The sequence below is a fragment of the Beta vulgaris genome, chromosome 7 (assembly GCF_026745355.1).
Source record: "Beta vulgaris subsp. vulgaris cultivar EL10 chromosome 7, EL10.2, whole genome shotgun sequence".
NCBI classification, from domain to species: Eukaryota; Viridiplantae; Streptophyta; class Magnoliopsida; order Caryophyllales; family Amaranthaceae; genus Beta; species Beta vulgaris.
In genome coordinates, this window is record NC_079208.1 from 48,822,022 (window position 1) to 48,889,144 (window position 67,123).

The window sequence follows — 67,123 nt, forward strand, 5'->3', positions numbered from 1 at the left end:
AATTTAGCCACTAATTATTATAATTTAAGAAAGTTTAAATTTTCGGGATATTACACACACACACACACACACACACACTGTAATAGCCTATATTTTAAGCAGGTTTAATAACAACTTTATAAATGAAATTTGATAAGTATAATAGCTGATATTTTCAGACACGTTTTAGTCAAAGTTAGCTATGTTCATATTAGTAAAGAAATTACCTTGAGAATTATTTTTTATTGTTTAAAGTAAGTTCCAAGCACAAATAAGTTAGTATGGATTTTATATAATAAAAATATTGAGTTAAGGATTTTAAGCTTTGAAATAAAGAGAAACCCATTTTTAATTACAATTTATTTCTCCTCACTCGTGTTATCTACTCAAGATGCTAGAGCATCACTCTCTCCTCTTCATAACTTCTCAATCAAGTGCCAAAGTATATTTTTCCCATAGATCAATTATTCTCTTCAAGATTTCAGTTTAATTATCCAAGTGGTTAAGGATTTGGAGAAACCTTAAAACCAAAATAAAACCCCAAACAATAATTTTCTCTCTCCTCTGATTTTATACCCCGTACTGTGCATGTTCAATTTCTGCATTTTGGAGTCGGAATTTGCCCAAACTTATTGAATCAAAGTTGTAGATATCGAAAAGTTATTGAACTTAGACCCAAAAATCACTTGATTTGGAGTTCGGAGCTATGAGTTATGGTCTTTGCAAGTTTGGTGTTGCTACCTTCATTTCTCTCTCCTTTGTTTTTATTCCGATAATCTGTTGCCCCAAATATCTACAACATGAAATCCAATTTTGCTCTTTGTTGTTGAATCAAAGTTGTAGATAACTTCGAGCTAATGAATTTTGGCACAAAAAATCACTTGATTTGGAGTTCGGAGCTATGAGTTATGGTCTCTGTAAGTTTGGTGTTGCTACCTTCATTTCTCTTTCCTTTGATTTTATTCCGACAATCTGTTGCCTCAATTATCTACAATATGCAATCCAATTTTGCTCTTTGTTTCTGAATCAAAGTTGTAGATCACTTCGAGCTAATGAATTTGGGCACAAAAATCGCTTAATTCGGAGTTCGGAGCTATGAGTTACGCCTTACACAAGTTCAACACTGCTGCTGTACTTTGTGTTGCGCTGCTGCCGTGGTTGGCTTGTTTGCCCATGTTGTCATTGCTAACTTGTTTGCCTTGTTGCTGCCATTGTTTGGTATTCCTTTCCATATGAAGGTATAAGCTAATTTTTCTTAATTCCTCATCTCCTTTGATTCCAATTCAAGTGTGGTGCAATTGGATTTTATATTCTGATTTTAGAAATAAACTTGGTTCTCAATTTTGTTATTGATTAGCAAATATAGTTACAATAAGAGTTGTTAAACTTAAAGATTGAATATTTTATCTTTCTTATTGGATTGAAGCTTCTAATATGAAGTAAGCCCATTAAGTAAGTTTATAAAAACTGATTTTTATAAACTATGTTGTTTGATAATACTCTCTGAAATCAGAATGATGTTAATTAGAGATAGAATTGATGTTGTGAGTTGGATTAGTAGAATGGGTCGTATATAATAAGGGTTGTGGTGGTTAGTTCATGGAAGAGCTTAGAAAGTATGAGTAATTCAATTTGTTTATCTAAATTGTTGTGAGGATGGTTAATGATTGTTGTTATTGTTTTGAGGTCGTTGTTGGAGTATGTATATGGAGATAAATTATGAAGTTCGAGCTATAGTGGTTATCCAGAATGTCGAATTATTTGGAATTGTTTCAAGGTACACACATGTCCTTCCACCTTTGAATCTATATTCGTGTTTTATGTGATTTCATGTGCTGAGCTTAATAAGCCTTTTATATAAATACAAAATTATTCAAAGTGTTATTCGTGTGTTTACAAGAGTTGTTAACTACATATTTGGTTTTAGGAGTGATATTTTTATGAAGAACTGATTGGAGGTAGTTGAATCCTTCAATAATATAGATGTGTGATATTATTAAACCTACTTGTTTCCACATCGAATTTATAATAAGTTTCTTATGCTTAGTAAGTTGATCTTTTATATGAAAGTGTAGCTATGAGAATTAAAGCAAGGATCTTTAGTATATCTAACTATATAAGTGGTTTTCAACAAGTACTCCGATTTACGAACTAAGCCGGGACGTCGACTCGATATCTTTATGAACTCGCTTTCGATTTAAACTGAGTTATATTGAAAGTTTCAGAGAAAAAGAAAGGAATTTTGATCAAGGATGTTGAGTTAAAATTTCAGGTTTAAGACAATTGTGAAAATATTTGTGATATAAGCTTTATATGGAATTCTGAAAGTATGAAAAACTCTTTATTATGGTTTGAGATTTTGATTATATATGATCATGAACTTTGAAAATTATGACTTGGAGTTATGAACAAATATGGACTCGTGAAATTATAAATCAGAATTTTCTAGTTCTATTAATGACGGGGAGATCTTTACTCCTACTTAAATTTTTATGAAGAAGTTCTCATAGGAAAAAGTCTCTCAAATTTGGGTCAATTTAATGAACATTATTTTCGGATTTAAGTTTGGAAACACGTAAGTCTAGTGAAACAAGTTAAATCTTTACAGAATATCATGGATGAATTATGTTATATGGAGTTTGGAATCTAAGTTAGAATGAGTTTGCTGTGAGATGGGTACTTGTGAAGTTCTGTTTAAGAAATACAATTGTCGCTTTGAGGTATTATTAGAAGTAGTCAAATATTCCAAGATTTACTTATGGCGTATAAACAAGGTTGAATGGTATCACTCGAAGATATCTCCGAAAAACATATGGAGCTTGGTTATATAAGAATGAAGATTTTGATGTCATAATTGAAGGATGAAGTAATTGTTGGGAGGTTCTAACTAAGAATGAAGATGTTATGTGGTGGACGTAGATTAGATAGTTAGGGAATAGTAAATTTGGATGTGAATTTCAAAGGTCAAATATTAATTTATGAGTTAATGGAGTTGTTACGAGAGGTTTGTGAGTTCAGAGGATGTGTAGGATTTGAGATATGAATGTCGTATCAGTGAAATAAAGGATCCAATCTTTGCGATGGTTTAGAGAAGTATCGATTAGAGAGATATAATTTACAATACTTATGTAATAAAAGATCATATCCGCAAAGGGGTCAAGTAAAAGAGTTTGGAGCATAATTTCGTCTATTGGATGAGTAAGATTATATAAATGGATGTTGGGAAAGAAAAATATAAATCTAGATAATAGAGAGCATGGTAATTAAAGTTATATAATGACAATACTAAGCGTATGGTGTTAAGACTAATATGAGCTTTCAGTACAAATACATGGGGACGTATGGTTGTGAATTATAAATTTAGAAGGATGAGGACAACGAGTTGAGTATTGGGAAATATGGAGTGAGATATTTTGACTTGCCATAGAATTGTAGGTGATTTATGATAATGTAATAAGGTTATATTCTGGCAATGAAAGTTCATGTATTGGGAATAAGAAAACCTTTAAGGGGAAAATTCATATCAGAGAATTTTGGAATGCTATAGTTTAGATGCTATAAGTTAAAGACGGAAGTCCAAGTACAAAGAGAAACTATTATGATGAAGGGAATTGCCAAAACATTTAGAGGATACCTTATAGTCTACAAGTAAAATATTACAGGTTAATCGCACGAGCTTGAATTGGTCTCGATAATAGTAATTATCTTATAAGTCTTTAGAAACATATTTTACATTTTGATTATGTTATGGGTTCGACTGCGGAGAGACATTTGATTTCGAATACGTTTTATGTATATTACTTCCTTTAAAAGAATATTTAGGAAGTGAGATTATTTGAGTTCGAGTTGTGTTATAATAGGATTATTGAGGTTCGGGTATTTTGAATATGTTAATTACATTTCAACTTTGTTTTGTTTTATATTAATTTACGGATGAAAGTTTAAGTCGTCGATACACTTTGGAATTGAGTATGCGATACGAATTAAGAACAAGAGTAAAAGTTTTGAAAGATATAAGTTTGTGTTATTGAGAAAATAAGCATTATGATTTAGTTATTGTTTTATGGGGAAAGTAAACAACATTTATGGAGCGAGATGTTCAATATGTGTTATGGAGTGGGTATTGTTCCTTTGAGGAGTCATGACCCAAAAGTTATTGACGTTAAGTTTTGGAAATTCCTAATTCGAAGTACCGAGCAGGAAGTTATGTTCATTTTAAGTTAGTTTTTTGCTGAATTATTTTGACAAAAGTTCACATGTTCAAGTTAACTCAACCTTTTTAATAAAGTTTAAATGAGCCCACTAAGTGCCTATACGACTTTTACAAGCAGTAAAGAATTGATTATTTCCTTATATCTTTACACGTAACTAATATGTAAAATTGTTGACGTAAAACAAAAGATTTCAAAAGAAGATTCAAGTCTTGCAATGATTAGAGACACTAAAGTAGTTGTGATTCTTTTTCCTCTCTATGGATAATATTGTTTCTTTGGAACACTGTGGTATTGATAAACTGGCATTTAAGCTATTTATGTAAATAAACTATGGATACAAGTGGGTAAAGGCCGATACCAAATAAGGTACGGTATGAACAACAACCCTTGGAGGATGGTGATCTCCTTCCGAACCCTCGCTGGGTGGGTGAAGTCCAGCAAATAATAAAAATGGGACATGTCCTGGTTAAGGCTTGCCAGCATAAATATTTAAACGGTGGTGTGACGACCTCCATTAGCTTAGAGACAGTCGGCTTCTTGTGTAAGGAGCCCCTCTCTATTCGTGTTCGCTTTACCCAAATAAGTTAAATGTTATAGACCCAAAGGGTAAGTGGTGATCTTCATGATAAAAATTCTTACTTTTTCGACGATTGTGCAAGGATAGTAATCCTGAAATATTTAAGCAAGCACCTTACTTGTGAAGCATACTGAATTCTAGCATGAATTGTACATGAATGGTCTTAAGCCACCAAAAATGAGGTTTGGGATGAGCTTATGTATTCAACGTTGTTGAAATTTGTCCTTATGAAGGAACTTATTATCTGTAGTATATGTATGAGTACTCTTTATCGGACTTTCTAGTTAAGCGGTTGCTGGTGCCGTAATAAAAAATTTCTAACTATTTGATTTTAAGTATTTTTGAAGTTTGGGATTGTTCCACTTGATGAGTAATGAACCGAACAACTATATATTTTAAGCCACTAAATGAATTTCTGGTTGGACAGTGTGTGTACTTCGTTTTTCTGATTTTGTTCTTGGAACCTGTCCTGGTGGGGGCAGGATTCATTGTTAGTTATTTTCAGGGTTAATGTCGAGGCTTGGAATACGATTATTGATCAAGAAGAAGATTTTTATGTTATGAAATGGTGGGCTGAGGTTAAAGTTATTAGATGCTTTGTTTGGAAGTATTCGTAATATGTTATTTGATTTACAAGTTGTTATGTTGTGGGCCCCTGACCCACAGATCAGGATCGTTTTTATAGGTTTTGTTTCCGCTGTGAATAAATGTAAATTCGAGGTTTGTTAAGTGTTGATTGTGTTTTGTGTATCTTAAGTGTGATTAGTTAGCAGCTCGGAAGTGCGGGCTGTTACAGATGTTAATAAATGTAAATTCGAAGTTTGTTAAGTGTTGATTGTGTTTTGTGTATCTTAAGTGTGATTAGTTAGCAGCTCGGAATTGCGGGCTGTTACACATAGACACACACAGACACAGACACACACACACACACACACACACACACACACACACACACACACACACACACACACACGCACACACACACACACACACACGCACACACACGCACGCACGCACACACACACACCGACACACACACACACACACACACACACACACACACACACACACACACACACACACACACACACACACACCACACACACACACACACACACACACACACACACTTCTAATATATTCATGTAAAGACCAACGAGGTCAAATAAATGCAGCTCAATAAAAATAAGGTTGGACACACTCACAAATTAAGGTATAATAAGTTCAGATAAGGAAGAATAAGATAAATAAGTTTATTTAAATTTAGATAAGTTCAGAATAACTCAGATAATTATAGATAAGTTGACCAAAAACAAGGCCAAATTTATACATACCATAAGGATTTAAACTCTAGAAAGGTTGTTCAGAAACAACTAACAATCAACATTGTTTGCTATTTTAGATAACACATATGATATTCAAGCATTGAAGTATACACCAACACAACAACTATTTAATACTATATCATGTCAGGCGGAAATGAGGTTGTAAGTCGAGTTATAAAATTAGAAAAATGGAGTATTTATGGTTAAAAAAGAGGAGAAAGTAAAGTGAGCATGTTATCAAAAATGCAAAATAGCAACAGTGTGCAGTTCCATAAAAAATAGGCTATAAGAAAAGTGTATAAATTAAATAGGAATGGATGTAGCATTATACTAAAAGGAATCTTAATACTTATTAGATTAGTATTACAGGATTCACTAATAGACTCAAAAACATTTTACCTTGATGACCCAAATTTTATATTATTGTTGTTAAAGTTGCAATTTAAAATTCTGATTTCATCAAGTACTTTTAGCCGGATTTTGAGCCTTATATAGATGGATGGCGTTATTTTTTATCCCCCTATCTTAGCTGAATTTTTTACCTTATATAATTGTATATAGTTTAAATTAATGTACTAATTAAAATTTTGATTATGTGAAATACTTTTGGCTTTATATAAATAGACAACATAATTAAAATGTGTGTTTTAGCATTATATACTAATCAATATGTATTTTCTATTTTTTCACCTAAAAAGGTTATCCATTATATTTCAAACTGATCATAAAGTTCAGAGGAACATTCTTTCTTCTTTACAGAAGTTTAACAATAGAAGTATAACAAATAAACTCAAATTAGTTTCAATATATACAATTTATTTTAAAAACTCAAAATTAAATAAGAATAACCAATTGTTTTTAAATGTATAAATAGTTGATTATTATTTTTAAAATATATATTCTATTTTATATAAATAACTACAAACCAAATACTACGAAAATTTCAAAAATAGAATTATAATTTATGGGAAGATAATTTTTTTTCAAAATATGACATTTATTAGAGCTTCAATATATACATCCTATAAATATATTTATGCTACCTTACCTTTTTCATATTTAATACAAATAAGCACTTTTAAATTAAAAAGGAAGTCCCAAGTCATATATATCTTCTTGGCATAATATAGAAGGGAGAAGTGAAAAAATAGAATTTTTGGGAAGTAGATTTTGTTTAATTTTCTTTGTGTGTAACTTTTAGTAGTATAATATGACTTTGCACAAGATATCATTATATACGAAAAATAATCATTCTGTACAACCGCTATATATAACAAACTGCGAGTAAAAGATTATGAAATATTGAAAAATAGAAGTATAATTTGATAAATGTTTTTATAATATGCGAATTGTAATTTAATTTAGACTATAAGGGAAGTAGTAGACAGAGCAAGGACTATTTCAATCAAATCTTTTTGAAAAAAAATGTGCGACACATGATCCGTTATGATATTAACTACATCAGCCACTGAACACACGGGTCAGAATTTAGTTTTAAAATATTATGAATACATGATTATAATATCTTAATCATCACCATGATTTTAGGAGATAAAGCTTCTTAAAATCTTACATTCATAACAAAAAACTTGCCACCCAGACCAAGGAAACAAAGAGAATTATCATCTTTGATTGCATCTAATTGGAGAAAATAAAGATAAAATTTGGGGGTGATCATGACAGAGGAGAGAATAATGGTTTTTTCAGAGTGTGAGATGGAGAGAGTGAGTGTGATTGTTGAACTTTATCTGCTAAATATTAATGTTAACACTAAGAATTAAATCAAATAATTGTACTCAAAACTATTGCTCAGACCTCAATGTTCAAATCGCAATTTACAAGCGTACAAATGAAAATTTCAAGTTTAGATATAGGAGTAATAAAATAATATGGGTAACGGGTAGTGATTGTACACTCAAATCTACTCCCTCCATTTCCTAAAGATCTTCCATCTTTCCGTTTAAGTGTATTTTCAAAAGATCTTTCTTCTTTTACATTATTTCTTATTTGGAATTTTTTATCCCCTTTTTACCCTCTCATGTCCCTATCATATGATCCACCATTATATTATTAATTCAATTTTACTCCCTTTCTTTCTCCTACTTTAACCCCTTTTTATTTGTTTATTTATCTTAACCCCTTTCTCTCTCTTACTTTACCCACCCCACACCCCATACCAATAGATCCTCCTTGGTATCTGTAGGAACAGTAACAAGGAAGATCTTTAGGAAACGGATGGAGTATTACTCTTATTATTATTTGGGTAATGGGAGTAACAAGTAATCTCAACCGTACTTAAATCGCAATTCACAAGTGTATAATAGGAGTAATTTGCAAGTATATCGTACTTAATTATATGTATACGTTTTTTTTATATATACAGAATGTACAAAGGGAGATGTTGTATATAAAATTACAAGTGATAGTACATAAAAATCCACCATCTTACATAACTAAGTAGCTTGCTTTTGGATTAATTTTGGTTTTTTAAAAAAGTAGTTTGCTTTTGGATCCGTGCAAAATGAACGGGAAAGTTTTATTTTATCAATATGAAGTAGTATGTGTTAAATTTCCAATTTATATGACGGTAAGTGCTAAGTATATGCCAATTATTATTACTAATATTATGTTGTGTGGGTTAAAAATACTAAATCCCTTATTTTAATATTTTTTAACAAAATATATTACGACTTAATATTTGACACCCACAACTTAACATGAGTAACATGTAATTTATGATATAACAATTTCATATAAATACTTTTCGATAAGTTTAAGATTTGAAAATATAAAAAATTACATATAAGTACTTTATGAGAAATTTCATATAAATTGAAGACTTTATAATATGTCCCTTGGAATATAAGTGCTTTTCGATATTCTAAATGTTTCGTATAATTATAGATATCGACAGATCTGTAGATAAAGTAGGATAGACATAATAGATCATTTGAGTAACATTATATGTATTATATATGAACTCATATTAATTATTTTAAATTCATGACAAAATAATGTATAAACAACTGAGTATATTTAAATCGATACATTCTATACGATATAGTGAGATATTTACCATATTTTCAGAAATAAATTGTAATAATATTTTAAAATTTAGGAGCAAAATTGACAATAAATTGGACTTAATCCATGTTAGGCATTAGGATAGAATATGATTTTCTACTTATATAATTATAAACTAAATCTAACAAAAAATAATAATCTTAATTATATTATTGTACAAGAAATCTTGCCTATAGTACTTGGGATTTTAAATTATCCCAAATTATGTTATAATTTATATGATGATTATGACGTAGCATATTAGTTAATAAAATATTCGAGAATCAAAATATACTACTTAATGGGAGGATTCAAGTCTGGAAGGATGTATATACATACAAGGCATTGCTAAAGGCATGTTGCAAATCTGGGAGGATGCAAAGTCATGTGGCGGCCACAAATCAAAAATTATTTCAGCATATTCTTAATAGTGTGTATTTCGGCATATTCTTAAAAGTGCGTGTCACATCTTAGCAGAAAAACTCTTACTTTGGGCTTTTTTAAAATGAGAATAGGGGAATTATCATTAATAAAACGTCATACTGCATCTACAAAAATACTAACCCTTACATTAAAAATAATCTAAAACATTAATGTGAATGTTTCCAGCCAAAGTACTATAGACGATGCTTCGCGAACGCTGTCGTCATATGGTAATATTACATATAGTTCTTTTTTGATAAGAGAAGGGGAACAGGGGAGGGAGTATGTGCGAACCAAGCAAATGGTGAGTCAAAACTGAGCATATGAGAAAGGAGATTCACGACAAAAAAGGATAAAATCATCTAAAAGAATGAATTAAGTGCCATATAGTTTTTTTTGACCCGTTAAGTAGGTTTCTTTAAGTCACTGGATCAATTTTTGAAGACATGTCCCAAAATTTGAAATATTTCTAAAATAATTTATAGTGAAAATTACTAAAAGTAGACGTTCACACTTTCGATTATTGTGGTCAATTTTCCAATAATATTTTATTTTTTTGATTGCCAAACCATAATAATTCGAATATAGTTGAAATTTAGAATCATACGGATGTTTTGTAATTGCTTCAGATTTTGTTTAATATGTCTTTATGTATTTTTTAAAAGTAAATATAGATTAATATGACATCATATTTTTAAATAATATTTTTAATTCATAATTACTATTAGCATTAAATATATTATAATCTGGAGTGCTTTTAAGGTAATTTTAAAATATATGTAAGTATTTTTTCCGTCTCTTTTTTTTCTTCCTATTTTGATTGTTCGTGTTTTCCACTACACTTTTTTGACCTTAAATATCTTTCATTGCCTATTAGTTTAAAAATATAACCATTGAATAGAGTAATCAAAGAGAATAATCAAATAAGATCCCACATAACCAATGTTATTAGGATCGGAGTCCTACTTTGGACCGTAGAATCATAAGATCCGAATCGGAATTTTAACAATGATGTAAATGAGAATATTTTTTTTTTTGAAAAAAAGTTTGATAGCATGTCCCACCATAATATCAATTTCATTAGTCACTAAACGCACTGGAGTGATTTTCAGCTTTTTGAGCATTTTAATACATGATGACTGTAAAAAAAAATTAAATCACGAGCTAATATTACACCATATTTTTAAGAGAAATATCTTAAAATCTAAAATTTATAAAACAAAAGTAATTGATGTGATCATGAATTATGGATTTAAAATTTACAAGTGCAGCTCACGGATTGTAAGCTACAAGTCACAAGTCATACTTATTCAACTCACGGGTTGTAAGTCAATTTCACCATATTTAACGGGTGATAAATAGTAATTATTATAAATAAGTCACAAGTCATAATTGTAACACTCACGGATCGTAAGCTAATTTCAAATTATTCTGAATTAATTTCATGATACTGTACGATAATTTAATTTTACATTTTTTTACTCTTTCAACTTTATATGCATGCATTCTAATAATAATGCATTTAATAGATTTGGAAAAAACCACTTAAAAATTAACAAATTTACGTGCATTATGCACCATAGACCCGTTTTCAACCGTGGTCAATTTTTGTTGCCTTTTCCAGAGTGGCGAGCAAAAATGGTATGAACTTTCTTCCGTTTGATAATGAACACGGTGTGCACACAAGTACAACAAATATAGTTTAAAAGGCAGTCTTTGAAAACGTATAAATTGATTTGAAAATTACATTTGTAATTATTGTTCTTCAATCAATCTTACTTTATGATTTTATAATTATGCATAATACAGAAAGTTAAGTGATTGTTATTGTGTAACTTCTAAAATATACTCCATAATAAGCCAAAAATATTCCAGTGCATTATGCACGGGTAATAAAGCTAGTAGTTACAAGAATAAACCAAAAAACATGTAGGTGTAACCTAGAGGTGATCATGGGCCAGGCCGCGGCCAAAAAAAATTTGCCCATTGGTCGGGCCGGGCCTAAATTCGGGCCGAATTTTTGTGTTCAAAGCCCGCTATTTCGAGCCTAAATTAGCGGGCTTTTGCGGGCCAAAAAATAGACTAAAAAGTCGTTTTTGGCTTGCCCAAAGCCAAAAAAATACGGACGGGCCGGGTCGGGCCCGGCCCTTGGGCCGAAAAATTCTGCCCAAAACCCGGTCCAAAAGCGGGCCGGGCCAAAATGATCACCTCTAGTGTAACCGTGTAATTATGGTCATAAACTCATAGTTAATCATGAAATACATTGTTTGATTTGCCTTCTAAATATAGTAGTGACAAAAAGAATACAAGTATATATAAATAATCCGTAGAAAACAACAAAGTCTAAATCTAAATATGTAATTTGTACCTAGATGGAGAGAAAACCACACATCACATTTGGTTTTGTTGAGCAAAGAAAGCCACATATTTGTTTTCTTAATTTATTTTCGCAAACCACATAAATTAAAGCTCTCTTTATTAATTTTTGTTTCTTGGAGGGAAAGAATCCAACTCTTTTGGTCTATCCAATATGGGTCAACATCACCCGAATCTCAAATGTGGATTCCCACACAAATATTGCTGAATATTTCTTCTTTATTTATCCCTTTTTCTCACCTTGAAATCCACAACAATGGCGCAACACGCTCATCTGGTTTGAATCTTGCCTACTATTCTTCGCAAATGTAACAAAATTTCTCTTCAATTTAGCAGAAGTTATCATAATTTGTTCTTACTCTACGAAACCATCGAAGTTATTCCTCTCTTTTCGTTGAATTGTGCTAAAGTACGAATAAATTAGGGTTTTCGGCGAAGAAAAAGCTATGAAAATGGCGGAATTGTTGATTTTACCATCATCAGAAGCTAAATTGTTATGGAAGGAAAACAAAGCAGGTGGTTGGGCTGCACTTGCTGCTATCTCTTTCATCTTTGTATGGCAACTCTTGAAGTTCATCTTACCTGCTCTTCGATTGATTGTTGTTCGATTTAGACGCACTTCTCCTCCTCCTCTTTCTCTCTCCTCCGATGCCATTTCTCCTTCCTCTCATCGGTAATATCTCCTTTCTAATCTCTACAGTTAATTTTAGTTGCTGAATGCTCTAGATTTTCGTGATGAAATTGCATCAATTTTTAATCTTAGTTTCAGTTTTGTTGAGAATAACGTAGTTATGCTAGTTGATAGATTATCGTAATTCATACATGATGTTATTTATTATGATAATAGAAGTGTATTATTAAGAGGTATGATTGAAGTTAAATAAATAGAAGTAGGAGATATAGTTTATCTATTGTACAACTAGACTTCTGTAATCATAGTATATCATATGATATTCTATCAACTAGATTTCCATGTGTGTGAAATTTTAATAAGGTGTTTATATTATTCATTTTGAAGTATTGTTTGTATGCCAGAACTTATTAGTTTGGTACTGATGAAATTCAATTACTATGGTATTGACATGAGATTTTTTTAACAAAATTTTATGTATAATTTTCTTACCTATGCAATTGTTTACAATTGGCTGTCAATTGCGTTATGAATGTTTTGGTTTTATGTTGAATGAAGTGGTAGATCTTAGAGTAGGAGTTCGTCTTTTGAGAATCTACTCCAAAAAATTTAGTTGCCGAGCTTAGCTTATACTCCCTTTGTTTCTATATATAGGGCATGCCCACTTCTTGAATATTTCTTTTGAGTTTTGACCACTGGGGATATCTTGTAATATGACAGATAAAATTTATAAATGAAACTGTTAATATTTAAAAATTACTTTCATAGATTATTATAATTTTCAGTATCTGAATAATGAGTAATAGTCAAAATTCAACATCGCATTTGTGCATGCCTTGTAAATGAAACAGACGTAAAATTGAAAGGGGATAATTTGTTATGCTCGACTAGTAGATACTCCTTTGTTTGGAAATAGTTGTCGTATTATATATTCTAATTTCACATCGTTAAGGATTTGACATGGTTAAAAGGCTCTTTTAGGTCATTAGCCAGCCTCATATTCTGTCCATCACTCATTTTAAATACGTATTAGGGAATTATGAACCATTTCTACTAAGCGTTGTGATATGGGTTCTATCTCAGAATCCTAAGTTTGATGGATCAAGTTGCAGCGGGGATTCTCTTACCCTTCTCCCCCTAACTATGAGGTGCCTAGCTTGCTATGCTGGCCGTATTGACACTTTCAAGGTCTGAATCTGAAGGGAACTTTTCCTTACCATATTAACAAAAAGTAAATAAATGATCTATTTATCTTTGAAGGAAATGTGTTCATCCTTTTTAGACATTTCAAAACGGTATATGCTATGATTATATTGCATGGACGACATAAAATATTGCCCACCACTAATTCATAAACATGTACCGTTGTGTTAGATCATTTGTTTGCTAAAATCCTTGTAAGTGTAGCTCATAGCTTCGTACACCATGTAATTGGAATGCCTCCTTTTATAGCAGAAATGACCTTTATTAGATTTGAAATTTTGATATAACTTCTTTATTAATATCTTTCGGAAACATTTTGCTTTTGCTGATAACAAAATTCCTTGGGTGTATGCTCATTGCTTAGGCATAAGGAGTTACAGCGTAGAACTTCCAGACTTCCTGTATATGTTGATTGAGGGTCGATCTATTGTACAAATTTCATTTTGAAGCAACAATGTCTCTTGACCTTCTTTTTTCTCCAATTACTTTCAAGTTTCAATTTGCTCAGTACCATTCAGCATTTAAAGCATATTCCTTTTACACTATATGACATGATTGTGTACTAATAATTCATATGTTCATTAGTAGATTTCAACTTCTCATGTCAATAGTTCTGCATTTTAACTGCAGAATATCCGACCTTATATCAGATGGTGACTTGAAAATTTTGATTGACAATTTGGATGAGAAAGCCAATGATCCTGAAAATGGAAAATGGGAAAATGTCACTGAGAAAAGCAAGACTTCTCTGTCCTACAAGGCAAAATGCTGTAAACCAAAGGTGATTAGTAACATTTAACTTGTTTGTTTACTTGAAAGTTGAAAGTGGTATATATTAGTAGGATCTTCAACACTTGGGCCGTGCCTCAAAGATATTTTAGTTTTTCATTTTTGGGGGCATAAGCATACAAATTTGACCAAGTGATACACTAACCTGTATACTTTAGGTTTTTATTTAAAATCAATTGGGGCTTTGAAGTTCTTTTCCAGCGATTCTATGGTTATGGACCCAAATCCATTAGTAAGGAACTTTTTGTGCTGCTGTTCTATGCTTGTTGACATAATTTTTTAGGACTGGTGCACTGACCAGCGATCATCCATGTTGAGTTATCTCATAGCGTATAAGTATATAGAGTGTAAGTATAAGGGTTGCTGCATCATTAGATCGCAATTTAGTGTATTCCATGTCAGCTGTCTTCCAAGGAAAGCGTACATTGTTTTCCAAACATATACTTCCGTTAGGACAATGATATACAACTTTAATTCCATTTCTGTGGGTGGTGAGAAATAAAGCACTTCTGTTTGGAGATGGAGCGCTTATGTGATAAATGTCAATGTTTTGCTGAATTATGACAATTGTTAGATGTCACATTGTTATTTTCTTTTGTTGCTTGCCTTTGACCAATTTTGGGATTGGTATGGATGATGAACTGGTGCTAGGAAAGCCCTTTTGTGTTTTCTACTCAATGTTTAGCCTTCTTACTCATCCCGAAGTGAAGCTTCTGTTATTCTGTTTTCTGGGTTTTAGGGGAGGGTTTGGTTGTCTTGGTAACCTGTGACAACGAGACTGATGTGTGGTTCTTTTTTATTCCATGTAGGAGGGTCCTCTCAAATACTGGAGTGTAACTGTGTTCGAGAATTGCTCCCCTGAAACCTTAAGGGACTTTTATATGGACTGCGATTTTAGGAAGCAATGGGACAAGACAGTGGTTGCTCATGAGCAATTGCAGATTGATGAAGGAAGTGGAACAGAGATCGGGAAGACCATAAAGAAATTTCCGCTTTTGACGCCTCGAGAATATGTTTTGGCATGGAAGATTTGGGAAGGCAGCAACAGAACATACTACTGCTTTACAAAGGTGAGCTCCAAACACTCTTCATAACCTGCTACTCCCTCTGTCTCTTTAATGTATGCTTTGTTCAATACGCATAAGTAAGCAATTGTTTTTTGTGAATTTTGCACTAGCAAAATTCTGAAAGTAGATTTTTTTTAAAAATTCACATTGAGCGAACCTAATGCAATCTCGTATGACTATATTTAATAATGTACTGGTGAGAATACGCGGTCATAGTTTTAATCTTTGACTCTCGAAAAATGCAATGGAGCAACATTTAGTGAAAGAGAGAGCAGATTACTAGAGCTTCTATACAAGTTTTTAGTGTTGGATGTGTGGACTTTGGAGGCTTATGTCATTTTTGGTACGCAAAATTGTTCTTCTTATCTTCCATTCTCGATGTTTTGTGTTCTATTTAGCTTCACATTCTCTCCTTTCCTTCATGATCTATAGGGAAAAGAGGACTTGAATGAGGCGCATATCACTGTAACCCTCTATCCAGAAATGTAACACATGTCCTGTTACACTTTATCCTCACTCATATGCGTCCAAGGAAATTTCTCGGATCACCTATTCCAAGATTACTCAAAGTTTAGTGTGACTAGGGTGTCACATCATATGAGTTCCCTATACATAGGTGGCGGTGCACTATTAGGCAGTATAACTATTACAGAAAAGGAAGATGCATTGCCTTTATATGTGGTCCAACAATAATGTTGGCAGATTTTAAAAAACCTTTAGGTTATAAGAGGGAGTGTCACCTATCTCAAGACTACTTTTAGTTAAAGCGTGACTAGAGTGTCACAACATATGAGCTCCCTATTAGACAGGTGCACTGTAGGAAGTATGATCAAGCTCTCCTACACGGTTCTGACTTTGCATTACAGAAGAGGAAGATGCGTTGCCTTTATATGATGTCCAATAATAGTGTTGGCAAATTTTAGAACTCCTTTAGGTTATGAGACACTGTTTTGTTTCCTTAACAAAAACGTAATTGATGTGGGCTTATAATTAAATCAACATCGTACAGGGATTGTTGGTTTCGCAAATTTGAAGATTAACTCAACTTATCTTCCTGGTAGAAAGTCCAAGTTGTCAAACTTTTTGAGACACAGAGTTATCTTTTCGAGGTATCATTATCTTTTTGATATGCTTGGATGAACTGTTGCACACCATAATAATTTATAATCATTTATCTTCTCCATGGAGGCCACTATGTGACAATAAACACCGTCAAAACCTGGACCTTTGATATTTTATATTTAACTCAAGTGATCTTGCTCATTAAGAACAATGTGCAATATGACATTAAGTGTGTCTTTGTTTCTTTAGAATATCATCTGTTTTGGAAGAAAAAAAACTCTTGCTCATTGTAGTCATTGATTTCCATGTAGGTGTTCAGTGTTTTCTACTCTCGTCCCCCAAATAATAAAACAAAGAAGTTCCTTATTACTATTTTGGAAGGTCCCAAAAAAGTACCTCTACTCTTTCAGTAAAAGACAATATTTAAACGACCAGTTTGATAGTTGGTTATAAATGGTAGTAATGGGAATGAATTTGTATGTAAATTTGTCAAGAAAATCATTATTCATTCGCATGGTAATGCTAATTCATTCTAAATTGTGTATTTTTCTTCTTAAATTTTCATTCCCATTCAATACCACCTTATAGGTGGTAATGAGTGGTAATGAAAATTGCTTCCCCTTGGAGAAAAAACACAAGCTTAGGGATGAGATTGCTTCTCCAAAAGGAAAAAAACACAAACTTGGAGGTTGTAATTGCCTCCCCATGAATATTTTAAGGGTCATTCCCTTGTAATATTGCACTTAAAAGTCATTCTCATTACCAACATTTATTACCGACTACCAAATGGGCCGAAAATGTTTTTGTTCCCTTTTATCTCTCTATCACATCAACCCTTCCCCCTATCATAAGACCCTCTTTTACTTTTTCCCCCTCGCTCTATCCATGACCAATTGTTCAATCTACACTTCCAGCTCTATCCAATGTCAACTTGAAACTTCGTTGGGGACAAGGGAGTATCACTGTAAGCCAGTTCCTATACCATTTGTTTGAGTACGACGTGCGGCCTGGCCACAATGTAACAAGTCACCGCTTAATTATGTAGCAAATTATTCTTTGACAATCTAACAAGTCAGCCCTCAATGCCTCAATAATACAACACCTTACCCCTCAATATATAAGTCACTCCTAAACAATATATATAAGGTCATCCTTCAATATATAACATATTAACATATATTAAGTTTTAGTGCAATATATTACTCATGAACAGTAAGACAAGTGACCCCTAAAGCCGTGAACAATATTCTTCTTAGTGTTAGCACCACTTGTTAGCCAAGCAACTTCCTGAACAATGTTATACAAAATCTTATACTTTAAAAATCTTGTTGAGGCTGCATTTTGGAGGCAAGCGGGTGTTAGGACGTAGAAGGGATTTTGAGATTATTACCCACACTAAAGACATGTGGTCCCTGTTTTTTTTAATAAAAATCTTTATGAAGAAGACTGCTATAAGATTAGGACTTCTTATTTTCATCTTAGAAGGAAGGAAAATGAATGCCGTATATGCAGGGAGATTGGGTGGCACATGTAGAGATTTTTGAGTAATATTGCAAAAAATTTCTCAATTGTTCCTTTCAGAGGTTCACATCACATGACCTTTGTCTATTTTTCCGATTAGTTTTTTCTTTTTCTTCAAGTCATATAATATTACATGTTGCATGCCTTATTACAAAGTCAATCACAAAGCTGTGTTGTCAATAATTGGTATATCTCACTGGCTCGAGTTTCTTGGATTTAATATTTGTACTTCTCTAACTGTCGTGCAATTGCTCTTTTATATGTTTTGGGCCTTTTGGCTAATGCTTTTGACCTTTATAGGAATGTGAACATCCTTTGGCACCCATACAGAGGAAGTATGTACGAGTTCCATTTTTCAGATCTGGATGGAGAATACGGCAAGGTAAATACCCAAGTATATACATCGTTTTTCTAGTGATTGAGTGCTTTCATTAACTAATTGTATGGAGTTTTTACCTTATTGTGATGGTATCAAGATTTTCTCATTATTACTAAGATGCCTTCTGGTTTAGACATTTATTTAGAAGACAAGAACCATTGGAGGTCTAGTGTTCTCTTGTTTACTAATTGACGATGCAGGGTGCATTCGCTTCACCTTATGTTTTCTGAACTTATATGACTGAGCTTGTATGAATTTATCTTAAATTATTTGAACTTATTGAAGCTTATTTTATAAGGTGTTAGAACTTATTGGAGCTATCTGGAGTTATTTCTAAGGCGAAGAGAATGCACCCGTAGTACTGCAATTATGATAAATTAACTAGGTATAGCTGCATATCACAAATTTAATGTGGAGTTTGTATTGCTTCAGTACCTGGAAAAAATGCCTCTGAAATCAGAATGGTGCACCAAGAAGATGCTGGTTTGAATGTGGAGTTTGCAAAGTTGGCATTTGCACGAGGGATATGGAGTTATGTATGTAAAATGGATGATGCTCTGCGCAAGTATTCTTCAATCCATCATCCACCCTCAAGTTCAACAACGACTGCTGTTTCTCTCATTCAAAAGGTTAGGTTCATTCTTCCACTGCTGTACATTGAAGTCACATATTACTGTGTCAGCAAGCATATATTTCCTTCCCTCCAGAACTAAGAGTCACATTACTATTTGGGGGATGCCTGGAAAAACTGTCATCTTTAATTAAGTTTTGGTTTTTTTGATTGGATTTAGCCCGATAAAATGAACTTAGAATGAGTGATGGGGAGTGTGGAAATGATGCAACTACTTTACCAGTGTCATATCCTTCTAACAGGGTGGGAAAATGGAGCAACTATTTCCTAACAGAGGGAGTAGTAGTTAATTTGTGGTGACTGTTATGCATGTGATTGTCTTATTCCCTCTATCCTATATTTAGCTTCGTGCTAGTAAGGTACGATGATTAAGAGAAAAAAATGAAAGAATTTAGATTTAATAGTGCATAGAGAAAATTTATTAGAGTATGTTTTGGAATGAAGAAATTATCAAGGTTTGATGTGGTGGAGAAAGTGACGAACTTGGAAAGAAAATGAATGTTCTGTTTAGGACATCATAGTAAGAAGAAGTGGGAAGTTAAATGTGGGATGAAGTGCCACTCTTTAAAAAAAGATGTATAAGTCTGTAAAGACACCTTTTATGTAACTTATCTTGGAACACGTAGTACTTCGTGTATGGTAGAAGTTCCACCATTTGACCTCCTACAACTCCTACCAACTGCAATTCTTAGGGGTGAGGATTCGCCTTTATCCTACCCCCTCCCCCCCCCCTCCTCCCCTTGCAAGAGCTTGGCTTGCAAACCTAATTGAATATGCCTGCCAGAGGTACGCTCCAGTAGGGTCCTTACCATATTAAAAAAGAAATTGTTGCTTACACCTTACTGTGGTCATGGGCAATTTTCTGCTGTCTTTGTGGCTGAATTATGTTAACTTAGCAATTTTGTTTCTGCATTCTGGAATGTTATGTGATACAAACAATTGAATAAGCTTAGAGCCATAATTTCACAAAGACATGAGATTAAGACATTGAAGGAATCTTTATTCCCTCCCATTCATTGCTTGCCAGCCCACATCATAGACCATGTATTGGTGTACGTGTGGACGCATGTTGATAGCTCACATGTGTCATATCATAGTTGTGCATCACCTTGTTGCTTGGTATGGCAGTCTATTTGTTTGAAATATTCTATTTTTTACTATTACATTAAGGTTTCAAGCCTCAGTGTTAAGATGAATGCCCATTGAACTAGATTCTGGATACATAATCATGGCCGTGTATCTTTAATGCAGGTCCCACATGACCTCGATGCCATAATTAGAGCATCATCGTCGGATCTAGCTTCTGGTTCTGGTTCTAGCCATGGCATCAATGGTCAGGAAAATGGAGCTAATTCACAAAAACTCAAGAGGATGCCCTCAAAGAAATTGATTGCTAATGGCTTGCTTCTTCTTGGCGGCTTAGTCTGTTTATCTCAAGGAAATTCAGGTCTAGGTGCCAAAGTTGCCATTGCATGTGTTCTGAAGAAGTTGAGTAAACGTGGCTCACTATGTGGTCAGAAACAGCAGAGGTAATGATCAAGTTTATTCATCATGCAATCTTCCGGGCTTCCAGATATTCACCCGTTGGTCTCCTGAATTGGTTCATATATATACTCATTGTTCCACAGAGAACTGAAAGAAAGCGGAGACCGTGTATGTTATCGTGTATGTTATATCCAAGCGTGTAATTGTATATAACCAACACAAGTTCAATCATATTTTTCTTCTATGTATATCATATCCAATGACTGAGCATTGCTTGGTCTAATATGCTTGTATCTCATATGTCAGAAATCTAATGAAAAACCCACCCGAATTGTCCGACATTGGCAAGGAAGAAAGAAGCAAACCCACTTGATAAGCTTGAGTTGCTTCTTCTAGCAAATTGATTTCAGGTGGAAACCTTTGGCCTATGTGATCAAAGTCTTCTTGACTGATAAGTGTGGCACGTAACGTTTAATGATTTCTTTGAAGAAAGGTTCCCAACTATTGCCAAACTTAACCTGTTACATCTATATGTATATTCAGACTAAGAATCTCTCTTTTAAAGATTTCTCATGAATAACTCATGAATAAAAAAACAGTCATAGTATTATAGGGGGTCGTATGGTATTTACTATGTTCATGAAGATGAAATACCCTTACATGTGAGTTCTGACCCTAATTAGGTATCTTCTTTTTACCTCCTATTATCTAGATGTACACGAAAAGACACCAGTATTTATAGACACAAAATGGATGGACATGATATAACTTATGGATGCATAAAATAACTTCTCGATGAGAATTTACTGATGTACTAATTATCTTTTAGATATTGAAAGATATCTTTCAGTAGCTTTTGGATTTAGAAGATAATATTTGGATGTACAATATAGCTTATGTATGTACATATTCAATGTACATAAAAAAAAATTATGCAAGTACAAGCATGAGCGAAAAATGTGAGCTATACTTTAGTCATGCTGGTTCCTATAGTAAGGGTTAAATTTGATAATAGACCTTCTTATACTTTAACCAACTAATCACTTTAAATTTGACCTTCAAAAAGCATATGACACTAAGCTGAGAGTTTCTAGAAGAAGTGATGGATGCTTTGAGATTTTCCAAAAGTTTTACCAAGTTGATTATGACATGTGTTAGGCCTTCCTTTTCCCTGATGTTGAATTGTGTTCTTACTGGTTAATTTCACTCAAAGAGAGGGTTTAGGCAGGAGGATCCCATGTCCCCTCTGCTCTTTGTCCTATACATGGAGTACCTTTTCAGGGTCATAGTATATATATTGGGAAACCAAATGAGTTTAAATATCATCCAAGATGCAAGTCAATGGGCATTAATCACCTTTGCTTTGTTGACGATCTTATTTTGTTCAGCAAACGTGACTATAAGTCTGTGAAAATGGTTTTACAAGGAGTGCAGTTATTTACAGCTACTACTGGCCTGAAGGCAAACAAAAATCAATCAGCTTTGTACAGTTGTGGTTTGGAGTAGAGGGGAAATTCAAAGATTGTGTGATAGCTCTGGGCTCATACATGGTAGCTTACCATTTATATATCTTGGGATTCCAATTTCTACAAAAAAAAAAAAACCATCTACTGCTGACTGTGAGAAGCTTGTAGAAAAAATGGTCAACATGATAAGGGTTTGGAGCACCAGAAACATATCATTTGCTGGCAGAAGACAATTGGTGAATTTAGTGTTGCTTAGCGTTAGTGTGTACTGGTCTCTGATATTTATCCTACCTAAATCTGTGTTTAAGCAAGTCAATGCTGTTTGTAGGGATTTCCTGTGGACTAGCACCTGCAACAATCCTAAACCAGGTTATGTGGGGTGGGAGGAAGTCTGTAAACAAAAGGATGGTGGTTTGGGCTTTAGGGATATAATGACATGGAATGTTGCTATGATTGGTAAGATAGCCTAGGACATCGCTTTGAAAGTTGACAATTTGTTGGTAAAATGGGTTCACACAATGTACATTAAGGAGCAAAACTGGAGCACGTTTGTGGCTCCTAAAAATGCTTGATGTGCTCTTAAATATATTTGCAAGGTTAGGCAGCAAATCACTAGCAATGTTGCATTGCAATGGCTGAATCATTCAACCAATAGCACTGCTTTGATGTATAAACAGACTATTGATCAATGAATCATCACAACACTCCTAAACACAACTTCATTAGCTGGCTGGCTATAGGAACAATACTACAGACTAGAGGGAGGCTATACAGTATTGGTGTTTGTCCTATTGATACTTGTTTGTTGTGTGACAAGAGCACATAAACTTATGAGCATTTGTTTTTTAATTGCACATTTAGTTAGCAATGCTTACAAAAGTTTAAAGAATGGTTTGGGTTGCGAGCTACTACATGCAACTATGACTACATTCTTAGATGGATAAGCAGAAGATCTGGAGGAAGCAAGTTTATAAAACAAGTGCTGGTAGCTGCAATTGTAAGCACAATCTATAAAATATGGTAGGAAATAAATAATGCACTCTAGAATATGCAGGTGCAATTTGTGAAGAGAAGTGTAGAAGAGATTTAGTATAATGTAAAGTGTAGAATTAACTCTAGGCTGCCAAAGAAAATGAAAGTTGTAGATAAGCAGTGGTTGGAGAAGTTGTAATTGTATAGTTGTTGTTTGGGATTGGTGATGCCAAAGCTCTAGGTTGTATCCATTGTGTGAGCTTAGTACATCTCTTACTTACTTACCAAAAAAAAATCTATTTTTTGGGACCAGGCATAACTAACATGTACTTGATTATAATTCCAAACTCTACACAAAATTATGTAATTTGATTGATACTTGGATTAAAAATTGGCCTAATTCGAGGTAAAAAAAAGCATGATAACAAATTAACAACGATTATCATTGAAAATGAGCATAATATGCAGTTGTTGTTGTGGGCCTGTTATTCTCTTATTATTCTTTTTTCTGTTGTGTCATAGGTTGGTAGTGGACTGTTGTCTTTTTGTCCAACTATGTGTTTTATCTGTTTGTATAATCTCTACTAGCCGTGTTCTCTTGATTCTAGAAGGATTAGAGGGCACAACTGTCTAGGTGAATGTAAGCACTCTTCTCCTGTATATGGAGTCATTTGTATGATGGAAGACACACAAAAAATGAATGAAAGCTCAGCTGAGTTAGCTGAAAATATCTCACCTTATTCACCTATAATTCTGCTCATAGAAGTTAACATGGTATCAGAGCCATAGGCTTTGATATCGCCTATAATTCTTTCTTTTCTTCTTTCAAAAGTTATTGCAGTATAAATTAAGAAGAATTCATCTTTGGATGAAATTATGACAACGATAGATGCCTTGAGTCCCTTACACTTACATCTAGTAAATGACCATAATTTCCAAACTATAGAGAAGCTCCAAGGATCTTCCAACTTCAGGTCATGGAAGAGATCTACGGAGATAGCTCTAGGGTCAAAGAGGAAGCTTGAGTTTGTGACTGGAAGTATAAAGAAAGATAGGTCTGATGCTGTCAAAGCATAATCATGGGAAACTTGCAATAACATGATTATATTATGGATCCTTGGGTCTGTGTCTGATTCAACAAGGAAATCAATCATTTATGTTGATACCGCTCAACAAATCTGGGTCCAACTTGAGAAACAATTCTCACTTATAAGTGGATCTAGAAAAGACAAGCTCAATAAGGAGTTGTATGAGACCAATCAACATAATAGGTCAATTAATGAGTATTACAGACAAATGAAGGCAATATGGGAAGAGTTAGTGTCTCTTAATACTCTATCTACAATATATGAAATCAATGCTGAAGTAAAAGCTTTCCTCAAAGCTTTGGAGAAACAGAAGGAAAAGCATAAACTTTTCCAGTTCTTGAATGGTCGTGAAGAAGGACATGGGGATCAGGGAAGCCATATTCTCATAATGAGAACCCTTCCCACTGTTGAAATAACATGCAACTTCTGAGAATAGGAAGAATCTCAGAGGATGATACTTGTCAGGTGGAAGATGATCAAGAAACTCTGGCTATGTTTAGCAGAGGAACTAAGGGAGCTTGTACAACTTGTGAAAAATCTGGTCACAAAAGTGAAAGATGCTGGATTGTTATAGGATACCCCGGTGGGCATCCAAAAGCAAATCAATAGCACCAGAAGAACAAAGGCATGAACTTTACTGGAGTGCAAAAATGGAACAAAAACAAGAATATGGGAGCGAAACTGCAACTAATGTGCAAAAGAGTGCATAGAGTGAAGCTGGATCAACAAATTATGCAAACGAGTTCACTATCCAACAAATTGGAGCTCTCTTCAAAATGTTACCTTCCTCTTCCAAACAGCCTACCACTAATACAGATGATGAGTTTGATACTAGCTATGCGAGTATGGTGTTATGTTACTTCGTCGATTCAGTAACAAATGGATGGATTATTGATTTAAGAGCCTTAAACCACATGGCAAGTTGTTCAAGTATGTTGGTTGGTGTTGTTGCTAGCAAAAATGAGCCAAGAATTAACTTACCCAGTGACAAACAACTAACATAACACATTTTGGCAGTGTAAAACTTGAAAATGATTTACTACTCAAAAATGTGTTGTTTGTTCCAAGTTTTAAACACAACTTGATTTCTGTTGACAGTTGTTGAATGATCTAAATTTGTAGCTGATGTTTTATCTTGAATATTGTGTTATTGAAGACAATAACACTTGTAATGTGAAGGCGATGAGAATTATGAAAAATGGGTTGTATTATCTCATGAATGATTCTATAGAGCTTGGATACTCTTCCAAGGTAGGTAGGGAAAGTGATGGAGAAACTCAAAATTCAAGTAGAAAACTGTAAAAAGAAACTGAAGTTTTCTATGAGTGCAAAGACATATAAAGAAGTTCCTAATATTGTAACAAATGTAAAAATGTTGAGTAGTAGAACCCTGTGGCATCAAAGGTTAGGCCATGCTCCCATGGCAAGAAGTGAAGAGATAGGAGGACCGAATGGGATGAAAACAAGAGCTATTGATGTGTGTTTAACATGTCCTTTAGCTAAGTTCACTAAATTACCATGTAATGTGAGTGATTTAAGGGCAAAAGAACCTTTTGAGCTCATCCACATTGATACGCGGGGCCAATCAGAGTTACTACTAAAGGAAGGTATATATATATATATTACTTTAACAACAGTGGATGACCACTCAAAGGATGATATGGGTGAATCTAATGGTTCAAAAATCTAATGCTTTCAAGGTGATTGAATCACTTGTGAACTTAGCAAAGGCTCACTTTGACATAAGGGTGAAAATAATTATATCTGCTAATGCTCCCGAGTTTGAAGATCATGATTCATACCCTTTTTTGACAATTTTTTTCATCAAACCTCATGTGTTGATACTCTGTAGAATGGAAGGGCTGAAGACACATGAACATCCTTGAGATTGGCAAGATCTTTGAGATTTCAAGCTGGTTAACCTTTGGAGTACTGGGGAGATTGTACTCATGTTGGTGTATATATTACAAACAGGCTACCAACATGTAATTCTTGGTGATAAGTCACCTTATGAGGTTCCATATAATGAAAGACCTAAGTATGAAATCATGAGAACATTTGAATGTCTTGTCATGGCTGCAAAACCAAACAATGAGGGAGATAAATTTCATGCAATTCTTGTGTTATCCTCAAATTCAAAAGGGGTATAAACTCATGAACTTGATGAGTGGAAGATGTTTGTTACTAGAGAAGCAAGATTCTATGAAAACATATATCCATACCATGCGTTTCATACTGCCTCTATATAACCAAGTGATCGAAGATCAAATAGACCAATACAACCTCACACAACCCTTGATAAATGATGAGTCCACTTCTATTCGTACTGCAGTTTTTGAGCCAAACACACAACCTACCCACATTAACCAAACTCCACAAGATTTTGAGCCTTTTCTTAGGTGTCCTAGACAACCTAAACCTCAAACTTCTCCAAGAAGGTCTACTAAAGAACATAGATCTCCTACTTGGCATCAAAACTATAAAGTTAACAACACCACTTGTAGTTATGATGAGGTTGTAAAAGATGTGACTAGCACCTTGGCATCACCATCATATTTCTGTAAGATTGCATCAACAGAAAGAGAACTTGATTCTGTACATTGCAAAGCTGCTATCAAATACTCTCACTAGCAAAAATTAATGAATGAAGAGCTCGAAGTTCTTGAAGGAAATAATACCTAGGAATTCACTGAATTACTTGCAGGAAAGCAATCTATTGGATGTAAACGGTTATGCACAACCAAGTATAATCCAAAAACAGAAAATATGGAGAGATACAAGTCAAAACTAGTTGTGTTGGTAACAAGCAAAAGTATGGAGTGGATGGATTTCAAGGAGACATTTGCTCCTGTTGCTAAAATTACCATTGTGAGGTATATTTTAGCTGTTGTTGCCCTTCAAAATTGGCATATACATCAAATGGATGTAAAAAATGCCTTCTTGTATGGAGAATTGTAAGAAACTGTGTTTATGAAACTTCCCCAGGGATATCGTGGGAAGGGGTTCAAATTTTGAAGGGTATTTGAAGGAGAGTATGTTGCTGAATGAAAATCCAAGCATGGTGTGTAAACTAAATAAGTCTTTACTTGGGTTACACAATCTTGGATGCACAACTCTTCTGTGTGATAATCAGGCTGCCTTAGTCATTGTTGCCAATCCAGTTCAACATGAAAGAACTAAACATGCTGAAATGGATTGCCACTTTATTCTAGACGAGGTTCAAGATGGATATATTCTTCCTACATATATATGTCAAGGTCACTTACCAAGTTGCTGACTTGTTTACTAAGGTTCTCTTAGTGGATCAACAACATAAGCTTCTGGTCAAGCTAAGAGTTCAGCCTTCTTCCTCCTAGCTTGAGGTAGAATATTGAAAATAGAGCATAATATATAGTGGTTGTTGTGTGTCTTTTCTTTTCTGATTATTCTTCTTGATGTGTCATAGGTTGGTAGTGTGGATTATTGTCTTTTTGTCCAACTATGTATTTTGTCTGTTTGTACAATCTCTACTAGTCGCTTTCTCTTGATTCTAGAAGGATTCTAGGGCACCATTGTCTAAGTAGATCTAAGCACTCTTCTCCTATATATATGTGGAGTCATTTGTGTGATGTAAGCCACAACAAAATGAATGAAAGTTTAACTATGTATCTTATTTATGTCTATTTCTACTCATAAAAATTAACAATTGGAGTATTTTATAAAAAAATACGACCCAACTTTTAAAAACCAAAATGAAATCGAAAGACTCATCACCCAAAATTGACTCGACCCCAATGATCGAGTGCCACCAGACTCTTCAAGTTTATCAGTGAAAATTTAACAAATGCTACTACTAGAAAAGAGGGCGGGAACACAAAACAATTGAAGATGTGCGCTCTCCAAGAGATGGGGCGAACATAACGGTCTATCTTTCAACGTTGCCAATTCCTTGTATTTCTCTCTAGTCTCTCCAACATTGGCCACCTGTAATTCAAACCTCGAAAACTTACCTTGGATAATCCTAAATTTGGCATCCATGAACTTTGCATCCAAGAGATACACATACAATAGACAAATGATGCCTCAGCTTTCTAAAAATAGAAACATAGATTTTCAGGGTAGTTCTGAGAAATTCACCATTTTCCCAATTCCTTTTTTGCTTCATCTATGGTGTTCCTGCTTTTCTCCGTCACTTCTAATTAACAATTCATCTTCAAATTCCCCTAATTTTCTTGTTGAATATGCATGTCTTCCTTTGATTCAATCATTGTTTTTTGGGGATTGGGTTTTCAGAAATGTCCCCCAATTTTTTAGGGTTAGGGTTCTTCTTTCTTGGGGTTCTAACCTTAGTGCACTGTAAAACTGATTCTAAAGATGGTAAATTTATATTGGGTTTTCTTGTGCCTTCCTTTTATGATCTGGGTTTTTGCTATTTTATAATAAAATTGATAATATGTTGATGGGTTCTTTTTCTTTGATACAGTCAGTGCCCTCAATGTAATGTTCACAAGCTTGAATTCTCCCAAAAAGTTAAAGTATTGGGAATCTAGTGGTGGTGATCCTTGTGGTGATGGATGGAAAGGCATTGAATGTTCTGGATCTTCTATAACTGAAATGTACTTATCAAAATCTCATATAAGACCGTCTTGTAATCCCTTTAATTTAAAAAGTAACTCTAACTTAAAAAAGGATTTTTTCGTGAAAAAAGTGAGGTGATCTTACAATAACTTTATTATAAGGTGGTTGAGGCTTACTCTTTGTTCTTCGTTTTCTTTGGTAGAAATTTGTCTGGGCTAGGACTGTCAGGATCATTGGGTTATCAGTTATCAAGCCTTTCATCAGTCACCTATTTGTGAGCTTAATTACTTGTATCTTACTTTGTTTTAGTTTATTTATCTTATTCTGTCTTTCTTAATATTGAGGGAACAGCTTGTTTAAGCTATACTGATGGTGTATTTGTTTGTCATGAGACAGTGATACCAGCGACAACAAACTTAGTGGCGACATACCTTATCAACTTCCTCCTAATGTAAAACACCTGTGAGTGTCAGCAATGTTTGAATCAGCTATATATAGTATGTGTGGCCTGAGCTGTTTATGGTTTTGTTCGTGGCTCGTAACTGCATCATGTGAATGGTACTACATATATTAGTATTATAGCGAGGCTATGAAAAATTATTAACATTGTCCCTATAGAAAATTTCTCTTTTGTTCAGACTGAAATTAATGCCAATTTTGCAGACATTTTACTTTGCTTTTCAGGGACTAACTTCATTGTTCAACATATAGACTTCTAAAATGTATAGTGAACAATTTGTCATCATGTTTATCCTGTATTTTGTCTTAACTTGTTGCTGTGTATCTTGCATCAGATTTAACAGTTCTGTAATCTAATTTATTGGTTGACTTACTTCATTATTCTGTTGTTATGAACAGAGATCTGTCCAACAACGGATTTTCCGGTACTGTTCCTTACTCTATTTCACAATTGAAAAGCCTGAAGGACCTGTAAGAGATGTTTTACTTATCTTTTTTGTGTTTTGGAATCATCTATGGTCCTTTTGCACTGATTCTTAATTCTGTCTTTTTGGTGGAGTGCAGTGATCTCAGTCACAATCAGCTGAATGGTCAGATAACTGATATGTTTAGTTCACTTTCAAATCTTGATTTCATGTAAGTGCTTTGTGTGGACATGTAAATTCTACAACATGAAATTCGGTTCATACCATTAATTGGTGCTTCCTATCCAACCAAAATTTGAAGTTTTCGAAATAGCTGAATGTAAATCCAAACTCATTATTGAAGCTCTGTATGGATTATGGTCTTAGTTATTTGAATGATGTACATCTTTAAGTTATAACCATTTTGGGTGCAGTTTTGTGTGATGAAGGATTGACAAACATGTATATATCTGTCTTAGGATAAATAGAGAATTGCTTATCGGATGGATACTGTCTGTTTTTTCCTTATTTTAGTCACTTTCTGAAGAAGTAAGTATGACTATTGTTCAAATCTCCGACTCTATGCAGGGATCTTTCATACAACAAACTATCTGGCAGTTTACCTCAGAGTTTTGGATCTCTTTCACGCCTTTCTACTCTGTAAGGCATAAATGCATTTACCTTTGTGTATTAAAAGTTCTTGTAGCTGATTGTGGTTCATATCACAGGTCTCTTCAGAACAATCAACTTAGTGGCCAGATAAATGTGCTTGCCAAATTAAAACTTGATGAGCTGTAAGTTGATAGCACATCTTATATCATATTGATTAACAAATATTCTCAGATGGAGTTTGTTTTGCATTTACCTTATTCAACTTTGCATCCTACACAACATGTCAGTAGTGCTGCTTCGTAGCTTGATACATGTGTAATGAATTCTGAAGGAATTTTGTGAATGTCTTTTTTTGCTAGCAAGCTCTGTATTATTTTGCCCAAATTAGTACCAAAGTTTTTTTTTTTTTGAATAGACCAAAGTTAATGTTACTTAGAGCAATCAATTTGTGTTAATATGGCATATGTCAGTAAATGTTTGTACTTTTTTACAGCCATTATTCCTTGCACATTAATGTGAGAGATATAGATACATATTTAAGTTCCAACTCAATATAGAAGCTCAAGTTTAAGATCTTATGTTGAAGGAGTTGTATTCTATGGATGCGTCTCCTTTTCATGTTCATTTAGTGGGTATAACTTTATAATAGAAATTATAGAAGCAGCGTTTAGTTTTTGGGTTGCCATATATTTTTGCGTAAAATAATTTCTATAAAGCTCTATGAAGGGATTGTATTTTCATAGATATAGTCTTTGACCGAGTACAATATAAAATCTTCGTTTTTTCTAAACCAGCTTATATTACTTGACATGAATATGTTGATGCAAAAGATTGACATGCAAACCTGTTATTCGGAGATATTTATTTGATAAAAAAGTTTGTCTTACTTGCAGAAATTTGGCAAACAACAAATTCAGTGGGTGGATCCCTAATGAGTTGACAAAAGTGAAAAAAATATAGTAAGTTTCCAAACGCATGTTGACTCGTGTCCTTATTTGTTCTTGCGTAAAATCATTGAACCGCTCTCGTCAGCTATCACCCTTATTCGCCCCCCAGGCAAGAGCTTCAATAGAGGCATGGGGATAATGTTGATGTTACCTTAAATCATTGGACAGTGGATGATCAATTTAATTTTTTTGCGCTAATCTTAGTAACATATAATAAATTTGTTTGAAGCATTGAAGGAAATTCTTGGTCTTCTGGGCCACCACCCCCTGGAATGACTTCAAGTAAAGATGTCAAGTCTACCCCTATGAGCAAAGCTGGATTTAGTGGAGCAATCGTAGCTGTGATTATCATGGGGATTTTGGTGGTAATTGCAATAGTGCTTGCGATTATTTCAAAAAAAAGGTCTTCCTTCTCCTCAAGCTTGCTTGAAGAACAAGATAATCAAGGTCATCGCAGATCATTTAATTACTTTGGGTCCAAGAGATACTCAACTGAACTGGGTATGGATAAGGACAAAGGCTTCAAAGGTAATGCCTCATTTAATCTTTGGCATCAGAACTTTTCATCATTAATATGGAATAGTTGTTGCTGGTCCCATCAAGTAACTACTCTAGTAAATATGATGTTTTTGCATGATGATTTTGGAACAGTTATATCTTGATATTTTCACGGAAGTTTCATTAAGGTGTTTAAATTTCCAATATCACATATGTGGGGAAACTTTTAGAAGGGTGTTGTGGGTGGATTTCTTTGTCCTGACTCCTGTATATACCTCAGCAACATGAAACAGTGTTGAATGAAACCCATAATTTGTAGAAACCTACATGTTCTTTTCCCCCTTAATAATGCTCATTGCTGATTTCTCATATTGCATAAAATCTCATGCTTTAAATGTTTTCAAGTACATCCTCTCTAAAGGGCGGTAGAGCCTCTTCTTTATTATTTTCGTTGGTCCTGTGTTGCAGTGATTGATTTTACTATATCTTCAACAAGGACTTCTTGACTTTCAATGTTATTTATTGTATCACCTTTTGCATGAATGTCAACACTAATATAAATTTGGAACTTATCATTTGCAAATAGTAACTTTGATCATGTCTTTAATGCAATCTCTTTGTGGCCCGTTTGTTAGATAGTGGTAATGGCGTAAGCTTACTATATCCATATGTAGTTTTGTACAGAAAGTATCATGTCCCCATAGTAATGCTTGTCCTCTGTCGAAGTTGTGATTTTCTTTATACAATATCATTACTATCCATACCACTTAAGCGGTGGTATTGAGTGGGAATGTAAATTGGAAGAATATCACATGTTTGAAGACGAGAAACCCTTATCATGGTAATGAGTAGGGGAGTTTTCTTGCAAATGACATATGCTTTGATTATTATTACTGCCAGTTTAGTACCCGTCTGTGAAATGGGCCATTAGTGCTTTACCGTTTACCAAACGGGCTGTTAGTGCTGTACCATTTTAAATTAAAACATACTGGCTCCTTTGTCTTCTCATATTTGTTCGGATCTTTTTGTGTGAATCATGGTAAGGACAATGTCTCAGATCTTTAGTGTATGTGCAAATGCAAATGTACATATAACTTTGCCTAAAGTATATGGTGCTCAATGCATACTCCCTCTCCTCTCCTCTCCTGTTCTGACTTCTCTTATTCTTTGCTTCATCCTTGGCAGATCGAAAGTCAGTTGATTCGACAAGAAGCTCAATTGACGTAATGGCTTTACAATCTTCTGGTCCAACTGGTCTTAAGCCTTCACTATCATCCCGCAATAAATCATTCAGAAATACTGATCCTGCAAATAATGCAGCTTCACAGAGGAAGGTGTCCTTTGAAATTACCCCTTATACATTGGCAGAATTGCAGAATGCTACTAGCAATTTTGCCACGAATCGATTACTTGGAGAAGGATCTATTGGTCGTGTTTATAAGGCCAAACGTCCAGATGGCAAGGTATTTCTAGCTCAATCACTTCTTTTTACTCAACATATATCTGTAAAATGTGTTATTGAATCGACTTGTATTTGAGGTTTTCAATATGATTGGCTGGAATCCTTCTAATCTTGTCAATTATATGTTAAGGATAAGATTTGTCATTGTTCCTATATTAGAAGTATTGGTCTGTGGTTGATGGTATGCAGATCATGTTAACTTGTTAAGTGATATTACTGTGTTGGCTTTGCTCAGTTTTTTTACCAGTACGTAGTATTTATTTGGGGGATAGCTTTTAGCTTTATATGATTATGACAAACTGCAATGTAGATGTAGTAAAGTATTGTTGAATTTTGCGAATTCTGGAGTGAATTTAAGTACTGTACTAGAACACTAAAGTCACTAACAGAGGCTGTGTTAACTTGTTTGCTAGGTAGTAGCTGTGAAAAAAATTAGTTCCTCATTCTTTCAAGATGGCCGAGGTGAAAAGCTTTCCGAGATTGTTGCATATATCTCCAAGATTTACCATCCAAATGTTGCAGAGCTTGCTGGATACTGCTCAGAGCAGGGGCATAACCTGCTGGTGTATGATTACTTTAGAAATGGTTCAATACATGAGTACCTTCACTTGTCTGATGAATTCAGCAAACCTCTAACTTGGAATACTAGGGTTAAGATTGCTCTAGGAATTGCGCGAGCTATTGAGTAAGTTACTTTCTCTACTTGCTGCTAATTCAAAATTTAGCAAAGAATGTTTTTCTTGTGACCATTGCATACATGCTTGGATTTGAATCAGGTTTTGCTGACGGAATCTCGAAACGTTTGAATGTCTTGTGTAACAGAGAATGTTAATTTATTCATGTTTACAATTTCTGGAGTTGCGTTTGCCTCTGCATGTACTTGGGATCCTTTCGAATGATTTGCATGTTTGCATGCACCTCATGTGATATGGTAGTTCCTAGGTTATCTCACACATTTTTGTTCATAGGTACCTGCATGAGACTTGCAATCAAGTTCACAGGAGTATCAAGTCTTCCAACATACTACTTGATATGGAGTTGAATCCTCGTTTAACAGAGTGTGGCTTGGAGACCTTTTATCAGGTTAGAAGCAGTTGATGGTTGACAGTTTCTGTTGACCCTGGCTACTCAAGCTGTTTATTAAAATGTTTATGTTCATACTATGTCAGTATGATTCTTCATTGTAACCTAAAAATATCAGTGCCGGGTACTCAACAGGCGGACATGGGAATGTCAATTAGACCCTTCAGTTGGACCAATCTTACATATATGTCATGAGATGGCAGTGTCTGACTTTTGGATACATACCCGTGCCTGACACTTGTAGCTGAGCCTGAGTAACACTGTTTATATCTTAGGTGGTTTGGTTACCTCACCATAGTTCACTTTGTTATTTGGCCAAAATTAGAGTCCATTTTGTATTCTCAGAGAGTCTCCTCTCTCCTGGTAAGAGAAATATCATGTTAGCATGCCCTTTTAAGAGATCCCAAGTTTCTTTTTAGGTATTGGATCTGTTGTTATCTGGAAACAGGAACCATTTACTTCTAACATGAGAACTTAGGTTATTTAAAATATCTTATAAAGTTAAATTTGAAGTATTGATCAGTCTGTTTTCTTGCATGCAGTTAGTTATCCATGTTTTTTTGTTGTTTCTTCTTTGCTTATATCCTGATTAGCATGCCTATCACTTTTCTCAATACTCTAGGAAGCAAGTGAAAACCTTGGAGGTGGGTGGTGTGCTCCTGAATGCACAAATGGGGCAGCTTATACATTCAAGAGCGATGTTTATAGCTTCGGAGTTGTGATGCTTGAGCTATTGACTGGTCGCATGCCTTTTGATAGGTTTGCTGTTTTTGTTTTTGTACACTGAAGTACTCCATATATGAACCATGCTGTTCTCAAGATCATAGGCTATATAATCTCTGCTCATGACCAATTACCTCCATTTTTTGTTCAGTACGAAGCCAAAAGCCGAGCAGTATCTTGTCCAATGGGCCACATCACAGCTCCATGATATTGATGCTATCGAAAGAATGGTTGATCCTTCACTACGGGGACTCTACCCTCCTAAGTCAATTTCTCAGTTTGCTGATATCGCTGCGCTTTGTGTTCAAGTGAGCATTAACTGACTTTTTTTGATGAAAATTTGTGATTGATATAATTGTGGGAGGCATGAATTCAAATAGATAATAAGATTACAACTCTAAATAGCTACAGGCAACGTCCGCTTCTATCTTTTATCTAACTATTAGCAGGCCTCACAATTATTCAACCCCATCATTTAGGAATGGTGAAAACAAAAGCAAAATGGATCTGGTATGAATCCAATACTTCCTACTATTTAGGGACTGGGAAGGTCCGAATATACCGAGTATCTGACCTATTTAAATTTGCAAGCAAGCATAAGCTGGTAGATAAATTTTTGAAAGACCCACTGGAAAAAAGTTGGAGCTGGGGATAGCAATTTAGCTAAAATCTTTCTTGCTTACTCCTTGACTATCACATAGAAGATACATGGTGCTCTAAAGTGCAGGATTTAGAGAAAAAAAATGTGCAAACGTTTGTTTGCAGAATGTACTAGTAATTTTCGTGTTCTGGAGGGAAATGATAGTCATACATTAACTGAACTCCTCTCCTTGTTGTGCAGATGGAGCCAGAATTCCGGCCACCTATATCGGAGGTGGTGCAATCACTACTCCGGTTAGTTCAACGCCCGAGCTTGAGCAAACGAGGGATGGATGATTATGATTACTAAATTGCTCCTCTAGGAGTAACATTTTATATGTAGAGTGTACAAATGTGCTTATCTTCCTAGTCTTTTTTGTGCCTACATGGCTACATATCTTTCAAGATGCTACAGATTGAAGTTTACAGCATTGGATGGTTCTGAATTTTCTTATCCTCTCTTATCTCTTAATTTCATTTTATCTCTGTAAATTAGGTTGAGGGCAAAATCTTAGTACATGTTTGAATTATAAAAATTGATTGATGGCTATTATTTTGGTATCAATTTTCAATACTCTATACATGTTTGCTTACACAATTTTATCACTTTCAATAATAATAGCCATTGACTCCTTCCATTCTATAGAGTTCTTCGCACTTGCCATTTATGGATGGTCTATAAATTTCTTCAAAATTATGCTTTATTTCATATTTAGTATTACTTAATATTTACATATGACTCACAAGTTATCCATAATATGATACTCTCTCTGCCAAGTTAATAATTTAATATTTACATATGATTCTCTCTCTTTCTCCTTCTAAAAACTAATCCTCAAGCCTCACTACAAATCCTTTATAATATTTATGGTTTTTGGAGAAACAGTAAATGGGAAAAACATTATGGAACGGATGGAGTTAAGAATTGTCCCTTACAAGTTGCAATTACCAGTATCAAACTTATCATTTTCAACACTAATTTTAAGTGGTACTTCCTCAGTTTTTTTAAGTGCGACATTTTGATTTTTGCATTATTCATACACACTTCAATTTGTCAATTTGACCGTCGTTTTTTTTTACTAATATATATATATATATATTGATTCGAATGTTTTCCTTGAATAATGCAAAAGTGGGCTCTAATTCCAGAAATATGCCAAAAAAAAAAAATTCCCTGCGTACCGTCCACGTAGGACGGCACGCGAGAAACTGTTTTTTGTTTTATTTTTGCCCACGTAAACCGCTACTCACATTAGTGGTTTATACACATAAACCGCTATCTCAAGTAGCGGTTTATATATATAAATCGCTACCCTGAGTAGCGGTTTACCTGGGCAAAATGTTGCAAACACATATCAAACTCTGGCATATGTAAACCGCTTTTACGAATAGCGGTTTATGTACAAAAAAACCCCGATCAGTAATGCTTCCCCATAACTGGCCAAAATGCCAGAAACATTGAAAACACAGCTCTCCAACCTGCAATTCCAACACCAAACATTAATGAACCGCTACTTGAAGTAGCGGTTTATATCACTCAGCGCCAAGCTATGGACTGTGGGGTTCAGGGACCAGTAGTTGTGACTTGAAGTCGTGGTCAATTAATATTAACCGCTACTTCAAATAGCGGTTTATTTTTACAATAACCGCTACTTTGAGTAGCGGCTTATAAGGGTAAACCGCTATTCGTAGTAGCGGTTTTACTTAAGTAGAAAAAAGATAATTCTCGCGTGCCGTCCTACGTGGACGGTACGCAGTGAATTTTTTTTGGACATATTTCTGGAATTAAAACCCACTTTCGCATTATTCAAGGAAAAAGTTCAAAATGATTATATAATTAGTATTAGGATTTGTTATAATGAATATTTTCATAAAAACAATTTTTTATAACTTTACAAATACATAATTAAAAACATTAATGATTCAGATTGTGCATTTCCAAATGTGAAAGTCAAATTGTTTCATTTATTTAGAAATGGAGGTTAGTATTAAAAAAGTGAAAGTATTGGGTCAGACCGTCTGACCAAATACTTACTGTCAGACGGGCTGACCCAAATGAAAAAAACGTGGCTTTGAGTGGGGGAAAACACCAACATCTTCATGCCTGCAGCTGCATTTTCGCCATCAATCTCTTCTCTTTCTCTCTCCCTCCTTCTCTTTTCTCTCTTTACAAACTCCGTGTTCTCAACCTTGCTTTTAATAACTTCTCTGGTATTCTCTCTCCTGATTTCCTTCTTCTTGACCGTCTTACTTCTTTAAACCTTCAGTTTAACAGCTTTCATGGCGGTATTTCTGAGAATCGCAAAATCCAGAAATACACCCACAAAACAGAGAAACAAAGAGACCAAATTTATATACTTACTTCTTCATATGAGAAAACACAGCAGACGAAAGATGAAGTAGTTTCAAGGAAGAAAGGAGCGAAAGGACGATTGGATAAGATCGTGATGTTGAAGTTGAAGCCCACTAATTTTCTTCATTCTTTTCCTATTTTCCATTTTCAGTTGGACTTTGTTTTCTTTTCAGTTGGAGTTTGTTTTCTTTTCAGTTGGACTTTGTTTTCTTTCAGTTGGACTTTGTTTTCTTTCAGTTGGACTTTATTTTTTTTTTTCAGTTGGACTTTGTTTCGTAATATGTATACCAACTGAAACAAATAATGGACCAACTGAAACAAAAAAAGGACCAACTGAAAGAAATAATGGACTAACTGAAAAAAAATGAAGACTACCTGAAAAAAATGAAGACTACCTGAAAAAAAATTAAGACTAACTGAAAAAAAATTGGAACCACCTGAAAGTCGTCCGACCAAAGATTATGGTCGGACTGGACGAGTCCGACACAATACGTTCTCATTAAAAAAACACTTATGAAACTCCAACATTTACACACGTGTCAAGATCCTTTTTATATTTACTAAAAAACAGAGTTCCTCTTTGTAAAGAAACAATTAATCTCGACGTACAATGATTGATGTAATGGCCGGGACCAGATATTGAAAATGAATTTGGTCGGAAGATATGGGCTCGAGGAGAACGAGGGTGATTCTCAAATGGGAATTCCACCATAAATGATTAGTGGCCGTGATTTCCCTAAATGAGAAAATTTTGACTCTCTCCATACACTTTCTTTTGTTTTTTTTAAAAAATTCAATGAGTTTTGAGAAAAAAAAAGTAGGATCGAATTTAAATTTTTATTATAGAAGGGAAGGAGAATGAGAATAACGTACGTTTCTAGAAATATTAAACTATCCTTAATGATCTTACAGCTCGTCTTGCAAGAGACCGCCTAATTATAACATTATAATTAGGCAGGCCCAAGTCCAAACAATATGAGTAATCAGGCCATATTGCAATTTTTTTTTTAAAAAAACAAAACAGCTTGCATTTCTCTTTCCTCTCTCTCCTCTATCTTCACTCTTCATTCTCTTCAATGGTGGAATCTTCCCGCCAAGGGAAATTCTCCATAGCAGCTCCATCATCACCTTCTCCGATTACGATTATCCGATTACAATGATGTCGAATTTCAACGAGAGAAGCTCCGAAATTTGACGACTGCACTGATTCGTCCACCATTGACGTTTCTCTACAACTTCAAAACCTTCCATTAGAAGATTCTCTCTCCAAGTTCTACTCCAATGTTCTACCTCACACAATTAACGCTTGTTATGGCGATTTTCCGATCACTTCCTGCCCTAGCCATGGCGAGTTTCAAATTTCAGAGGTTAATTTTGAATCTTGACTTTTTATTGCGTGAATTTTTGTGTGTTTACCTCTTTGATTCTATCATTAAATTTTAGATTTGCAGTGTTAATTTAGTGCGTGAATTATCTCTAATTGTTCTTGGAGTTAAGAACGGCGAACGATGTGAGATTGTATGTACGCATTGATTTTGGAGGCTATATTGATATTCTTGAAGGTCTAAGCTCTGTTTGAACGGCGAACGACGAATTATCTCTGTTTGAAGTTCTAAGCTCTATTTGAAATTGTTACAGGCATTTAGTACCCACTTTAACTCATTTAGTAACCAGTTTAGGTTTATTTGTGACCGACCACTTTAACTCAATTCTCCATCAGTTCAGTGAGAAGTTTCAAATTCAATTACTTACTGCTTTCCTAATTCTTCTATAAGGCTAAACAAGTTCTCATTGCAAGATATTGCTCTCCTATTTGAAAGATGCATAATTTTCCCTGTTATACAATGAAACCTACATTTTGCTAGCCTGTTATAAAAATAGAAGTGGCGTGTGCATTTGTTTTGCAGAATGCTTTGCTCGAATTCCATAGGGTTGTAAATATAAAAGAACGGGTAGTTTCTGGTACTATATACTATATTACTCTTGAGGCAACTGATGGTGAAAAGAAGAAGGTTTACGAAGCGAAAGTGTGGGTTAAGCCATGGATGAACTTCAAGGAAGTGCAGGATTTCAAGTATGTGGGGTGATGTCAACGCTCCGGCAGAGGGCTGCAACATCTAGCTAGGTATACACTTTCATGTTCCTCTAAAAATGAGACTGCCCCTTGACCTGATTCTTGGTCTGTTGTTTAGAATTTGTTCTGTTTGAAGTTCTAAGCTCTGTTTGAAACTGTTACAGGCATGAAGTATCCACTTTAACTCATTTAGTAACCAGTTTAGGTTTATTTGTGACCACACTAGCTCAATTCTCCATTCGTTTAGTGAGAAGTTTCAAATTCAATTATTACTTATTGATTTCCTAATTCGTCTATAAGGCTAAACAAGTTCCCATTAGAACATACTGCTCTCCTAATGAATTGTCATTTGGGTTCTTGTTATATGAAAGATGCTTAATTTTCTGGCAGTTTGTTTCATCAAGTAACTAGTTTACTTCCTTATGTGACCAGTTTAAGTTCTTTGGTAGCCAGTTTATTTTTTTGTAAGCATTTTAAATCATTTGGTTTTCACTGTAAATGAATTTGATGTATAATTTGATTCCACAGGCACAAAAACAACAATCTCAAATTCCCATCAAGTAAGCAGATGAAGCTAATCAAGCATTTTGCAAGAGATCGAAAAGACACCAAGGCGTACCCAACACAGCCACTGTAGTTCTGCAAAATCATCTCCCACGAAGCAAAACTCTCATGTGAAGGAATCCGAACCAACAACTAGATCCTCTCCAAGAAAGTAGTTTGAACAAAAACATTTTGGTTACTAACAATGATGATTAATTAGTTTTGAACAAAAGTAGAACTTTGTGTAATTAGTAAAAGTACAAACAAAACAATTACCAATTGTTATTTTGCAAAATTATGATAAGTGATACACAACTTTAGGTTCTAATCACAAGTTATGTTGATCAATAAGTTTTATGTTCTTAAGTGACTGTTATATGTCAATTAGAGGCCATGATATACCAATTAGTCACTATTTCATGCTGACTTTAGATTTCTTCAAATTAGAGACTACTTTAATCCATTTGATGCTTGTTCAAATTAGTCACCTATTCATTTAATTTGCTGATTACTTTAATTTAAAAAACACAAAGATGAACATAAGTGACTATTTAAATTCATTTGGTACCTAATTTAAGCTAATTGGTGCCCACTTTAATATATCCACTGAATATTTAAGCTGAGAAACTTCAAATGTGAAATGGAAAGAATCAAATGTATTTATTAACATAATCACGAACAAATGTCACTCCAATTACATGTGTGAATTCCTAAATGTAAAAAAATAATAAGTGACCAACAATAACCATTGTGTCACCAACATAAATCATCATGTGACCACTATAATCATTCAAACGATACAACAATCTAGTATTCTTTAACTTCGTTTCATGCTCAGGTGATGGAGAATCATAAAACTTTTGACGTTGTTTGTCACGCCCTGGTGAATGAGTGTCATTACGTTGGTGATACTGTCGTGGTGGTGACTACAAAAAAAAAAAAATAGATTTAGAAAAAAAAACAATGCAATGCAGTACAATGGAACAGAGCAACTCAAAATCAGATGAAAAATTCGAAAATCATAGACGAAAAACAGAGGATTTAACAAAAATATAATTCGAAATTACCTTAGGACTATTGATTGCAAGTAATCAAGTTTCACCTTCTCATATCTCTCATCAACAAACGACTAAAAATCAGAGATGGAAAATTACAAGCAAGTTGATGATGATTCGAAATCAGCAAATAATCACTACTCCACAAAACCACTCCACAAAATTTAATCCAAGATATTTAATTCAAGTGTCCAGAGTATAAGAATCAACAAAACCACTCCAAAAGATTCTCAAAAATTAAACAAATCATCATTACAAATACAACATTATGGACAAAATGCAGGATCAAAATCACACATATTTCAACTACTTAAATGATCACAATTCCATAAAATCTCCACGAATGAAAGAATTCAACTCGCAAATTAACAATTCCATAAAGAATTCAACTCGCAAATCAAATGTTCATCTAAAAAAACTGAAATTAACAAACAAATGTTACTAAAATTGCGTCATTAGGAAGTAACTGAAACTCGATATTCAATAGCTCAAGAAACAGAGATAAGAAAAAAAAACAGCATCATCATTCAACACATTTGCTCAAATTCACGATAAGAAACAAAAAAAGAGAACAACAAAAATCAGCAAAAATGCAAAAGAAACTCACCGGAGCATCAAAAAGAAACGCAACAATCTTCTTTTGAAGATGCAATTGGTTGGTTTGGGGATTCGAACACGGGAAAGGTGACCTATGAGATGTTCCATGCCGTCCACCATGCTTGATTATCAATGGAAGAAAGGAGAGGGAAATACATAGGAGAGAGAAAATGAGAATTAGTGAGTTTTTTTTGTTGCCCTAAACTAATAGCAAATGAGCAGAGAGAATTAAAAAGACGTTGGGTTAAATGAAAATGGTTGTGGTTGGGCTTCCATATTAGAATTGGGCCTGGGCTGCCTACTTTTAATATTATAATTAGGCAGCCTAGCCTAATAATTAGTGATGATCTTATGGAATGAAAAAACAAATTACAAAGGAAAACAATTTAATAACCCCTTCTAATTTCAACTTGTTATTCTAAACAAGTTAAAAATAGCATATGCATCATATACTTCAATCAAAAAATTAAATGGACAAAATATCTTAACTATTTTTTTATTTATAAGAAAAGATGGTATATATGACGTCCATATGAAAAGGTTGAAAAATACTCACTATCTTTAATACTCTTTAATTCAGTATCAACTTATTATGTCTATCCTCTTTGTTCCAAATTCATTTTAAAAAAATAATATTAAAAGTCATTCAGAATCTTTGTTGGTTTTTTACATTAGCGAATTAATAAATTTAAATTCATCTAACTATTAGTCTGATATATTTTATGTGATAATAACTATAATTAGAATGTAGTGCATATTAGAACAACAAGTTTTGAAATTAACTTATGCATTGCGTGCATATAAGCCTAGTATTATAAATTTCAGGGCGATTTGGTTAGCTAGACGTATGTAATACCATACTCTGTAAAGTCAATGTTGACTTACATCCCAAAATATGAGAATGATTACCTAGATAACTTTCTCCAATATGGATAAGTAGAACTTGAAAAGTCAGTGTTATTGTTATTGGCTTATTGCCAATCAATCTCTTTTAAGCTCCTTTATACATATGTCTTGTGTATTCTTAGTATGGATAAGTAGAACTTTTAAAAACTTGTTTATCTTTTTCTATTCCATATGCTTTTCGTTCTGTCCCTAATTCCATTTATTGAGTCATAATTTTATACAAATATATTAAAAGACCTTCTCATCAAAAGAACGGTGTCACGTGTCACGTGGCACTCTTCTCAAACTTCTAATACACATGTTTAGGGCTGGCAATGATGCGAGTCGAGTTCGAGTTTGACTACACTCGACTCGAACTCGAAAACTCATACTCAAACTCGACTCGACTCGAAAACTCGCGAGTTTCAAATTTTCAAGCTCGAACTCGAATTCGAAACCTAAACTCGAGCTCGAACTCGAGCTCAAACTCGAACTCGTTTCAAGCTTGAACTCGAACTCGTTTCAAGCTCGAACTCGAACTCGTTTCAAGCTCGAACTCGAACTCGTTTCATGCTTTTTGGTCATTTTATATAGTTCTATTTTTTATAGAAGAAATTTTTTGCTTTGCTTTTTGGTCATTTTATACACTGTTTTTTCATTTTTTTTAAAAAAAGAAAAGTACAAGTATTTTTTATAGAAAAAAATAAAGTTAAAATTTCTTAAAAAAATTAAAAGTATATATATAAAATTTTATCAAGTATCTCACGAGTTTCTTGAGTCGAGTATTGAGTTGCTCGACTCGACTCGACTCGACTCGACTCGTTAACCTGTCGAGTCGAGTTCAAGCTGAAGTCAAGCTCACTCGAGTCGAGCTTTGATCGAGCTTTGACCGAGCCGAGTTCGAGTAGCTCGCGAGCTGTCTCAACTCATTGTCAGCCCTACACATGTTTATAATCTCATCTAAAATTTTTTAACAATAATGTGTAGTTACTAGGATTCAAACACAAGACATTTAAAACGAAATATGAGTATTTAATCACTAATCCACTATAATTTTGATACTTAATGTTTCAAAGTAAAACATAATAAAGTCTTATAATTAATTATATGTAATTATAAAGACATAGACGAACTTTTTGATTTTTAACACTTTTATCAAGTAATAACATTCTTTTATCTAATTCCATTGAATTGTTAATTTTATCCCAACTTCTAAGAAGTTTTTTTAAACAACTTATCATATCACAACTAGTTATTAGGCCCGGGCTATGCCTCGGGTAAGAAAAAATTTCATTTATTAATATAATACTTTATGATAATAACTATAAATACAACTTAGCCTAGTGGTTAAGACTGTAGTACATGTACTTGAGGTCTCGGTATCAAACCCTATACTATGCAATTTCTTTAATAACATTAACTAATTACAACACATATTTTTAATTTTGTGGAAACATGGATCATTAAGATATGTTAGATGAGATGGTGATTCTTTGAAAATCCTTACGTAAGGTCAAAGGTTCAAGCCCAGACTTCAGCATATTTATTTTTTAAATAATGACTACTTGACTTTGTTGGTTAACAGACACGTGGCAAAATTCTAGTGCGTGGCAGGAGGAGAGTGCCACGTGGCGCATCGACGTTGTTACGCACGCCTTTCAATATATATGTATAGATGTCCATTTTTCAATTTCGCATTAGGCAAAATATAATTGATGAAAAGTTAATAAAATCAATTATGAAATTTATGTATAATACTATATTTGATAATTATAATTTATAACAGACTCGAGTCAAAATACTAGTTATATTTGACAATCCGCTTTAACCTAGCCTTAGGACAAAAATTTAGGCTACAAATTGCTTTTTCCACCTAACTAAAAATGCTATGGAATCTAATTAAAATTCGAAACTTCAAGACATTGCTGTAACATGAAAAAATAATTTCTAATAATAGAACTTTGAAAAGAATCAGGTGGTTGGATGCAATATTGCTATAGCTAATAATTGTGCAAATTAATAGGTGCACACATTCGTGGAAAGAAAATGAGAGAAGGAAGAGAGAGTAAATGTCGACACTTGAGGGTGGTTGATATGTAAGAATAATTATGCAGAATACTTCTTCTATATTTGAAGGACGTATTTGGTAAGAGTAGTAGTGGTGGACTGGTGGTAACTGTTAGAGGTTAGTGTGTAGATGTTAGCTATTAGCCGCCAGCTGTCAAAATAACTAGTCAAAAATTCAAACAAAACTTTAATATCTCCTCTCCATGCATTCTGAAATAAGTGATACACCTCTCTAAAAAAACTCTCACATAAAAGAGAGATGTGTTCGACTTATTTCAGAATGGATGAAGTATATAAATTTTGAAATCCTATTTCATATTCCCTTCACCAAACCCATTAAATACTACCCCAAATGCTACAAATGACAAATACTACTTTTACCATTAAAAGTTACTTATATCACTATCTAACCAAATACTCCTATTTTTTTAATTTGTGATTTTACTGAGTCAAAACACTAAAAGCTACCTTAAAGCTTGCTATGAACAGACCCTAATACTCCATCTATTTCTTTTTATTCTTCCTAATTTAAAATCTTGACATTATTTACAATTAAGATAATCTTCTAAGACCCCGTTCTTTTGGACTTATCTTCAGTTCAGTTCAATTCAACTTTCTTCAGCTCAAATCAATTCAGCTCAAAGATTTTATTATTATTCTTATATTTAATATTACTATTATTATTATTATTATTATTATTATTATTATTATTATTATTATTATTATTATTATTATTATTATTTCAATCCATTTCAGTTTAGTTCGTTTCATTTCAGTTTCAAGCAGTCCAAAAGAACGGGACCTAAATTTTTTGCAATATGTAAGAAAAAAATATAGTCATTTGGGGGTATTTAATCAAATGCTCAATGAGTACTTTGTTAATGTACAATCATTATATTTACTAATATGCACTTAAAGATGTTTAAGGTCAAAGAAGTACTACATAGACAAAGGCACCACTATCAAAACAAAAAGAACAAACAGAAACGGAGGGTGTACTTGCAACGTTATTTTTTGCTTTAAGAAGTTCTCTATGGCTTGCAACATTATTTTTTTTTGGCAATGAGTACGTCTTGGGTGTAACATGTTACACCATAATTTATTGTATAATTACATGCATAATGACATATACTCCAACAAGAATGACATGGACTATACAAATAATGAATAATTTATTTCTAGTCATTTGAGAACTTTTTAATTACAAAAGAAACGATAGTTTATGAGTTGTTACGCCATAAATTATTGACACCCAAGAATTTGTGTTTTGGCAATATATAAGTATAATTTTAATTTTTAAGACAATATCTAAATTATAATTTAAGGGCAGCATGTAACTACCCACAATATTTTTCACGATAAGAAATCAATAATGTTGATTGGTCTTCAATTCATGGCAACGAGGGACGCGAGGAGCACGAGATATTTAGATCACGTACCATAAGGGCCACATCAAAGCACACTACGTTGTTTCGTTCGTTCTTTCTTCTAATATAGTAGTAGTTTACTACTATTTCTTAATTATATATTCATATTGCTATTGGACCATCACCAAGACACCAACCTAACTTCTATAGTAAAACTCCCTAATTTATAAGTTATATACATGTTGTAATTTTTAGTACTATATATAAACACGCATAAATTAAAATCTTCAAACCTCTCTCTTCCATACTCTGAGCAAAAGAAAACAAAAACTTGCTAATTTTAATGCATAGTAGTTTGTGCTGATCAATAAGCCATACTGTCAACTTGTTTGATCTAACTGCACATAAATAAAGAGCTAGTGCAATATTTGGTCAGGCAATTTTATCCACGTACTACTAGTGTAGTAGTCACTTAGATCAAAAAATGTGGAGGTTGAAAGTAGGAGAAGGTGCAAATGACCCTTATTTATACAGTACTAATAACTTTGTTGGGCGTCAAACTTGGGAGTTTGATCCCAACTATGGCACTCCAGAAGCTATTGAAGAGGTGGAACAAGCTCGACGTAACTTTTATGATAATCGTTTCAAAGTTAAGCCTTGTGGTGATCTCCTATGGCGTCTTCAGGTTCTTTTTTCGACCTCATTTCGCTTTTATTTGTTGTTTGTAACTAGTATTTAGTAACGAGCGAGATTATTTATACTGAGTTGTTGTTGTCGCTAAAATTAAATTCGAGTTTTATGAAAAAATAGATATGAACAAGATTTTGTGTTTAGCTGGTTTATTATTGTAATGAAGGATAATAATATTCATATTTTCTTAACAAAGAGCTCATAATTTATTTTAGAAAATATATTTCTTTTAACATAATGTGCATATTTTTCCATGAAAATAATTATTTCTTATAGAATATGAATTTTTGCATTTGACTTTCCTCCTATAAGCTAGGGTGAGAAGCATAAAGAAATTAAGCTAAGTTTTCTTTTAGATATTATTTATCCAACTATGAAAAATTATGCTTAGTTTTCTAACCTGCTATACATTGGTGAAAGATCAATAGATTATGATTTCTATTGATTGAGATAAATTTTAAAAAGGTATAATTAGGTCCTATACTTCTATATATTCTTTCACCTAAATGTAGATTAGTAAGGAAAATTACATATATATTTTTTTTAATTGTTACACTTTTCTTTTCTGACCATTTTCATTTAATTGTTACATGACTTTCATATTTTTCGTATATACGTTTTACTCTTTTCTACATCATAAACTCCACAATTCATTTTAATAATCCACTTAAAATTTTTCACCTACCTTATTTTTCTATTTATCTAAACACTTTTTTATTTGGTACAGTTACATATATCTTCTTTGCACCATCATTTATGAGTCATATATAACGAAAAACAAAGTTATGCGGGATTTTGTTAGTTTCGTCTTAACATTATTTTCTAAATATCAACTTTTTATAAAATTTATTTGTTTATGATAAAAAATGTTGGTAGTCAATGTTCGACATTGACAAGTGTAAAAGGCAAATATATAGATTAGAAAGATTTAAATTTACAAGATATAAACAATTCAATATAACTAGTACTTTCCTAGTGAGGCTAGTTTCCTATAGTTCTAGAAGTATGCTTATGTTGCATTTTTAGGAGTAGTCTTAGGGCCTGTCCTCTCCGGCATAAAACAGCTGAACTGAACTGAACTGAACTGAACTGAATTGAACTGAACTGAACTGAACTGAACTGAACTAAAATGAATAGTGATATGTGAGAGTAAAAGTATTGTCAAGAGCTGAACTGAACTGGTGTGAACTGAACTGAATTGAACTGAAAATAAGCTGGGGAGAATAGGTCTTAGATGATTAATAAATTAAGGAAATCATAGATTACCAAATTTTACTACAAAGTAAAAAAAGAAAAAAAAACAAAAAAAAAAAAAACAATGTGTAGTTAGGGCCGGATTGACAAGTTGACCGAGAATAAGACGAGATACAACTTACAATCCCCTCGAGCACCTCGTGGGCACATCACCATAACAGTTCATCCTCAGCTACCTAATATCAAACAGATATAATAAAGATTTTATACTCCACAAAAGATCATATTGTTTGTTTTGACGCTCTCAGTTTATGGGTTTATCGGAGAAGAGTTTGATCATATATAAATTTCACAAAATTCCAATCTTAACCATTTAATTAATAAATGGGGTATTTTATCAATTTTATATGTTAGTCATTTTTTTTTCAATGTGGGACAATTAATTTCAATTTGCATGTGAATTCTAGTCTTTGTCTTACCAAAGAATCATATCCCAAGATGATACAGTGTTGACGAGCAAAATATAAATTTCAATAACTATGGTTATGTTTCAATCAATCGATAGAATTCAACTTTAGTTAATACTTCCTCTATTCTTTTTAATTACTGCATCTACATTTTTTACACATATCAATGCAAAACTTTAAGGAGTAATATGTCTAATTTTGTATTTGTAAAAATTATAAAAACTACATATTAATAAAAATACTTATTAAAATGAATCTAACAAAATTACAAATGACTATTTTTTTGTTCACGTATAAATCACAAACGATGGTCAAAGTGAAATTTGTGAATAGTATAAAATGTTAAAATGTAACAATTAAAAAGAAACATGTTAGTTTTCATCATATGTCGATATCAGTTACGCATAAATTTTTTTCAAAAATAGAATTAGCCAAAAAATCAATTTTTTATCACTATGTGTAAATTGTAAGAATCAATTTATAATTTTTTGGCATAGTAATCCAGTTATTGACATTATTATTTAATTGATACACAGTTTCTAAGAGAGAAAAACTTCAAGCAAACAATACCTCAAGTTAAGGTTGGTGATGAAGAGGAGATCACATATGAAACTGCAACGACGACGTTGAAAAGAGCTGTGAATTTCTTTACAGCCTTACAGTCTGAACATGGCCATTGGCCTGCTGAAATTGCTGGCCCTCAATTTTTCCTTCCTCCCTTGGTTAGTAATCTCTTTTAGTTATATATTTCATCTTTTTTATCTATATATATGTATTACTTTATATTAATCTTATACATTTGACTAACATAATACTCATGTAATTTCATGCAGGTTTTTTGCTTATACATTACAGGACATCTAAATTCTGTTTTTGGACCAGAACATCGTAGAGAAATTCTTCGCAGCATTTACTATCATCAGGTTAATATCATATTTCAACAGCCTACAAAATTCACATTCCGGATACAAATCACAAATGCATATAATGTATTTGGTATCTGTTGTGCATATGTGAGTTGTCCCACATCGGAGAAAAAAGAGAGAAAGTATCACAATATAAACTAGAGGATCTACTCCTATTATTACCAATTGGTTTTATTATGAAACTTCCTTTGGGCTTGAATGTGGACCGAACTCACTTCTGTATTGTTTTGTCCAAACTCATTTTCTTTGAAGAAAGAGGAGAGGAAGTTATGAACAATTTTTTTTTAATAATTATTGTGTCCCAAAATTTGTATACCTTGTCTAAAGTTGAAAATCTCTTATACAACTAAAAGAAACTCAAAATTAACTCGAAATGAATCTAGATCCAATTGTTTGGACAAAAAGGAGAGCGGCAAATAATTGATAGCTTAATTATATAATCGTGAGACAAAAGATTTGAGCTCAAAAAATTGACGTTCTTATCAAGTAATTATGTGAAGTATTTATTATGAGACCTTATTTTATTGGTTTGTTACAACAGAATGAAGATGGAGGTTGGGGATTGCATATTGAAGGACATAGCACAATGTTTTGTACGGCACTTAATTACATTTGCCTGCGAATGCTTGGAATTGGACCAGATGAAGGTGATGACAATGCGTGCCCTAGAGCTCGTAAATGGATACTTGATCATGGTAGCGTTACTCATATCCCTTCTTGGGGAAAAACTTGGCTCTCTGTAAGTCATTCATCAAACTATTTTACTTTACTCTTAAGTGCTCGTTTGGTTGAATGTAGGGAGTGCAAATTCTTTGGAATAATATCTTCCCATGTAATTGTATTTCCTATGAATTGTTAGATGTTGTTTGGTGATTCAAGGGAAATGAAAATTCCCATGGGAATTCCCACTTGCCTAGGTCCCCTAGGTATATAACTTCCTCCATTTTGTGGGAGGTAGAATTTCTTAGGAATTTCTACTTCCCATGAATTTGTTAACCAAACAACACCAAAAAATATCAATTCCGAGAAATTCTAACTTCCTATGTTAAATAATTTTAACCAAACAATGTGGCTAAACACCAAACATCTTAGCATCCAACAAGAGACGGAAGCATGAATAGGGCCCACGCAAGTTAAAATGCCAAATTTCCTACACCTCTCTTGTTGGGTGACAAACTGTTTGGTGTGAGACCTTTTTTCTCATCGTATCATGAAACAAATTTGTTCACTTATATGATTTAATTTGTTTCATTTACAAACTACTTCAGATACTTGGTTTGTTTGATTGGTCTGGAAGTAATCCAATGCCGCCTGAATTCTGGATCATACCTTCTTTTCTTCCTATGCATCCAGGTATTAAATCGCTTACTTCGTTTGCTTTTTCCTGATCTTCTGCTCCTAATCTTTGACTTTTCACTATTTGCATACTCTACTTTAATCATATTTTTCAACAGATGTATAATATCAATGGTATTTCGACAAATGTGTAATATCAATGTTATCATACAATAGTTGAATTTGCCTCTACGTGTATTTTCTAAATATCACAATATTATAATTTGTAAGTAATAGGTAATAATGAAAGTTCTAATAGTCGAAGTTGTGCAACGACTAATGTGCAAGTCAAAATGAAGCATCTATTCAAAAATAAAAGGGGTATGATGTTATGGTCAAATTAAAGTTGGTGAAGTTTAACTCAGATGTAGCAAACAATTAGGGACACAAAGAGATCAGTATATAGCAAGTAAAGTTTAGTCTATCACAACAATGACTACAAAAAATAATCCTACCTGAAAATGTTGTACTAACAATGTGATCTTGTGCAGCAAAAATGTGGTGTTACTGTCGAATGGTTTATATGCCAATGTCATACTTGTATGGGAAGAGGTTTGTAGCTCCAATCACCCCTCTCATTGAACAACTTCGAGAGGAACTCTACGACGAACCTTATCAGCAAATTAGTTGGAAGAAAGTTCGTCATTTGTGTGCACCGGTAAGCTAAGATATACTTGTAATTAACTTAGGTTACCAATTCTCAATGTGATCTTAATTCTTAAGTTATTGATTACAACTTACACTAATCAATATGATGCTACATGTTCAACAGGAGGATCTTTACTATCCTCATCCATTAATCCAAGATTTAATGTGGGATACTCTTTACATCTTTACGGAGCCTTTCCTTACTCGTTGGCCTCTAAACAAGTTGATTCGGAAGAAAGCTTTGGAGGTTACAATGAAGCACATACATTATGAAGACGAAAACAGTCGATACATAACCATTGGATGTGTGGAAAAGGTAATGATCGACAGGGACGATCCGTCTCAAAATATAGTTCCTGGTTTTTGCACGGTCTTCAATACGTACATTTGACCTACGATATCTTCTATTTCAACTAGTAAAAAATATAAAAAGTTGATATTATGAATGTACACATTGAGACAAATCTAACAAGACCCCAAAATGAGTATGTTTTTTCAATACAATAATGAAAATATTTGCTCAAAGTTATAAAATTTGACTTCCAAAATAAAAATAAGAACTATATTCTAAGACGAAGAGAGTATATATTGTCGGTAACATTCTTTAAATTAGAGGTGACCAAAAGGTCATGATTGATAAGATGAAATTATTCTTGACTTATAATTTCTATATCCTCGCTTCTAATTACCTAGACACGGTTTTTTGTTGCTCTCTATCTCTTTCCTTATACCATGAATATTTTAATTATTAAATTATTTTGTATCCAAATGTTACAACTTTTAAAGCAGTGGAGGTATATGTTTGAATAGGAAGTCAAAATGATTATAATATTATTAGCACCAAAAGATTTGTATTGACTTTTTTTTTTTAAATACAATTATACAGGTTTTGTGTATGTTGGCGTGCTGGGTGGAAGATCCTAATGGGGATCATTTCAAAAAACATCTTGCTAGAGTCGCTGATTACATATGGATTGCGGAAGATGGGTTGAAAATGCAGGTAATTTAATTTTCTAGCTAATTTCAAAAAAAAAAATATTTCTAGCTTGGGTTATACATTTGTCAGTTCTTCAACATTATCACATCATTCACATATATTAGAGTAATATTTTATGTACACGTGGGAATTCTATTAGTATTAAGTCTATATTATAACACTGTAAATTGTCATAGTTAACCTAATCAGGCTAACACAATTCATTCCACACACATGTACAACATATATTTAGACATCGAGTACCACTGTTAATTTCCTTTGTTCAACAATTTACATGTTATATGGTAAGAGAACATAATGAACTTAAAACTAGTCATCATACGTATATTAATTATATATTTATTTTAAAACCTAGCAACATAATTTGTTAGGAAATCGGTGTTGTAGTTTGATTAATGCGGAACAGAAAATCAATGAAATAATGAAGGTGAGAAAACTATAAAGATGAACAAACAAATAACACAAGGATTTACGTGGTTCAGTCAAATTTGACCTACATCCACAGGTGGGGGATTAGAGCTTCTTCACTATAATGGAGAAAATCAGAGAGAATAATACAAGGAGTCCTAAATCTAGAGGCTAAAAGTGTTTCATAAGTTGTGTTAATAATAATGAACACTAAGAGCCCTTTTATAATCATAAGGAACCCGTACAAACCCTAAAAGATAACCTAAAACGAAAAAGATCGGAAAAACGCGTTCAGCGCCCAAAATCGCGCACCGCCCGATTGGGTCGGGCCAAAACCGCCCGATCGGGCCCGGGACAAAACTGCTTCGTCAGTTTTTCGTAAAACAGCCATAACTTTCTCGTTTCTTATCGAAATTGGGCATATGACCTATCGTTGGAAAGCTCTTTGAACAAGCTATCACCTCCAATTTGAATCACATCAAAATCATTTATAGATTGAGAGATATGTGCATTCAAAGTTAGCCTTATGCCATTCACTAGATTTCAAGTCATATTTAACAATCTCCACCTTGACTTGAAACCAATCAAACAAGGTAACTCCACCTTGAACCAAGAAGTGATGCTCAACAACAACAAAAACACCATAGAACCTCCACCTTAAACAAAATTTCATAAACCTACCCATTGTAGGCAATCCAGAACGGACATCTTCTATAACTTGTGTACCGATGCGTCTTCGAACACAAAATCCGTATACAACACCTACATGGCCTAGATCGAGAGTATAAAGTCACCAACGCTAGCATGCTTCATCAAATTGACCAAACTCTCTTCAAACACTTCTTCATCTCAACAACAAACTCAAAACAATTCTAGAAACTGAATGACAACGATAATTTCTAAATTGCAATAGTACTTAATAATACAAAAGTACCAAATTTGAGATAAGAAATAGCATAACTAGAACAAAATCTAATGCATAACCAAGATTGTTACTTTATTACAAACTTAAAAACAATCTATCATAGACTCCAAAAAGAAAAAATCCACACGGTTTCTCGTTTTACCAAGAGATCTCAAGAGGGCACCAAACATAACGAGATCGTAGAAACCGCAGCCCCAAATCTTGTAACCCTAAAGTGCAAGATCATCATCAGATACGTCGGCAATATTTGCAGATCGATCCTCATTGGACCTTTCTCCATTTTTCTTCTTTAATTTCCAACACTCAGATTTAATATGACCCTTCACATGACAATAGTTACAGATTTTGCCTGAATTCTTTCCACCATGAGCAACCAAAGCATTTGTGTGAGCAGAATTATTATATTTATTAACCAATTTATTGTCAATTAAATCTCTCTGAGTTAAGGCCTCCTTAACATCCTGCAAACTCAAATCATCTTTACCATATAATAAGGTATCTCGAAAGTGCTCATACGAAGGTGGTAAAGAACACAACAACCTAATAGCCATATCCTCATCATCGATCTCAACATCGATGTTTTGCAAATCCATAATTATAGAGAAGAATTCATCTAAATGAGAATCAAGCGGTTTACCTTCTACTAGACGAAGATCATGAAGTCTAGATTTTAGTAGTAGACGGTTGGTCACAGACTTTGTCATATAGAGTGACTCCAACTTCAACCACAAACCCGCAGCAGTTGTCTCTTTGGCAACCTCTCTCAAAACTTCATTAGAAAGACTTAAATGAATCGCTGAAAGTGCCTTCAAATCTATCTCCTCCCACTTCTCATCCGTCATACCCGAAGGCTTTTTGGATGCACCTTCTAGAGCCTTGTGACAACCACTTTGAACCAGGATGGCTTTCATCTTTAATTGCCATAGGCCAAAATTTACTTGCCTATCAAATTTCTCAATATCGAATTTCATTGACATAATAAAAAAAAAAAAAAATCAAACTTTTTCTATAAACACCTAAGACCTTAAACAGCCAGGCTCTTGATACCAATTTGTTAGGAAATCGGTGTTGTAGTTTGATTAATGCGGAACAGAAAATCAATGAAATAATGAAGGTGAGAAAACTATAAAGATGAACAAACAAATAACACAAGGATTTACGTGGTTCAGTCAAATTTGACCTACATCCACAGGTGGGGGATTAGAGCTTCTTCACTATAATGGAGAAAATCAGAGAGAATAATACAAGGAGTCCTAAATCTAGAGGCTAAAAGTGTTTCATAAGTTGTGTTAATAATAATGAACACTAAGAGCCCTTTTATAATCATAAGGAACCCGTACAAACCCTAAAAGATAACCTAAAAACGAAAAAGATCGGAAAAACGCGTTCAGCGCCCAAAATCGCGCACCGCCCGATTGGGTCGGGCCAAAACCGCCCGATCGGGCCCGGGACAAAACTGCTTCGTCAGTTTTTCGTAAAACAGCCATAACTTTCTCGTTTCTTATCGAAATTGGGCATATGACCTATCGTTGGAAAGCTCTTTGAACAAGCTATCACCTCCAATTTGAATCACATCAAAATCATTTATAGATTGAGAGATATGTGCATTCAAAGTTAGCCTTATGCCATTCACTAGATTTCAAGTCATATTTAACATAATTAAAACTCGAAAATATTGACTACCATAATCTTGTTTTAGTTTTTCTTATAAAATACAAAAAACAATAACGAACATTCCGTAGAGTTATGAATGATGGTGAACTTATTACTCTGATATTGAAATGCAGAGTTTTGGAAGTCAAGAATGGGATTGTGGATTTTCCGTGCAAGCATTGCTAGCTTCAAATCTTAGTCTCGACGAAATTGGCCCTGCTCTTAAAAAAGGCCACTTCTTCATTAAAGAGTCACAGGTACTAATTAATATCTTCGTAATCAAGTGAGAGTTCAATAGTAGAGCTTTCGCTTGTTAGTTCAGCCAAAATTATTGTCATGCATATGTAATCCTAAATTGATGTTGGCTATAAAATTAGGTGAAGGACAATCCATCCGGTGACTTCAAAAGTATGCACCGTCACATATCAAAGGGATCATGGACTTTCTCCGATCAAGATCATGGTTGGCAAGTCTCTGATTGCACTGCTGAAGGCCTTAAGGTAACTAACCAAACAACAACGCTCCGTTTCGTTTTAAATGCAATAAGGCTCCATTTGGTAGGGCGTAAAACGTTTTTCTGAAAAACAGTTTTCCTCTATTTTCAGTTTTACATTGTTGGCAAAAGAGTGTAAAACCATTTTTTCTTGGGGTAAAATTACTCTCCCAATGATGGAAAACCATTTTCCTTTCAAGATAAAGGGAAAACTATTTTCTTTATCTCTCTTGTACACTCCTCTTACTACCTCCTTACTTCCCCTTTCATTTTTCTTTCATTTCATCATTTTTCTTACATCAAACCAGATAACGGAAAACAAATTTTGGAATTGTGTTTTCCATGAAATTCATTTTACACTGAAAATGTTTTACGCCCTATCAAACGAAGCCTAAATGAGTATTATTTGTGAGATTTAAAATATTCATTTGTTGCATCTAAAACGAAACAAATGAAGTATACAAGTTAACCATTTATTTATCTCCAAAAAAATAAAGTTAACCTTTTAATTGACTAGGGTTTCTTATTTGATCTTCTCTAGTGTTGCTTAATCTTATCAACAATGCCACCGGAAATTGTTGGAGAAAAGATGGACCCTGAGCGCCTTTTTGATTCTGTCAATGTCTTACTTTCTCTACAGGTAAATAGTCCTACTTCATAATTGAGATACAATTTAGTTTCATATTGGTTATAAGTTATTATAAACGTATGTTCTATCCAACTTATTTTCAGTTCAGTTCAGTTCAGTTCAGTTGTTTTATGCCGAAGAGAACAAGTCCTAAGTTTATCACCATAATATAATGTAAAACTATATAATACCATATTGCAACAAAAAAAAACCATTATTTCCATATCATCTTTAATTTTCCGACGTTCTAGTTTAAATCAGATGCCAAAAAGAAAACCTAAATACAAAAGTACATTGCTTGAAACTGATATGGCATGAATTCTTTTCTCGTCCTTATTATTTTTGCACTTATAATAATAAGATCGATAAGTCATTTGTCGAAGCAACAATTATATCCTATTTTCTATTATTTTAAATCAAATTCATTTGAATCGAAATATTCGAAATAAACAAATAAAAAAGTAAGTGGATCTAACCTATCGAATCATGAATTATATATATAACTGTTAGAGTTTGTCTTTTAAGAGACCGCCTACTTTTAAATTAAAATTAGGCAATGGTGAGCCCAATATTAAAAAGAGAATTAGCACAACAGTGATTAAGTTAATTTTTTTAGGTGACAAGTTTAATTAATTCACTAACTAAGTCTACTTTTATATTAAAACTAGTTATTAGGCCCGGGCTATGCCCCGGGTAAGAAACAATTTTATTTATTAATAATACTTTATGATAGTATCACTAAATACAACTTAGCCTAGTGGTTAAAACTTTAGTATATGTACTTGAGGTCTTGGGATCAAACCCTATACTATGCAATTTCTTAAAATTTTTATTGTACATGGATTACATGAACCAAAAACTCTCTAGGGAGAGCGCCACGTGGCACAATTTCTTGTTTTCGCACGCCTTTTAATATATTTGTATAGATTAGACCGTTTTTTAATAATTTTTGTACCCGCTAATTTAATATTCAAATTTGATGTCATCTATGTTCAGAGTAACAAAGGGGGGCTAGCTGCGTGGGAGCCAGCAGGGGCTCAAGAATGGCTGGAGGTGAGTAATTAAATTAAGTAATAGTTATCTTAACTAATTTTATCACTAAAAAAAGAGCTTGATACATTTTTTTTTGTACAATCTTCAGCTTCTTAACCCAACAGAATTCTTTGAAGACATCGTTGTTGAGCATGAGTAAGTAAAATCTTTTAATTAAAACTTCTGATATTAAAAAGTTGTAATAAAATCATAATTATTTTAAATAAGTACACTTACTAACAGATTTGTTATGCGATATACTATAGGTATGTAGAGTGTACAGGTTCAGCAATTCAAGCTTTAGTATTGTTCAAGAAGTTATACCCAGGCCACAGAAAAAAAGAGATCGAAAATTTCATAACAAATGCAGTCAAGTTTCTTGAGAACACTCAATATCCTAATGGAGGATGGTATGTTATTACTTATACTATAAGTTACCAATTATTATTTGTGCATGCTAATTATTCTCCACACTTGTACACGGATGAGTAGCGTACGTAAGTTTTGCATTCTTGCATGTAGGTATGGAAATTGGGGGATTTGCTTCATATATGGGACATGGTTTGCGCTTGGAGGGCTAGCAGCAGCTGGCAAAACTTACTACAATTGTGCTGCTATTAGGAAGGGTGTCGAATTTTTGCTCACAACACAAAAGGAAGATGGTGGTTGGGGTGAGAGCTACATTTCATGTCCAAATAAGGTAATAACTTACTCTTATACTCCCTCTGCTTTTATTTATTTGCTACATCTTTCAAAAAGGGTTGCTTTTTTTTTATTTGCTACATTTTCTTATTAGGAGAGTTGGCCCACCAAAAAGTAATAGTATTATATTTGTTTCCCCTCTTCTTCCACCAAAAAGTACTACTTTTTCCCCTTTTCCCACCCTATTTAATGCTAAAAGGGTCAAAAAGTACACTAAAAAAAGAATGAAAATGACATCTCATAAATTCTTGTGTAAACCAATATGTAGCAAATAAATAAAAGCGGAAGGAGTACATTACTTACCTCTAGAAAAAAGTTAATCTCGCAATTAGGTTATTTTTTTAGTGTAAAAGTAATTCATTGATGATATAGTTATATGATATTTACAATAAATTCAAAACTAGTAAATACATATATAATAATTCTGATCAAATAAAATTCTAAATTAGAAAGACCATGAGATTTGACACTTCTATATATCCTCTTTCACATCGTTGTTTTATACAACCTTTCACAAGCTAAGGGGTAGTCTGAATCCTCTATAATTCTAAAAAAAAACTCTACAAGTTGGAGTTTGACCAATATCAATTATTGAATAAACCCTACTATTTTTCTCATCAAAATCCACCCCCTTTTTTTTCCTTCTCACCATAGTCATCAATATGAACTCTTAATTTTAAAATGTAAGATTTAAATACAATTCTATCTTGTAATGTTTTATTAAAACTGTAAAAACTTCGGACTCCTTTTGAACATTAGTTTTTATTAGTAGGAGAAATCATGCATGATTTTGTAAATAACAGAAATATGTTTAAAGATTCCGTCAACAAAAATTCTAAGACAAATAGAAATTTATGTTGTCGTATTAAACTTAAGTGGAGTATACTTTTATTAGATTATAGTCAATGTTAGTATGTTTTGATCGTTATATCTAAATATGACCTATTTGTTAGGAAACATACGCATAAACTTTTGTTAATCAATCATTTGTGATGGATCCACACAGGAATTTGTGCCACTAAAGGGAAAGTCGAACCTTGTTCAAACTGGATGGGCTTTGATGGGTCTACTTCATGGTGGCCAAGTAAAACTCTACCTTATACTCATTTACTCAGTTACTTGTTGTATAATAACATACTTACCTAATATTATAAGGAAATTATACTCGCTTTCTTATGTACTCTAATATGTTGTGTTTGATGATTAAATGATTTGCTTCCCAATTTATATCTAAATCAAATTTGAACAAATCATGATCAGGTGGAGAGGGACCTCACTCCTCTACGTCGTGCAGCAAAGCTTTTGATCAATTCACAACTAGAAAATGGTGATTTCCCTCAGCAGGTAATTAATTAATTAACCTCCCACAAAAAAAGTTGATTTAAAAATGTTATGTATTTCAAAAGATAGTACTATATGAGTATCTGTTTATTTACTTCATTTATCCTTATGGTAAAAACAGGAAATTACAGGAGTATTCATGAAGAATTGCATGTTACATTATCCAATGTATAGGAATATCTATCCACTTTGGGCACTTGCAGAATACAGGAAGCGTGTACCATTATCTTCTTCTATGAGTTCAGTCTAAATAAAAAGTTTATATCTTATTAGCAAGCTAGAAATATTACAATACTTTTTTCATTTCATAGTTTCCAATAATTTTGATTTTAGGGTTGTAATCATGTAAAGTTGTCCTTTTGAATAAGATGCATAAGTTTAAAAGAATAAATAAAGTACCTTATGTTTTAATATTCAGCAATGTTGCTCTAAGATTGTAGAATTATTTCGAGGGAGCCATTGGCTCATATAATTCACAACATATATCAAGAGTACAAAGTATATCTAAGTATCTAACCACTACAACTACATGACTCTAAATAGGGCGTTTCGTACAATTTAGAGCCTTTGTGCTTAATTAAATTATGAGTTCTCAAAGGCTAACAAATATTTTTGTGCTTTTCATATCCAAAATCATATTTCTATCTTTTTGTAACATGATCCAATAGTTTCTAGAACAATAAGGAAGCAAATCATAAAATTTGTGATTAAGAAAAGCGAGAAAAGATGAGTTATCAAAGAAGCTTCATTTTCTAGCAGATTAGCAACGTTATAGAACACTCTCAAAATTCCAAAAATTGTAAAACCAATTAAACCAGGGAAGCTTCACTAAAAAAAACAACACCAACAAATTCATGATTAAAATATATGAAATTAGCAACACCTCCAAATATTCAACAAAATGAGAATAAATTTGTCTTACTAACAAAAAAGATTTAAAGAAGTTCTTAGAACTTCATTTGAGTTTCATTTCAATTAGAAAGAAACGAGAGAGAATAATTGAAGGAGAAAGGAGAATAGGATTGTATTATTATTGATGTCTGATTATTACATCATTGATTGAGTTATATAGGACAACATAATGACCTGTCCTAACCAATCAGAAACGATCTTGAATTATTACAACCAATCATAAGAAAGCTGACATGTACAATCCTATAACAAACTTCTAACTGATTCTAACCGAATGACTTCAGCATACAGTAGAAGACAAACAACCAACTGATTATTTAACAGAATAGTTGGTTGGGCTAACATTGGGCTGCAATGAGCTAAAAATGGGATGCTTCATAATATGCGTAGCTTCATTACCCCCCTTCAAGCTGCAGGAGGACTGAAGATCAGTCATACCAAGCTTGCTAGTAAGCTTGTCATGTTGAGGAGCAGACAAAGGCTTGGTGAGAATATCTGCTATTTGGTCTAAGGTAGGAAGATAGGTTAATTCTAGGAGACCTTCAAGGACCTTTTCTCTTGTAAAATGACAATCAAGATCTATGTGTTCTGTACGCTCATGAAACACAAGATTTCTTCCAATATGAAGAGCAATTTGGTTGTCACAGTTCAAAGTAACTGGAGTTAAGTTAAACACATCAAGCTCTTGGAGCAATCTGACTGTCCATGTGACCTCTGCTGCAGCAGCTGCCATTGCTCTATATTCAGCCTCACTTGAAGACCTTGAAATGGTGGATTGCTTCTTAGACTTCCAAGATACTGGGGAGTTCCCAAGCAGCAAAATATAACCAGTAACAGACCTTCTGGTATCCACACAAGAAGCCCACTCTGAGTCTGAAAAGGCTTGGAGTGTTAAGTGAGCTGTGGCTTTCAAGAGAATACCCTGTCCAAGAGTGTAAGCTATGTATCCTAGGACATGATGAAGTGCTTGAAAGTGTGAAACTCTTGGCTGATGCATAAATTGGCTAAGAGTTTGCACTGCAAATGAGAGATCAAGCCTTGTATGGGTCAAAAAGTTCAATTTGCCAACCAAGGACCTATAAAACTCTGGATCTGCATATGGTTCTCCATCTGAGGCTGTAAGTCTAGTGGTGGCAGAGATAGGAGTTTTGGCTCGCTTTGAAACATCAAGCCCACAATCAGCTAATAATAATTCTTTGCTGAATTTCAATTGTGTCATAATAATACCAGCAGTTTAATGTGAAATTTCCATTCCAAGGAAATAGTTGAGCAAACCTAGATCCTTGATGCTGAATGTATCATGTAAGTGCTGTTTGAGAGTGAGAATATCATCAAGGTTAGAGCCAGTAAGTATTATATCATCTACATAGATGGTCACAATGGTGATAAAAGAATTAACTTTCTTGAGGAAAAGAGCAGAATAGTCATTCTTGGACTGGGAATAGCCTTGCTTCATCAATTCAGCATTCAATCTTGCAAACCATTGACGAGGTGCTTGCTTAAGTCCATAAAGAGACTTATTAAGTTTGCATACAAGCTGAGTAGGATTAGAGAAACCCTCAGGTGCTTTCATGTAAACTTCCTCATGCAATGCGCCATGTAAAAAGGCATTATTGATGTCCAATTGATGCAAAGGCCATTTGTGAGAAGTTGCCACTGAAAGCAAACATCTGCCTGTAGTCATCTCAATAACAGGAGAAAAGGTCTCCTTGTAATCCAACCCATATCTCTGAGTAAAACCCTTAGCCACAAGCCTAGCCTTCAACCTTTCAACTGTCCCATCTGCCTTCAATTTGACTTTATAAACCCACTTACAACCAATAGTTTTCTTGTGTTTAGGAAGAGGAACTAGATCCCAAGTTTCATTTGCAACTAGAGCATCTATCTCCTTTTGCATTGCAGCCACCCACCCAGGGTGTTGAGAGGCTTCCCAGTAATTCAAAAGTTCAGTAACATGAGCTGTGTAATTGATAAAAGCTTGAATAGGAGAAGGCAATTGGTGAAACAGAACAATGTTGCACCAAGGTGACACAGTACTGTCAGCTAGACATATGTAATTATCAAGATAACTGGATTTCGATCTGCTTTTAGTTGAACATCTAGGCTCAGTAACTGAACTAGGAACATCATGAGTAGAAGGAGTGTGGGTAAAAGGTGGGTGAGGCGGTGAATTTGAGATGAGACTAGGAGATTTTGGAATAGTAGTGGGAACAGAAGTATCAGGGAAAGGCTCATTTATTGTGATGGCTGGATGTGGAGAAGACAAATCAGAAGTGGTAGGATCAGGAAATAAAAGAGGTTCAGGGACAACAAAGTCCAAAGTCATGTCAATGGTGTTGTCTAAAGGAAGATAGATAGGCTGTAAAGAATGAGAAGAGGAAGGTGTGGCTGAATAATGAAAAGGAAGATGATGTTCATAGAAAATGACATCTCTTGAGATAATAATTTTGCGAGTTTCTAAGCAATAAAGATTATATGCTTTCTGATCAGGTGGGTAACCTATGAATACACGCACACAGGTTTAATTTGCTCTTGGATCAAACATAAACAGCCAAACACTTTAAGGTGAGCAAGAAAAGGTGTGCTACCATTGAGTTTCTCATAAGGAGAGCAGAAACCAATGCTTCTAAGAGGCAGTCTGTGGATAATATGTGTTGCACACATTAAGCATTATCCCCAAAATCCGTCAGACATTTTGCCTTGAAAGAATAAGGCCCTTGATGTTTCTAGCAAATGCCTATGTTTGCGTTCCACAACTCCATTCTGTTGGGGACTTTCAGCACATGTTCTTCGATGTTTAATTCCTTTAGAATTAAACAAATCCAATATGTCACCTTCACACAATTCTAAAGTCTATCCAAATATGCATTGGATTTGAAATAATGGATTTAGAATTTCTGAATTTCCCAAACAATTGATTTGGAATTCAATAGTGGAATTTAAATTCCTAAATTCAAATTCAGGAATTCAAATGAAATCAACATTCCCAAACACTACCTTAATTTAATCATGATTAGGAGGAGAGAGACCCTACTCCTTACACCTTGCAGCAAAGCTTTTGATCAATTCACAAGAAGAAAATGGTGATTTCCCTCAGTAGGTAACTTTATTAATCTCCAGTAAAGAAAATAATTTCAATGATAAACTTTCTCTGTTTCCTTTTAAGTGCAATGCTTCGACTTTCCAATTATTCACAAACCTCAGTTTGACCCTTTTTTTACTAATATATAAAATAAAAAACGATCATATAAAAGAGTGTTGGATTTGTTTCAATGAATATTTTCACAATATCAACTTTTTGTAACTTTTACGAATGCACAATTGGAAATATTAATAGTCAAAGTTGTGCATTGACAAACGTAAAAGTCAAATTATTGCACTTATTTAGAAACATATATGAGTACTTCATATTGATATGTACTCAAATACTTCTATTTACAGGAAAGCATGGGAGCATTCTTCAAGAATTGCTTGGTGCATTATCCAATGTGATTTCTTGGTGCATTATCCAATGTTTAGGAATATCTTCCCAATGTGGGCTCTTGCTGAGTACAAGAAGCGTGTATCACTCCCTTCTATTAACTCTGCGGCTCTGCGTAAACAAAGTTTATCCTAGCAAGCTAGCATTGTTATATCTTTATCCTTCTAGTTTCCGACAATCTTGGTAGTAGGGTAGTAAATTATCACGTAAAATTATCCTATGGAATAAAAATGCATAATTGAAAAAAAAAGGTACCTTACTTTTTTTTTTTATAGTTAATCATGCAATTTTATTAATCACATAAGGGGAGTAGCCACCTGTAACTCAAGCAAGGTATTCCTTCCTAAGGAGGGAAACTTTCATAGTGACATGCACACCCTGGATTGAGGAGGTAGTTACCCTTCCTTAAAAAGTACAGCAATACATTCATCCATTACATGATTATTCATGGGCCCAAACAATAAAGTTTAGTCTGAACAAAAGAGAAATTCACTATCAATGAATAGAAAACTTCTAACAATGAGACCGGACATGCTTGCCATGCAGTGAGCTTTGATATTGCCTCCATTTACATCCATGCTATAAACTCCGACTGGCGATGAAGTCCTTGTTTTGCCAAAGCGTCTGCCACAAAATTGGACTTTCTGGATTTGTGAATAATTGAGATGTTCGGGTGCTTCATGCGTACGTTCCTTATGAAATTTAAGTGAAAGTTCATATTCCACGGCCATCCACTTTCACTGTTGCACCACAATACCGCATTGGATGAATCCGATTCGAATATTACTTCTTCATAAGATGAGAGGTCCCATGAAGATGAAATTCTGATTGCTCTGTGAATCGCAAGGATCTCAGCACAATTTATTTCCATGAAGGGAATCGGTGAAGAGAAGATGCACTTGAATTTGCTTGAATTGTCTCTTAAAACCCCCCAATAGCAGAGCATGATTCGCTCAAAAGCACATATGCATCAGTGTTCCACTTGATGCAATTTCTCTCTGGGGGAACCCATATTGAGGCAGCGAGGTCCGGTACGATGGGGGGGGGGGGGGGCTACAGTCGCTTCTTTGGTCCATAGGAGGCAAATTGGGTTTTTTTGAATATCAATAGGGGTGTATGGAAAATCTTCCTCCCACCCTTTAATCCACCATCCCAAACGCAGCAAGATTAAATCATTAAGATCTTTTATTGATGAGGAGGAGTTTTCAAAAATTTGGTTATTTCTTTCTCTCCATATTGTCCATAGAATGATGAAAAAGATAGCCAGCCATACCTTTTTGAAGAAATAATTTTTGGACGTGCATTGCCATTGATTGAAGGCGTCCATTAAAGAGTATGGGAAGGCCCATTTAATCTTCCATAATTCCAGCCACCAGTTCCATAATTGATGAGAGAGTGAACAATGAAGAAGCAGATGTTCGCAGATTTCGGGTTCGGATGAGCAAAGAGGGCAGATGTCGCTTTCCATATTAATGATACCAAGAGAGGCCAATTTGCTTCGAGTATTGATTTTACCCATAAGCGCAATCCATACGAAGACCTCTATTCTGTGAGGCACGAGCCCTTTCCACATGCCTTTGATGGCATCATGGTGGCCTGGTGGACGAAGTTTTTCAAGCTCATGAGAGAGGGATTTTGTTGAGAATTCACCTGATTTGTTATGAGCCCAAATGAATTTGTCTTGGGCCTCAAAACTAGGGGCAACATTTTATCAAGGCTCACTTTCTCACAAATGTCTTGCGGTCTGAGGGCCCGTCGCCATTCAAAGCACCAAACCCAATTGAAGCCCTCCCAAAAACCTTGGGCTGCTATGGTGGCTTTTTTTTTTTTTTTTGGAAGTTAAGAAAGATTCATAGCACAACTCCACACAAACAGCCTAAGCTAGCTCAAAATGCCAGCTAACATACTACAGTTGGACATACCCAACTTTACAAATCATTAATCCATCTCCTATCAATTTTTGTACCTTAGCACTAAGAATCTGAGTAATTCTCATTTTACATTCATTTTGGTTTCCTGCACTGCTTTGCTAATAGTCATTACCATCTGATCCCAGTGAGCAGAGTTCCTGTTCCTCCAAATAACATATACAGTAGCAGCTATTGCTGCTAGCAGGACCATTTTCCTAGTCCTATTTCCTTTATATCTGTTCATAGTCCATCTGCACAGCTGAGCCAAGTTTCTTGGTCTCCATGTGACTCCAAGCCATTGCAGAACCTGTGAGATACACATCTCACTATATTTACACTCAAATAGCAAGTGAGTGATAGTTTCAGGCTGTTGTTGACAAAGCAAGCATTGTTCATCCATACATATCTTCATCTGCTTTAATCTTTTCCTGGTTTTTAGTCTATTCTGAATGGCCAGCCACATAATTAGTCTATGTTTAGGTATAGAATACATATTCCAGACATATCTAGCCCAGTTTACTTGTCTGCTGCCCCTTAGTAATAGCAAGTAATACTGCTTAATGCTAAATTGGCCATTCATGAGCCACTGGATCCCATTAATCTTCTCAGTCATCATGTTTTTTGCTTGACAAATATACTTCCATGCCCAACTGGCATGGTTAGGGGCAGCATAACTGGCTTTTTGATTTGATTAAAGGCAATTGAGAAGAGTCTTGGATAGATTTGCTTCAAAGGGATTAAGCCCAACCATGGATCAAGTCAGAAAAAGGATTGAGACCCATCTCCTATGCTTTTTCGGACACCT

The 67,123-nt window shown here is 33.9% G+C and overlaps 3 protein-coding genes and 2 long non-coding RNA genes across 7 annotated transcripts; 4 read left to right on the forward strand and 1 right to left on the reverse strand.

Annotated features, from left to right (window-relative positions):
• The first annotated feature begins 12,101 nt into the window (after positions 1-12,101).
• Positions 12,102-21,064, forward strand: LOC104908693 (hypothetical protein). The gene is made up of 6 exons (XM_010697837.4): positions 12,102-12,630; positions 14,422-14,572; positions 15,390-15,650; positions 18,531-18,612; positions 19,042-19,238; positions 20,492-21,064. The coding sequence occupies exons 1-6, from the start codon at positions 12,404-12,406 to the stop codon at positions 20,771-20,773; spliced, it is 1,200 nt and encodes a 399-aa protein (XP_010696139.2). The 5' UTR covers positions 12,102-12,403; the 3' UTR covers positions 20,774-21,064.
• Positions 21,065-28,013: 6,949 nt separating this feature from the next.
• Positions 28,014-36,216, forward strand: LOC104908691 (protein STRUBBELIG-RECEPTOR FAMILY 5). Of its 3 annotated transcripts, none has more exons than XM_048648502.2 (16): positions 28,014-28,153; positions 28,714-28,846; positions 29,011-29,082; positions 29,205-29,270; positions 29,667-29,738; positions 29,832-29,903; positions 30,260-30,331; positions 30,400-30,465; positions 31,177-31,242; positions 31,460-31,758; positions 32,914-33,191; positions 33,604-33,875; positions 34,159-34,273; positions 34,896-35,032; positions 35,148-35,304; positions 35,838-36,216. In XM_048648502.2, exons 2-16 carry the CDS (start codon positions 28,731-28,733, stop codon positions 35,943-35,945), a joined length of 1,968 nt encoding a protein of 655 aa, XP_048504459.1. In that variant the 5' UTR covers positions 28,014-28,153; positions 28,714-28,730; the 3' UTR covers positions 35,946-36,216. The 3 variants fall into 3 exon arrangements, with proteins under 3 accessions (XP_048504459.1, XP_010696137.2, XP_019102650.2); XM_010697835.4 differs by having other exon boundaries at positions 28,015-28,607; XM_019247105.3 differs by having other exon boundaries at positions 28,016-28,181.
• Positions 36,217-38,784: 2,568 nt separating this feature from the next.
• On the forward strand, positions 38,785-41,002 carry LOC125492039 (uncharacterized). Its single transcript, XR_007268491.2, has 3 exons — positions 38,785-39,355; positions 39,896-40,113; positions 40,591-41,002. It is a non-coding gene; the product is annotated as an uncharacterized LOC125492039 (long non-coding RNA).
• A 239-nt stretch (positions 41,003-41,241) lies between these two features.
• On the reverse strand, positions 41,242-42,537 carry LOC130592210 (uncharacterized). The gene is made up of 2 exons (XR_008970464.1): positions 41,673-42,537; positions 41,242-41,531 (listed from the first exon to the last, which is right to left on the reverse strand). It is a non-coding gene; the product is annotated as an uncharacterized LOC130592210 (long non-coding RNA).
• A 4,212-nt stretch (positions 42,538-46,749) lies between these two features.
• Positions 46,750-60,428, forward strand: LOC104908690 (beta-amyrin synthase). Its single transcript, XM_048647956.2, has 18 exons — positions 46,750-47,261; positions 49,464-49,649; positions 49,761-49,850; positions 50,395-50,592; positions 51,122-51,206; positions 51,680-51,846; positions 51,961-52,152; positions 52,723-52,836; positions 55,954-56,076; positions 56,197-56,319; positions 56,854-56,952; positions 57,937-57,993; positions 58,082-58,128; positions 58,239-58,382; positions 58,495-58,672; positions 59,681-59,758; positions 59,935-60,018; positions 60,137-60,428. The coding sequence occupies exons 1-18, from the start codon at positions 47,061-47,063 to the stop codon at positions 60,263-60,265; spliced, it is 2,295 nt and encodes a 764-aa protein (XP_048503913.1). The 5' UTR covers positions 46,750-47,060; the 3' UTR covers positions 60,266-60,428.
• Positions 60,429-67,123: the final 6,695 nt, after the last annotated feature.

Bases quoted from the DNA above. Each gene is read 5' to 3' on its own strand.
- LOC104908693 (XM_010697837.4), top strand. From the start codon at position 12,404: ATGAAAATGGCGGAATTGTTGATTTTACCATCATCAGAAGCTAAATTG. The intron at 12,631-14,421 runs GTAATATCTCCT...TTTTAACTGCAG, and splicing joins ATTTCTCCTTCCTCTCATCG to AATATCCGACCTTATATCAG. The intron at 19,239-20,491 runs GTTAGGTTCATT...TCTTTAATGCAG, and splicing joins CTGTTTCTCTCATTCAAAAG to GTCCCACATGACCTCGATGC.
- LOC104908691 (XM_010697835.4), top strand. From the start codon at position 28,526: ATGTCCCCCAATTTTTTAGGGTTAGGGTTCTTCTTTCTTGGGGTTCTA. The intron at 29,739-29,831 runs GTAAGAGATGTT...GGTGGAGTGCAG, and splicing joins TTGAAAAGCCTGAAGGACCT to TGATCTCAGTCACAATCAGC. The intron at 35,305-35,837 runs GTGAGCATTAAC...CTTGTTGTGCAG, and splicing joins TCGCTGCGCTTTGTGTTCAA to ATGGAGCCAGAATTCCGGCC.
- LOC104908690 (XM_048647956.2), top strand. From the start codon at position 47,061: ATGTGGAGGTTGAAAGTAGGAGAAGGTGCAAATGACCCTTATTTATAC. The intron at 49,851-50,394 runs GTTAATATCATA...TTGTTACAACAG, and splicing joins GCAGCATTTACTATCATCAG to AATGAAGATGGAGGTTGGGG. The intron at 58,129-58,238 runs GTAAGTAAAATC...GATATACTATAG, and splicing joins GACATCGTTGTTGAGCATGA to GTATGTAGAGTGTACAGGTT.